This window comes from Lolium perenne, chromosome 1 (assembly GCF_019359855.2).
Source record: "Lolium perenne isolate Kyuss_39 chromosome 1, Kyuss_2.0, whole genome shotgun sequence".
Classification (NCBI taxonomy): domain Eukaryota; kingdom Viridiplantae; phylum Streptophyta; class Magnoliopsida; order Poales; family Poaceae; genus Lolium; species Lolium perenne.
This window is the reverse complement of record NC_067244.2, coordinates 40968627-41029574: the sequence shown is the minus strand read 5'-3', so window position 1 is coordinate 41029574 and position 60948 is coordinate 40968627. Positions and strand designations below refer to the sequence as shown.

Sequence of the window (60948 nt, the reverse complement as noted above, 5' to 3'; positions counted from 1 at the left end):
TAACTTCAGAGATGTGGCAATCATCAAAATTCAAACCATTATAATCTAAAGCAATGGGATCATCATCCCCAATGTTGGAAAAAATTTCAGCGAGTTTTATCACAAAGCGATTTAATGATTTTAGCAGTTTCAGGCGGTTTCTCGCTTTGCATTAGAAGTGGAAACATTGCTAACACCAATTCTTTTATTATTATTAGTAGGAGGTGCAGCAACATGTGTAGCATTAGCATTACAAGTGGTGGTAATAGTCCAAACTTTAGCTACATTCTTCTCTTTAGCTAGTTTTTCATTTTCTTCTCTATCCCACCTAGCACGCAGTTCAGCCATTAATCTTATATTCTCATTAATTCTAACTTGAATGGCATTTGCTGTAGCAACAATTTTATTATGATGATTCTCATTAGGCATAACTTTCGATTTCAAAAGATCAACATCAGCAGCAAGACTATCGACTTTAGAAGCAAGTATATCAATTTTCCCAAGCTTTTCTTCAACAGATTTGTTAAAAGCAGTTTGCGTACTAATAAATTCTTTAAGCATGGCTTCAAATCCAGGGGGTGAATTCCTATTATTGTTGTAAGAATTACCATAAGAATTACCATAGCCGTTGCCATTATTATAAGGATATGGCCTATAGTTGTTACTAGAATTGTTCCGGTAAGCATTGTTGTTGAAATTATTATTTTTAATGAAGTTTACATCAACATGTTCTTCTTGTGCAACCAATGAAGCTAATGGAACATTATTAGGATCCATATTAGTCCTATCATTCACAAGCATAGACATAATAGCATCAATCTTATCACTCAAGGAAGAGGTTTCTTCGACAGAATTTACCTTCTTACCTTGTGGAGCTCTTTCCGTGTGCCATTCAGAGTAGTTGATCATCATATTATCAAGAAGCTTTGTTGCTTCACCAAGAGTGATGGACATAAAGGTACCTCCAGCAGCTGAATCCAATAAATTCCGTGAAGAAAAATTTAGTCCTGCATAGAAGGTTTGGATAATCATCCAAGTAGTCAGTCCATGGGTTGGGCAATTTTTAACCAGAGATTTCATTCTTTCCCATGCTTGAGCAACATGTTCAGTATCTAATTGTTTAAAATTCATTATGCTACTCCCCAAAGATATAATTTTAGCAGGGGGATAATATCTACCAATAAAAGCATCCTTGCATTTAGTCCATGAATCAATACTATTCTTAGGCAGAGATAGCAACCAATCTTTGGCTCTTCCTCTTAATGAGAAAGGGAACAATTTTAATTTTATAATATCACCATCTACATCTTTATACTTTTACATTTCACATAGTTCAACAAAATTATTAAGATGGGCAGCAGCATCATCAGAACTAACACCAGAAAATTGCTCTCGCATAACAAGATTTAGTAAAGCAGGTTTAATTTCAAAGAATTCTGCTGTAGTAGCAGGTGGAGCAATATGTGTGCATAAGAAATCATTATTATTTGTGGTTGTGAAGTCACACAACTTAGTATTTTCAGGGTTGGCCATTTTAGCAACAGTAAATAAAGCAAACTAGATAAAGTAAATGCAAGTAACTAATTTTTTTGTGTTTTTGATATAGCAAACAAGATAGCAAATAAAGTAAAACTAGCAACTAATTTTTTTGTATTTTGATTTAGTGCAGCAAACAAAGTAGTAAATAAAACTAAGCAAGACAAAAACAAAGTAAAGAGATTGAGAAGTGGAGACTCCCCTTGCAGCGTGTCTTGATCTCCCCAGCAACGGCGCCAGAAAAAGAGCTTGATGGCGTGTAACTCACACGTTCGTTGGGAACCCCAAGAGGAAGGTATGATGCGCACAGCAGCAAGTTTTCCCTCAGAAAGAAACCAAGGTTTATCGAACCAGGAGGAGCCAAGAAGCACGTTGAAGGTTGATGGCGACGGGATGTAGTGCGGCGCAACACCAGGGATTCCGGCGCCAACGTGGAACCTGCACAACACAACCAAAGTACTTTGCCCCAACGAAACAGTGAGGTTGTCAATCTCACCGGCTTGCTGTAACAAAGGATTAACCGTATTGTGTGGAAGATGATTGTTTGCAGAAAACAGTAGAACAAGTATTGCAGTAGATTGTATTTCAGTAAAGAGAATTGGACCGGGGTCCACAGTTCACTAGAGGTGTCTCTCCCATAAGATAAACAGCATGTTGGGTGAACAAATTACAGTTGGGCAATTGACAAATAAAGAGAGCATGACCATGCACATACATATCATGATGAGTATAGTGAGATTTAATTGGGCATTACGACAAAGTACATAGACCGCCATCCAACTGCATCTATGCCTAAAAAGTCCACCTTCAGGTTATCATCCGAACCCCCTCCAGTATTAAGTTGCAAAGTAACAGACAATTGCATTAAGTATGGTGCGTAATGTAATCAACAACTACATCCTTAGACATAGCATCAATGTTTTATCCCTAGTGGCAACAGCACAACACAACCTTAGAACTTTCTGTCACTGTCCCAGGTGTCAATGCAGGCATGAACCCACTATCGAGCATAAATACTCCCTCTTGGAGTTACAAGCATCTACTTGGCCAGAGCATCTACTAGTAACGGAGAGCATGCAAGATCATAAACAACACATAGATATAACTTTGATAATCAACATAACAAGTATTCTCTATTCATCGGATCCCAACAAACGCAACATATAGAATTACAGATAGATGATCTTAATCATGTTAGGCAGCTCACAAGATCTGACAATGAAGCACAATGGGGAGAAGACAACCATCTAGCTACTGCTATGGACCCATAGTCCAGGGATAGACTACTCACACATCACACCGGAGGCGACCATGGCGGCGTAGAGTCCTCCGGGAGATGATTCCCCTCTCCGGCAGGGTGCCGGAGGCGATCTCCTGGATCCCCCGAGATGGGATCGGCGGCGGCGGCGTCTCTGGAAGGTTTTCCGTATCGTGGCTCTCGGTACTGGGGGTTTCGTCATGGAGGCTTTAAGTAGGCGGAAGGGCAAGTCAGGAGGGGGCACGGGGGCCCCACACCACAGGCCGGCGCGGCCAAGGGGGGGGCCGCGCCGCCCTAGGGTTTGGGCACCCCGTGGCCCCACTTCGTTTCGTCTTCGAACTTCTGGAAGATTCGTGGCAAAATAGGACCATGGGCGTTGATTTCGTCCAATTCCGAGAATATTTCGTTACTAGGATTTCTGAAACCAAAAACAGCAGAAAACAGCAACTGGCACTTCGGCATCTTGTTAATAGGTTAGTTCCAGAAAATGCACGAATATGACATAAAGTGTGCATAAAACATGTAAATAACATCAATAATGTGGCATGGAACATAAGAAATTATCGATACGTTGGAGACGTATCAGCCCTCAAGAGGGAAGTCGACACAAAAGTGCCGCCATCGACCGATCACGGCGGATCTAGGGATTTCCCCGGAGCAAACCCAGACAAGAAGCCACAACGTCACCTCGGTGATGCCTTCAAGAAGGGAGCGGCGCCCGAAGCCGCCACCATCGCCAGCCTCGGCCAGCTGCCGGCCGGCCAGCAACCGAGACAAGGCGTTAGCCCGGGACTTGTCGCGCCATCCTGCTTCGTGCCCAAGACCGGACCACCTTCTTCCACCTTGCCCACCAACACCTCGCCGCTGCCCGGGACCGCCGCCCCCGGAACTCCACCAGCACCTACCACTGCACCATTTTTTTTACCTGCTTTGAACCATACATATATAAGCGAAAAGAATCGGATCGAGTTTAGCAGTTTTGCTATTTCTGAACCAATGTTGAGAACTGGCCAATCCAACTTCAGTAGACGCCGTAGAAGGCTCGTGCGCTGCAGCTGGGGGGCGCTCTCAACACCTCATGTACGAGCGCATCATATCTACGGAGGCTGCTGATAGGCGATTCACGGTGACGCCCCGTTGTATGTATGGCCGGATCCTCTTGCGTAGAGCACCTCGTGTACGAGCGCACCATTTTTTTCCTTGCCCTCGTGCTTTTCTCCTTCTTCTGACTCACTGCGCTTGCCACCTACCGGACGAAGAGGAGGCAGTTAGGCACCACGGCCAAGCACCGTGTAATGTCTGCGGGGCGGCAATGTCGACCGTCAACCTTCCCACCGCGAATGACCAGCGAGGTTCAGCAATGATCCAGGTGCTGCGGCCAGCGAGGTTCACAGAGCTCACCGGCGAGGACGAAGATATTCCTGTCTGTCTGTCTGTCTGTCTGTCTGTCTGTGAGGACGTGTGTTGGCGAGCAAATTGGTTACTAGCTAGGTGAAGAGCATTTTCCTCCAACGCCGCTTGTTGCTCGTCGGCCGGACGAGGTGCCCATGGGCTGCCGCTCTTCCTAGCTGCGACGCCAACCACGACGTACTCGAATTTGTTTTTTTTTTGTTGAAGTGGCTGTACTCGAAATTTGGGCCTGTGGTTTGGCTTGCTAGATTTCAGCCCGACCAAGAACGCTTCCATTTTAAGAACGGGAGGCCCACTACGGCCCATCTCTTCATCTTCTTCCTCGTCCACATCGTGGAGCTCCCTCGTCTGGAAAGAAAGAAATCTCTTGGCCAGCGCCACCGCACATCACACGGCCGCCGCCGCCCTTCTCGCCGGATGCGCGACGTGATCCCATTCCTCCTCATCCTCCTACTCCCATGGCGCCGCCCATCGCTCGCCTCCGCCCCCTCTCCCTCCTCCTCCTCCACCCGCGCGCCGCCGCCGCCCACCTCCTCCCCGCCTTCTCCTCCTCCTCCTCCGCAGCCACCAACTCCATCCCGCCACCCCACACCCCACAACCTCCTCAACTCCCCACGGACTCCCAGCGGCCTCCCCTGAGCCAGACCCGAACAGCGCAGCAGAGCCGGCGCCGGAAGCAGAAGAAGCAGCTGGAGCGCCGCTGGCGGCACAGCGCCGTAGTCACCGCCCTCACGCCCGCGCAGGCCGCCTCTCTCGCGACCACGCACGCGGACGCCACCAGCGCGCTCGACCTCCTCGTCTTCCTCGCGCGGGAGCGCTCCCACGAGCACTCCCCGGACACCTTCGCCGCGCTCGCGCTGCGGCTCGTGGAGGCCCGCAGGTGCCCCGCCGACGTCGGCCGCGCGCGCGTCCACATGATCAGGGCCTGCCGCACCCCGCTGGAGATGACGCGGGCCATGGACGACCTGGACACGCTCGCCCGGAGAGGGCCCCGGATGGATCTCGTGGCCTACGGCGCCCTGCTCGTCCAGCTCAACACCCTCGGCATGACGGCCACCCTCCTGGACAGGTACCGCCGCCTTCTTAGGGAAGGCCTCAAGCCCAATTTGCTCATCTACAACACCGTCATCAACGCGCTGTGCAAGGATGGTAATGTCACGGATGCGCTGTCACTCGTGTCCGAGTCCGGGATGAAGCCTGACGCGTTCACCTACATGTCGATGATCATCGGGTATTGCAAGAACAGTGACCTGGGTTCGGCAATTGAGGTTTTCGCTCGGATGGGTGAAGAGGGGTGCGAGCCGAACGCTGCAACATACTCGAACCTCATCAACGGGCTCTGCGACAGCGGGAGGGTGAACGAGGCGTTGGATTTGATGGGGGAGATGGCGCGGCGTGACGTTCTGCCCACAGCGAACGATTTCACTGCCCCTATCGCTGCATTGCTTGACAAGGGGCGCACCGAAGATGCCGGGAGGCTGTTTGTCGATATGAAAAGGAAGGGATGCAGGCCAACTGTGTACACATACACGTCGCTCATAAGCGGGCAGCGTGCGCCAAGGCTGGCCATTGGGCTGTTCCACAGGATGGCAAGAGATGGCGTGCTCCCTGATACGGTGACATATAGCGCCCTCGTAAATGTTCTGGTGGAGGATAGCAAAATGGATTCTGCGCTTATCGTGTGCAATGCGATGCAGAGACATGGTTGTTTGCCCAACACCATCACGTACAATAAAATGATCAAGGGGTACTGCAAAATTGGTGATACCGACAGGGCAATGGCAATGCTGATCAGTCTGTTGAAGGGCACACCTACAGCTACACTCGTGACATACAACACCATCATCAAAGGATACTGTGACTCGGGGAATACCAGTGCTGCTCTTAAGATTCTAGAGCTTATGGAGGCTAATGGGTGTGAACCTGATGAGTGGTCTTATAATGAACTGATCGCTGGTTTCTGCAATGTAGGCGAAATGGAATCGGCTTCTAGGTTGTTCAGTGAAATGGTGGGTCGTGGGCTACGCCCAGATGAAGTTACCTACAATACACTCGTAAGTGGATACTGCACGGACGAGAAACTGGACCGTGCAGCAGAAATGTTGGAGCACATGAAGGAAAGTGGTTGCAGACCAACCGTTCGAACTTATAATGCTCTAATCCATGCTCTAACCAAGCAGAACAATTTTTCTGCTGCGGAGAGACTGTGTGAAGTGATGCTTGAAGAAAAGATATCTCCGAATGTAGTCACTTACAATACTATGATTGATGGGTTGTGCAGAAATGGTGCCACATCTTTGGCCCTTGAAATGCTCAACAGGATGGTTGAGAACAGTTGCCTACCTGATTTGCGTACTTACAGTTCTCTTATCCAAGCTCTGGGCCAAGAAGGCAAGGTAGAGGAAGCTGAGAAACTGTTTTCAGATTTACTCAGGCAAGGGCATACTCTCGATGAAGTTGCTTATATCAAGATGATTGAAGTGTATATAATTTCAGGCCAAGTTGATCGTGCCTTTGATCTCTTAGGCAAAATGATAAATGCTGGATGCCAACCAACCTTGTGGACATATGATGTTTTGATTAAAGGCTTGAAAAATGAGTACCTGATGGGTGACCAGAAACTTGTGTCCTTGCATGATTCGGTCTCAAACTGTAGTTTTGATGACCAAGCCATTAAAGAATATGCCATTTCAGTTTTATCTTCTAAGTTAGCAGACGTAGATCTTGGGCTATCTCGGCAGTTGAATGATGCATTTTTGTCTGGATTAAGCAGAAGTGGGAGATGGTATGAGGCGTATAAGCTGTACAGAAGCACAGTTGGTCAGGGTTTATGCCCAAACCAGGAGGCATATAATTATTTCATTATTTCAATATTAAGAGCCCGGAAAGTTGACCTGGCTATGGGCGTATTCAGACATATGTCTGCTCAACATCGTGAACTACATCTTGTTGGTTATAAAGCACTAATATGCGCTTTATGCCAATTTAACAGAAGGAAAGAAGCCCAATTTATTTTTGAACACATGCTGTCGAGGCCTTTCGATCCTGATAATATTGTATGGACTGTCCTCATCGATGGACTGCTTGGGGCCGGATACAAAGACTTGTGCATGGAATATCTGCACATCATGGAAAATAATCATCGTGAGCCTAGTTTCCGTTCATACAACATTTTAGCAAGAGAAGCATTGAAAAAGCAGCCATCACTAGGATCAGTTGGACCTGATGCACATCAGTAATTTGGGGATTTTTCTTGTGATACCTGATATATGCCAGAGCTATCCATCCTGGAGTTAGTTAGATGGCTAGACGGACCTCTTCATTGTTTGTGATCTTCCTCATGGTTATCTATTTCCAAGCCTTTGGTATTGTGCTTCCAGATGAGCTTCATTACAATGGTTATGCTTTGTGTCCTGCCTGTTCATTTGCAACCAATATCTGGTGAGTCTATTGAACATCATTTCTTTTCTCTTGGTGGAATATTGGTCTGTGATGGCTTGGCGCAGTGCAAACGTGTGTCATACAGTGACAATATCATCTGGGACACGTTTAGCCACACAACCAGCAATAATGGCCATGGTGCTGAATTTGAAGATGTTGTGATCCTGTTATCACATCTCTTGATAATAGAACTGGTAATGTCTGTCCTAAGGGAGGCTTTGTACGGCCATAATCTTCCAGACATGACCAATTGCCTGCTGCTGTTTTGGTCCTCATTGGTATGTATTTCCAAGGCTTCAGTGTTGTGCTTCTAATGATATCAAGGAATGGCCGTAGGCAGCAAGCTTAGTACCCAATTTAGCTGTTTTACACGTCTAATATGCCCATTACCAACCTCTCTGTCGCATCTGTTAGGTTTAGACTTCAATTTAAGTGCTTCAGTTCTAAATCTTTTAATGTATGTGCAAGCGCTAACATGGTTTATCGCTATTGCAGCGTCTCTGCAGGAAGCACAGCGTCTCTATCCATTCTGTTCCTGCTGATGGTCATGCTTATGAAGGTGAACACTCAATTTCTGTTACATCGCACCTATTTGTTACGATCGTGCCTCCTTCTCAGTTCCCTGTTTTTAATAATACTTACATGAACATGTTGGAAGGCATGCAGTTTGGCAGATATTGTCGCAAATTCCTTGATGCGCTCGTCCAAGATGAGAGGGGCGCCTTGATTGCTGCATCGAATTGGAGACATGATCAGGTGGTCAATGTTCGATGTACTGAAGCTGCCGCACCCCACGATGGGCTGAATTTAGTCGAATATATTGGCACAGCTATGTTAAGGCTGATTCTGGCTGCTATGAGATGATTGAGATGATGCAGAATTGGGGATGAAGCCTTATGGTCACTGCTAAATTTCCTGGAGGATGTACTGCTGTTGAAAAGTTAATGAAGGCTTGTTATTCTGTCAGGCTCAGGTCTCAAGCTGCTGTGTACCTGTAGAACTCAAGCAGGACGGCACCAGCCCAATTGCGTGGCAGTACAACTGTAGAAGCACTCTGATCACTTGTCACTGCATACATCCTATGTGCCATTGTTAGTGTAGGGCGCTCTCAGCTGCTCACATTCAGGCAGAGTGCCCTGACAGTCATAGACTGGATATTTTGAGCGCCTGCCTGGTTACATTTTTTCTACTCCTTTAATTAAACTGGTGAGTATATGCAATGCAGAGTACATATAAGCAAGTATCTTCACCTTAATTAATTAACTGTATCCTGTTCTCTTTGCTGCAATCTTGCTGGTACAGGTGAATGACCAGACGGTGTGCTTCGTGTTCGTCCTGACCGGAGCCTCCATTCCAGGTGTCATCGTCTGGTTGTTCCATTGGCCGGCTGATATTCGATCTGTGGAAGGGCATGTTCGCCGGTGTTCAGCGGGCTGCTCTCCTGAATCCGCACTGGGTTCAGTAGTAGTACTTAATTAGTACCACCATATTGTATGCCCATTTCTACTGGTCGTACCGTTTTGTTTCAAGTGCAGCTAGCGGTGTTTACTAGTGCCCTTACTTCTTGGTCCGAACCAAGGAATCCGTTAGTATAATTGAGCTCAAATCGATGGTGATGTTTGCTGCCCAATTCAAATTCAAATAGATGTGGTTTAGCCTTAACCAAGTAGATGAGTATCACATGAGTTGTCTTCTGATTTTAAACGATTCGGTGAAAAATAAATTAGCTCCACCAAAATATTTGAGTTGGGGCAAATTATCTGTGTTTGAGTGGGACCAATCTTTTGTAAGTTTAAATAACTATGTATATTCTTACAGCACAAAGAACGCACTGGAAATTTGAGCGAGCCATGGGTCGTGCTCATTGGCCCCGTCCCAGCCCCCCATGTTACGAATTCTGTTTCTAGGGCTTTAAGATAGAGGGGATTTATTCGTAGTTTCGATAGGGTTCATGAAATTAAATATTCTATTGTAGGCAGCAAGAAAAGGTAGTCTTGGCAGAAATTCCGGTCAAATTTGAAAAATCCCAATCATCACAGCTCTACAAAATACAGTCATCATGAAATGTATTTATCTTCAGTTCATATTGGACGCATTTGATATTCTCTCCTATATACTCTATCTTCATAACTAAAATGCAACATAATTTTACAAATGAGTGGTATATAGACATAGCAAACATCTACGCCACAAAGTTTCAGTTGCGGGTCAACTCACAATTTTGAGAAACAAGAATAACAAATTTAGTTAGTACTACTGTTAATGGAACAAATGTTGGAAGGTGGAGTGCCAGCACACCCCAATGGAAGCGCCCTAGCGCTGCCGCTAGGTTTTGCTATATTTGTAAGAAATTCATGTAATTAGGTCGATCAGTCTGGTAGGCACCTTTTTTGAATTGTTGGTTTCTATCTTTTTTATAAAATTCGCAATAAAGCTATGCCATCCCTTTAGAAAACGAAATTATTTAGAATGCAAATGGTGTAGTTGTACATCAAACAATGGCAGGCTGACGGTACAACGTTCGTCCACGTGGACAACAGCCCATCCAACGGACAGTAGAAGCTCCTCGCAGCAACCCAGCCTCTCCAGGGTTTTTCGCCCGAGCCGCCGCCGCCGACCTAAACCCGCCCCCCTTCCGCCCACCTCGCCGCCGCCTTCCACAACCACCGGCGGCAAACCATGTGGGCGCTGCGAGGCCTCCGCCGGAACCTCCCGAGGGCAGCCTCCGCGTCGCTCCACGGGCGGTGCGCCCCATCGATAAGCTCCGCGGCCTCCGCGGCGGCGGCGAGGGGAGGAGGGGGCGAGGCGGCGGCCTCCGCGGCGGCGACGGCGGGCGCGGGAGTGCTGTGCCGGCGGCTGATGTCGACGAGCAAAGGGAGGAGCATGCGGAGCAAGGTAGAGAAGCGGATGGCCAAGGAGACCGGCCGCACGCAGCGGGAGCTGCGCCGCGCCGTCAAGCTCAGGAAGAAGCTCATGACCGAGGACGAGAAGCTCATCTACAGCATGCGGAGGGTAAGCGCCGTTTCCCCTCGCTTCCCACCCCCTCCAACGCCCATTCCGGCGCAGGCGAAATGCTCCCCTCTCTCTTGTGGCGACGGTGCTTGCGGCATTTCGCTGTGATCCACTTTTTACGGTGAGATTTGTTCGATAGTGAATTGGGGATGCATTGTGATATTTGTTCAAGTAATGATGAATCAAAGAAAGAAGATGGTATAAATCCAACTCTGTTGCCTGTAAACTAGATATTTTGATACAGATAATAAGGCTATCTCTAATAAAACACATCAGCTAACTCTGCTAGAAAACTAAGACCTGTGGCTTCCCATTGTACTCATGATGCATGCACACAATCAATCGTGTGTTTAGGTGATCACCAACAACCGTACGGTTTCACAATTAACAAAATAAAACTTAAATAACCTATTGCCGGTGCCAATTGTTTGGACAGTTTGGTTTCTCAGATAAATATCAACATTTACATTTGTCCTGATTGCCCGGTGAAGAATAGGTCACATCAGAGCTTGTAGAATATGCTTACCTTCTTTCTGAAATATAGGACATAGGCACGTTGTTCTCAGGATCTAAACAAGCGGTCCTCTAGTTGCTGCATTGAAGCATCTACTGAAAAAGGATTACGTTTGCCAGATCTATCAAGAAATTTTGTTTACACCACTTCCCCATTTTTTCTTTTCTTTTGCTGCACGCATTTGGTGAGGAATTAGGTACTCCTTGCCTCATCATTTCATTCCTTCTCTATAGAGATCAAACTAAGTACGATATCTATTTTATTTGCCATGTTTCTGTTTACTCAGCTTGTGTTGTAATCTTGATTTTATTTGAACCGAAGAATCATACTTAGTATAGCAAATTCAGGTGGTGAATGTTCGTTGTACTGAAGCTGCTGCACCCCATGATGGGCTGAATTTAGTCGAATATATTGGCGGCAGCTATGTTAAGGCTGATTCTGACTGCTATGAGGTGATTGAGACGATGCAGAATTGGGGATCAAGCTTTATGGTCGCTGCTAAATTTCCTGGTAAAACCCATCCTGGAGGATGTACTGCTGTTTGACAGTTAATGAAGTCTTTGTCATCCTGTCAGCCTCATGTCCCAAGCTGGTGTGTACCTGTAGAACTCAACCAGGACGGCACCAGCCCAATTGTGTGGCACTATAACTGTAGAAGCACTCTGATTGTCACCGCATACATCCTACTACTATGTGTCATTGTTAGTGTAGGTAATTGCTCTCAGCTGCTCACATTCAGGCAGACTGCCCAGCGTCAATTTTCTGAAACTGTCATAGACTGGATATTTGGAGCGCCTGCCTGGTTACATTCTTTCTACTCCTTTAATTAAACTGGTGAGTATATGCAATGCAGAGTATATATAAGCAAGTATCTTCACCTTAATTAATTAACTGTATCCTGTTCTCTTTGGTGCAAGCTTGCTGGTGTGAATGACCAGATGGTGTGCTTCGTGTTCGTCCCGATGGGAGCCTCCATGCCAGGTGTCATTGTCTGATGGTTCCAATGGCCGGCTGATATTCGATCTGGGGAAGGGCACGTCGCTGGTGTTCAGCGGGCTGCTCTCATGAATCCGCACTGGGTTCGGTAGTAGTACTTAATTAGCGCCACCATATTGTATGCCCATTTCTACTGCACGTATCGTATTGTTTCAGGTGCAGCTAGCGGTGTTTACTAGTGGGTATAAGAGCATCTCCACCGGCGTCCCATAGCGGCCCCGATAGCTTTTTGGGACCGGGAGCGAAAATGGGCTCGAACCGGCGCGCGACGGAAGGCATCGTCAATGAAAGGGTCCTCGCGTGGGACTTAGTTGGAAAGGTAGGTGTTCGGCATGTCCCTTGCTTGCGAACATCTTTAGTAGGGCGGGTAGCTTTGGAGATCCCATTTTTTACGTTTACAGTTGTCCCCAGACTTCACTCTTTCAACACTTGTCTACTTTCAAAATAGTCAGGCGGGTCCCTGTCCCTGTCTCCAAGTGTGTGATCCACCGATTCACTGAGTGGGTCTTTCTTACCGCAATTTTCCCTGTTAGGTCAATATGCTTGTTGTATTACCAGGGGGCCAAAGGCCACAATATATAGTACATGTACAGGTGCACATATGCAGAAAGCCCCCTAACATAGGGAGAAACTACAGTATACAGATATATACATCTAACATCCCCCCTCAAACTCATGGTGGATCCACAACACTGAGTTTGGAGAGTAAGAAATCATGCTGCGCTCGAGTCTATGCCTTCGTAAAGAAATCCGCCAACTGCAAATCTGAAGGCACATAATGAACCGCAACAACATCATCATGTACCTTAGCACGTGTGTAAAAAGCATCAACACCAATAAGCTTGGTCAGCTCATGCTTGACCGGATCACGTGCAATACTGATAGCACATGTACTGTCAGACAAAAGTGGAGTGGGTGTCGTAACAGAGACCCCAAAATCTGCAAGCAACCACCGTAACCAAGTCACCTCAGCAATCAACAAAGCCATAGCCCGCAACTCAGCCTCAACACTCGAACGGGAAACTGCGACATGTTTCTTCGTCTTCCAAGCAACAAGCGAACCACCAAGAAACACACAGTAAGCAGAAAGTGAACGATGATCCGTAGGATCACTCGCCCACGTAGCATCCGAATAGCACTAGAGCTGGAGAGAGCTGGAACGGGGAAAGAAAAGGCGACGAGTGATCGTGCCACGAAGGTAACGAAGAACACGTAGGAGATGACTATAGTGAACAGTGGTAGGAGCTGAGACAAACTGACTCAGAATATGAACATGATAAGAAATATCAGGACGAGTGACAGCAAGATAAACAAGACTCCCAACAAGATGGAGATAACGGGTGGGATCAGGAAGAGGATCACCATCAGTAGGACAAAGCTTAACATTAAGCTCCGTAGGAGTATCAACCGTGCGCTCATCCCCAAGAGCAGCACGAGCAAGAAGATCCTGAATGTACTTTTCCTGAGAGATAGAAAAGCCATCAGAAGTGGAGAAAACCTCAATGCCAAGAAAATAGCGAAGAGGACCGAGATCAGTCATAAGAAACTGATCACGAAGACGAGTCTTGACGAAGGCAATATACTCAGGATCATCACCAGTAATGATCATGTCATCAACATAGAGAAGAAGAAGAGTACGTCCACTAGGAGAAGTGTGAACAAAAAGTGCTGGATCATGAAGACTAGGAGAGAAACCAGCAGCAGTCACCACAGAGGCGAAGCGCTCAAACCAGGCACGAGGGGCCTGTTTGAGACCATAGAGAGAACATCGAAGACGACAAACCATCCCATCGGGAACAGAATACCCAGGAGGAGGTTGCATGTAAACCTCCTCACTCAACTTGCCATTAAGAAAAGCATTCTGAACATCAAGCTGGGAGACATACCAGCGGCGAACAGAAGCAACAGCAAGAAGGGTACGCACAGTAGTCATATGAGCCACAGGGGCAAAAGTCTCATCATAGTCACGGCCGTGCTCCTGTTGAAAACCACGAGCCACAAGACGCGCTTTATAGTGCTCAAGAGATCCATCAGAGCGAGACTTAATTTTATAGACCCACTTACACGTGATGGGACGAACAGCAGAAGGGGGAGAAACAAGATCCCAAGTGCCAGTACGCTCAAGCGCAGCGATCTCCTTAGCCATGGCAAGCTGCCATTCAGGATGACGCTCAACATCCCGATAAGAAGTCGGCTCGGAAACGACAGAGAGACCATACTGACTAGGAGAGTAACGAACTGGAGCACGACGCTGACGAACAGGCCGTGAAGGAGGAAGCTCATCTGCAGAAGACAAGTCATCAGCAGAAGAGGAAGAAGGGATAGCATCGGAAGGAGCCAAAGCCGGAGAACGAGGAGTACTAGGTGGACTAGACGAACGAGAAGATGGCGCCGAAGAGGGCGCATCAGCAGTAGGAGGGAGGGGAGGAGGGACAGCAGGGGTGCATCCGGAAAAAGAAGAAAAGAGATATCATCCACCGGGTAAGTACCCGAGGTGGGGCGAGGATAGAAGGGACGCGTCTCATCAAACGTGACGTCACGAGAGATGCGCATCTGACGACCAACGGGGTCCCAACAGCGATAGCCCTTATGCTCATCACTGTATCCGAGAAAAACACACTCAACAGATTGAGCGGTCAGTTTGGTGCGTTCGCGAGGAGGCAGAAGAACATAGCAGACGCAACCAAATGAACGAAGAGTCGAGTAGTCTGGAGAAACACCAGAGAGACGCTCGAGAGGAATGCCACCAGCAGAGCGGCGGAAGGCTGAATGTTAATGAGGTGGGCCGACGTAGCGACGGCCTCGGCCAATGTGGCGGAAGAGAAGAAGCAATCATCATAGCACGGGTGGTCTCAAGAAGATGACGATGCTTACGCTCGGCGGCGCCATTTTGAGCATGCGCGCCGGGACAAGAAAACTGAGCGAGGGTGCCCTCCTCAGCAAGGACACCAAGAAGGTGCTGGGAGATATACTCACCAGCAGAATCAGCACGGAACACGCGAATGGGTGAAGAATACTGAGTGCGGACCATGGCCGCAAAACGCTGATAAATAGAGAGCACCTCACTGCGAGAGCGCATGAAAAACACCCAGGTGTACCGTGAAAAATCATCAATGAATAATATATAGTATCGATGGCCCCCTTTCGAAGCTTTCGAAGCGAAGGGAGCCGGACCCCAAACATCTGAATGGACTAAATCGAACGGTCGCTGAGAGACAGACACACTAGTAGGATAGGGAAGCTGAATCTGTTTGCCTAACCTACAACCCTGACAGTGTAACGACCCATCTTCAGAGACAGACCCCAGAAGGCCACGATGAACCAAAGACGACAGGCGAGAGTCACAAAGGTGACCAAGGCGATGATGCCACTGCTGAAAAGAGTCGGTGATAGAGGCAACAACCGGAGGAGAACTGGCAGATGAAGTGACAGCGGAAGGAACACGAAGCCAGTCTAACTCCCAAAGCCCCGGAGACTTACGGCTACGAGGGCCAGCTCCAACCAGGGTCTGTGTGCGACGAACCTGAACCGCACAAGACTCAGCGTCAAGAATGACGCGACAACCAGAATCGGTGAGCTGGCTAGCAGAGAAAAGGTTCATCTGAAAGCGAGGAACATGAGAAACATCAGGGACAGAGAAAGAGGGAGTAGAAAGGGTGACTCTACTAGAAACAGGAATAGAGGTACCATCAGCCGTGACAATACGGACAGGAGAAAGAAGAGACCGAAGAGCAGACACAATAGAAGACTCAGAGGTCATATGAAAGGAAGCTTCAGAATCCAGATACCACGGGGACGTACCTGACTGTGTAGAAAGTGGTGGTCGCGCAGTGCCAGAAGAGCCGATCCACAAACCAGCAGCGCCCGGCGAGGAAGAGTCTGTAATAGCGAGCCGACCACGAAGACCCATGAGAATGTCCTGATCAGAGAGTGCAACTGCAGAAGATCCTGAAGAGCCAGCCTGCTGACGATCCTGGAACTGCTGACGTAAACTGGGATCCCGCGTCCAGTAGGTGGAGGAAGTGTGGTCAACCTTGCCATAGTAGGTGCAATGAGGACGAGGGCGGAGACTCGGACCGCGAGGCTGCTGATGTAAACTGGAATCCCAAGCATCAAGCAGGTAGTGAAGCTGCGCTATCTCATGCGCAGAGAGGGACGCGACTGGAGAGGTCGACGTACAATCAGATGCCGACGAGGAGCTATCACCCACACGCACAGAGGCCACCAAAGGGGGCGACGGAGAGCAACACGCCGATGAAGACAGAGTCGGCAAAGCGCGGTCATAACCACGTGAAGAGGCCGTGAAAGTCGATGTAGAGCGGCAGGCCGACGTAGACGGAGTCGACGAAGCGCGGCCATAACCGCGGGAAGAGACCGCAAAAGTCGATGTAGAGCGGCGGGCCGACGTAGACGAAGTCGGCGAAGCGCGGGCAGAGCCGCATGAAGAGGCCGCAAACGGCGACGAACAATGGCTAGCCGTCATACACGGAGGCAGCGGACAAATACCAAGTACCGAAGGGAGGCCCAAAGATAAGGCGGGATCAGCGGAAGAAGACATCGGATAACAACAGCTGACGACAATATTTTTTTTAATTTGCTTTTTTTTTTTGCTTTTTTTTAGATCGAAGTCAGAGAAAACGGATCGGGGGCGACCGGTGCGAGAGAGCAGGGGCTGGCGCGAGCGAAGTCAACAGCAGGAGAAACCGGCACGGGAGAGCAGGTGCCGATCGGGGCGGGGCGGCGCAGGATGAGCAGGCAGGGGCGGGCGGATCCTGGCGCGCGGTCCAATCGGGACACAAGGAAGATCGGGGCGGAGCGGCACTGTTCTTCCGGTGAAGGGCGTCGGGCGGAGACGTGCGAGCCCTGGCATCAGGCAGCAAGCGGGAGCGCTGCGAGTCCTGGCGTCGGGCGGAGTCGGCGGGAGCTGATACGCGTACAGCACGCGACCGTTGGGAACCCCAAGAGGAAGGAGTGATGCGTACAGCGGCAAGTTTTCCCTCAGTAAGAAACCAAGGTTTATCGAACCAGTAGGAGCCAAGAAGCACGTTGAAGGTTGATGGCGGCGGAGTGTAGTGCGGCGCAACACCAGGGATTCCGGCGCCAACGTGGAACCTGCACAACACAACCAAAGTACTTTGTCCCAACGTAACAGTGAGGTTGTCAATCTCACCGGCTTGCTGTAACAAAGGATTAGATGTATAGTGTGGATGATGATTGTTTGTAGAGAACAGTAGAACGAGTATTGCAGTAGATTGTATTCGATGTAAAAGAATGGACCGGGGTCCACAGTTCACTAGATGCGTCTCTCCCATAAGAATAAGCATGTTGGGTGAACAAATTACAGTTGGGCAATTGACAAATAAAGAGGGCATGACCATGCATATACATGTTATGATGAGTATTGTGAGATTTAATTGGGCATTACGACAAAGTACATAGACCGCTATCCAGCATGCATCTATGCCTAAAAAGTCCACCTTCAGGATATCATCTGAACCCCCTCCAGTATTAAGTTGCAAACAACAGACAATTGCATTAAGTATGGTGCGTAATGTAATCAACAAATACATCCTTAGACATATCATTGATGTTTTATCCCTAGTGGCAACAGCACATCCACAACCTTAGAGGTTTCTGTCACTCCCCCAGATTCAATGGAGACATGAACCCACTATCGAGCATAAATACTCCCTCTTGGAGTTACAAGCAAAAACTTGGCCAGAGCCTCTACTAGTAACGGAGAGCATGCAAGATCATAAACAACACATAGATGATATTGATAATCAACATAACATAGCATTCATTTATTTATCGGATCCCAACAAACACAACATGTAGCATTACAGATAGATGATCTTGATCATGTTAGGCAGCTCACAAGATCCAACAATGATAGCACAATTAGGAGAAGACGACCATCTAGCTACTGCTATGGACCCATAGTCCAGGGGTAGACTACTCACTCATCACTCCGGAGGCGACCATGGCGGTGAAGAGTCCTCCGGGAGATGATTCCCCTCTCCGGCAGGGTGCCGGAGGCGATCTCCTGAATCCCCCGAGATGGGATTGGCGGCGGCGGCGTCTCTGGAAGGTTTTCCGTATCGTGGCTCTCGGTACTGGAGTTATTCTCGACGAAGGCTTAAGTAGGTGATACGTCTCCGACGTATCGATAATTTCTTGTGTTCCATGCCACATTATTGATGATATCTACATGTTTTATGCACACTTTATGTCATATTCGTGCATTTTCTGGAACTAACCTATTAACAAGATGCCGAAGTGCCAGTTCCTGTTTTCTGCTGTTTTTGGTTTCAGAAATCCTCGGAACGAAATATTCTCGGAATCGGACGAAATCAACGCCCAGGTTCCTATTTTGCCCGGAAGCATCCAGAACACCCGAGAACCGCCAGAGAGGGGGCACAGGCCCACCAAACCCTAGGCCGGCGCGGCCAAGGGGGGCCCGTGCCCCCCTATAGTGTGGCCACCCCTTCGACCCTCTGACGCCGCCTCTTCGCCTATTTAAGCCTCCTCGACCTAAAACCTCGATACGAAAAAGCCACGGTACGAGAAACCTTCCAGAGCCGCCGACATCGCGAAGCCAAGATCTGGGGGACAGGAGTCTCTGTTCCGGCACGCCGCCGGAACGGAGAAGTGCCCCCGGAAGGCTCCTCCATCGACACCGCTGCCATCTCCACCGCCATCTTCATCACCGCTGCTGCTCCCATGAGGAGGGAGTAGTTCTCCATCGAGGCTCGGGGCTGTACCGGTAGCTATGTGGTTCATCTCTCTCCTATGTACTTCAATACAATAATCTCATGAGCTGCCTTACATGATTGAGATTCATATGATGATACTTGTAATCTAGATGTCGTTATGCTAGTCAAGTGAATTTTACTTATGTGATCTCCGGAGACTCCTTGTCCCACGTGTGTAAAGGTGACAGTGTGTGCACCGTGTGGGTCTCTTAGGCTATATTTCACAGAATACTTATTCACTGTTATGAATGGCATAGTGAAGTGCTTATTTATATCTCTTTATGATTGCAATGTGTTTTGTATCACAATTTATCTATGTGCTACTCTAGCAATGTTATTAAAGTAGTTTTATTCCTCCTGCACGGTGTAATGGTGACAGTGTGTGCATCCGTGTTAGTACTTGGTTTATGCTATGATTATGATCTCTTGTAGATTATGAAGTTAACTATTGCTATGATAGTATTGATATGATCTATGCCTCCTTTCTTAGCATGAAGGTGACAGTGTGCATGCTATGTTAGTACTTGGTTTAGTCTTATTGATCTTTCATGCACTCTAAGGTTATTTAAATATGAACATTGAATTGTGGAGCTTGTTAACTCCGGCATTGAGGGTTCGTGTAATCCTACGCAATGTGTTCATCATCCAACAAGAGTGTAGAGTATGCATTTATCTATTCTGTTATGTGATCAATGTTGAGAGTGTCCACTAGTGAAAGTCTAATCCCTAGGCCTTGTTCCTAAATCGCTATCATTTGCTTGTTTCTTGTTTCTTTGCGTTACTACTCTTGCGTTACTACGCTTGTTTATCTGGGCAAAGCACTTTTCAGTGCCGTTGCTACTACTTATTCATACCACCTGTATTTCACTATCTCTTCGCCGAACTAGTGCACCTATTAGGTGTGTTGGGGACACAAGAGACTTCTTGCTTTGTGGTTGCAGGGTTGCATGAGAGGGATATCTTTGACCTCTTCCTCCCTGAGTTCGATAAACCTTGGGTGATCCACTTAAGGGAAAACTTGCTGCTGTTCTACAAACCTCTGCTCTTGGAGGCCCAACACTGTCTACAGGAAAAGGAGGGGGCGTAGACATCAGTAGGCGGAAGGGTAGGTCAGGGGGCGCCACGAGGGGCCCACACCAAAGGCCGGCGCGGCCAGGGCTTGGGCCGCGCCGCCCTGGTGTGTGGCGGCCTCGTCGCCCCACTTCGTTTCCTCTCCGGACTTCTGGAAGCTTCGTGGAAAAATAAGATCCTGGGCGTTGATTTCGTCAAATTCCGAGAATATTTCCTTACTAGGATTTCTGAAACCAAAAACAGCAGAAAACAGCAACTGGCTCTTCGGCATCTCGTTAATAGGTTAGTGCCAGAAAATGCATAAATATGACATAAAGTATGTATAAAACATGTAGGTATCATCAATAAAGTAGCATGGAACATAAGAAATTATCGATACGTTGGAGACGTATCAGCATCCCCAAGCTTAGTTCCTACTCGTCCCGAGTAGGTAAACGATAACAAAGATAATTTCTGAAGTGACATGCTATCATAATCTTGATCATACTATTGTAAGCACATGTAATGAATGCAGCGATCAAAAGCAATGGTAAATGTAATAAGTAAACAATTGAATCATATAGCAAAGACTTTTCATGAATAGTACTTTCAAGACAAGTATCAATAAGTCTTGCATAAGAGTTAACTCATAAAGCAATAAATTCATAGTAAAGGCATTGAAGCAACACAAAGGAAGATTAAGTTTCAGCGGTTGCTTTCAACTTGTAACATGTATATCTCATGGATATTGTCAACATAAAGTAATATAATAAGTGCAATATGCAAGTATGTAGGAATCAATGCACAGTTCACACAAGTGTTTGCTTCTTGAGATGGAGAGAAATAGGTGAACTGACTCAACATAAAAGTAAAAGAAAGGCCCTTCGCAGAGGGAAGCATCGATTGCTATATTTGTGCTAGAGCTTTGATTTTGAAAATAAGAAACAATTTTGTCAACGGTAGTAATAAAGCATATGCATCATGTAAATTATATCCTACAAGTTGCAAGCATCATGCATAGTATACTAATAGTGCCCGCACCTTGTCCTAATTAGCTCGGATTACCTGGATTATCACCGCAATACATATGTTTTAACCAAGTGTCACAAAGGGGTACTTCTATGCCGCCTGTACAAAGGTCTAAGGAGAAAGCTCGCATTGGATTTCTCGCTTTTGATTATTCTCAACTTAGACATCCATACCGGGACAACATAGACAACAGATAATGGACTCCTCTTTAATGCATAAGCATTCAACAACAATTAATTTTCTCATATGAGATTGAGGATATTTGTCCAAAACTGAAACTTCCACCATGGATCATGGCTTTAGTTAGCGGCCCAATGTTCTTCTCTAACAGTATGCATGCTCAAACCATTCAACTCATGGTAAATCGCCCTTACTTCAGACAAGACGGACATGCATAGCAACTCACATGATATTCAACAAATAGTAGTTGATGGCGTCCCCAGGAACATGGTTATCGCACAACAAGCAACTTATAAGAGATAAAATGCATAAGTACACATTCAATACCACAATAGTTTTTAGGCTATTTATCCCATGAGCTATATATTGCAAAGGTAAAGAATGGAAATTTAAAGGTAGCACTCAAGCAATTTACTTTGGAATGGCGGAGAAATACCATGTAGTAGGTAGGTATGGTGGACACAAATGGCATAGTGTTTGGCTCAAGGATTTGGGATGCATGAGAAGTATTCCCTCTCGATACAAGGCTTAGGCTAGCAAGGCTATTTGAAACAAACACAAGTATGAAGCGGTACAGCAAAACTCACATAAAATACATATTGTAAGCATTATAAGACTCTATACCGTCTTCCTTGTTGTTCGACCCTTACTAGAAAATATCTAGACCTTAGAGAGACCAATTATGCAAACCAAATTTTAGCGAGCTCTATGTATTTCTTCATTAATAGGTGCAAAGCATATGATGCAAGAGCTTAAACATGAGCACAACAATTGCCAAGTATCACATTATTCAAGACATTCTACCAATTACCACACGTAGCATTTCCCGTTTCCAACCATATAACAATTTAACGAAGCAGATTCAACCTTCGCCATGAACATTATGAGTAAAGCCTAAGGACATATTTGTCCATATGCAACAGCGGAGCGTGTCTCTCTCCCACGCAATGAATGCTAGGATCCAACTTTATTCAAACAAAACAAAAACAAAAATAAACAGACGCTCCAAGCAAAGTACATAAGATGTGATGGAATAAAAATATAGTTTCACTAGAGGAACCTGATAATGTTGTCGATGAAGAAGGGGATGCCTTGGACATCCCCAAGCTTAGACGCTTGAGTCTTCTTGAAATATGCAGGGGTGAACCACCGGGGCATCCCCAAGCTTAGAGCTTTCACTCTCCTTGATCATATTGTATCATCCTCCTCTCTTGATCCTTGAAAACTTCCTCCACACCAAACTTAAAACAACTCATTAGAGGGTTAGTGCACAATCAAAATTCACATGTTCAGAGGTGACATAATCATTCTTAACACGTCTGGACATTGCACAAAGCTACTGAAAGTTAATGGAATAGAAAAATCCAGCAAGCATAGCAAAACAGGCAATGCGAAATAAAAGGCAGAATCTATCAAAACAGAACAGTCCGTAAAGACGAATTTCTAAGAGGCACCAGACTTTCTCAAATGAAAATACTCAAATTGAATGAAAGTTGCGTACATATCTGAGGATCACTCACGTAAATTGGCATAATTTTCTGAGTTACCTACAGAGAATTAGGCCCAGATTCGTGACAGTAAGAAATCTGTTTCTGCGCAGTAATCCAAATCTAGTATGAACCTTACTATCAAAGACTTTACTTGGCACAACAATGCAACAAAACTAAGATAAGGAGAGGTTGCTACAGTAGTAACAACTTCCAAGACTCAAATATAAAACAAAAGTGCAGTAGTAAAATCATGGGTTGTCTCCCATAAGCGCTTTTCTTTAACGCCTTTCAGCTAGGCGCAGAAAGTGTGTATCAAGTATTATCAAGAGATGATGCATCTACAGCGGGGTTTGGAGTTTTCTCAACCATGCGTTGTATTTTGTATACATAAGTTTCAGAGGCTCCCTTTTCATTAATCTTGGGCTTGCTACTCTCATCAAACAAATTTTCAGGGACAAGCCAAGCGTAATTATCATCTAGAGCTTCATGCATTCCTAGGAGCTTACAAGGTATTGGTGCTTTAATCTCCCCACCATCATTAACATTATTAGTGTACTTAATTCTATCCATATCCATCTTTTCAAGTGTTCTTTTAAAATCGGTGAACATACCAAGCCTCTTATGCTTAATAAAAACTTTTCTAGCTTCTTTAGCTATATCCTCAAATTCTCGCACAAGGACTTTTAAAACAAAATCTCTCTTTTCTCCCATCTCCATATCAGAAAGTGTAAGAAACATGTGTTGTATCATGGGGTTGAGACTAATAAATCTAGTTTCCATCATGCGTACCAAACAGACAGAGGCATCTTCATAGGTAGGGACAGTTTTTGCCAGGGGTATATCTTCAAGATCTTCATGCATACTAACATGGGTGAAAAATTCTTCTATATTATCTCTTCCAATTATAGACCCTTGTCCTACCGGTATATCTTTTAAAGTAAAATTGGGAGGAAACATGATGAAATAAGTAAGGCAAATGCAAGTAACTAATTTTTTGTGTTTTTAATATGGAGAACAAGATAGCAAATAAAGTAAAACTAGCAACTAATTTTTTGTGTTTTGATTTAGTGCAGCAAACAAAGTACTAAATAAAATAAAGCAAGACAAAAACAAAGTAAAGAGATTGGAAGTGGAGACTCCCCTTGCAGCGTGTCTTGATCTTCCCGGCTACGGTGCCAGAAAACAGTCTTGATACGCGTACAACACGCGACCGTTGGGAACCCCAAGAGGAAGGTGTGATGCGTACAGCGGCAAGTTTTCCCTCAGTAAGAAACCAAGGTTTATCGAACCAGTAGGAACCAAGAAGCACGTTGAAGGTTGATGGCGGCGGAGTGTAGTGCGGCGTAACACCAGGGATTCCGGCGCCAACGTGAAACCTGCACAACACAACCAAAGTATTTTGTCCCAACGTAACAGTGAGGTTGTCAATCTCACCGGCTTGCTGTAACAAAGGATTAGATGTATAGTGTGGATGATGATTGTTTGCAGAGAACAGTAGAACGAGTATTGCAGTAGATTGTATTCGATGTAAAAGAATGGACCGGGGTCCACAGTTCACTAGAGGCGTCTCTCCCATAAGAATAAGCATGTTGGGTGAACAAATTACAGTTGGGCAATTGACAAATAAAGAGGACATGACCATGCACATACATGTTATGATGAGTATTGTGAGATTTAATTGGGCATTACGAAAAAGTACATAGACCGCTATCCAGCATGCATCTATGCCTAAAAAGTCCACCTTCAGGTTATCATCCGAACCCCCTCCAGTATTAAGTTGCAAACAACAGACAATTGCATTAAGTATGGTGCGTAATGTAATCAACAAATACATCCTTAGACATAGCATTGATGTTTTATCCCTAGTGGCAACAGCACATCCACAACCTTAGAGGTTTCTGTCACTCCCCCAGATTCAATGGAGACATGAACCCACTATCGAGCATAAATACTCCCTCTTGGAGTTACAAGCAAAAACTTGGCCAGAGCCTCTACTAGTAACGGAGAGCATGCAAGATCATAAACAACACATAGATGATATTGATAATCAACATAACATAGCATTAATTTATTCATCGGATCCCAACAAACACAACATGTAGCATTACAGATAGATGATCTTGATCATGTTAGGCAGCTCACGAGATCCAACAATGATAGCACAATTAGGAGAAGACGACCATCTAGCTACTGCTATGGACCCATAGTCCAGGGGTAGACTACTCACTCATCACTCCGGAGGCGACCATGGCGGTGAAGAGTCCTCCGGGAGATGATTCCCCTCTCCGGCAGGGTGCCGGAGGCGATCTCCTAAATCCCCCGAGATGGGATTGGCGGCGGCGTCTCTGGAAGGTTTTCTGTATCGTGGCTCTCGGTACTGGAGTTATTCTCGACGAAGGCTTAAGTAGGCGGAAGGGTAGGTCAGGGGGCGCCACGAGGGGCCCACACCACAGGCCGGCGCGGCTAGGGCTTGGGCCGCGCCGCCCTGGTGTGTGGCGGCCTCGTCGCCCCACTTCGTTTCCTCTCCGGACTTCTGGAAGCTTCGTGGAAAAATAAGATCCTGGGCGCTGATTTCGTCCAATTCCGAGAATATTTCCTTACTAGGATTCTGAAACCAAAAACAGCAGAAAACAGCAACTGGCTCTTCGGCATCTCGTTAATAGGTTAGTGCCGGAAAATGCATAAATATGACATAAAGTATGTATAAAACATGTAGGTATCATCAATAAAGTAGCATGGAACATAAGAAATTATCGATACGTTGGAGACGTATCAGGAGCGGGACCGGCCTGGCATCTGGTGGAATCGGCCAGGCGTCGGGCGGAATCGGTCCGGCCTCCCGAGCGGAATCGGCGAGCGGGAGCAGCTCCCAGATCGAAGACGGGGAATCGGGGAGAGATTGGGAGCAGGTCGCGACCAGAGACGGGGATCGAAGACGGGAATTGGAAGAGCAGCACGGACGATGGATGGGAGACTGGAAGATGAACAAGCAACGTCGGCCGGGAGAACTAGAGGATCAAATTTTGCTCTGATACCATGTTAAGCTTCATGCACTAGCCACTTGAACCAAAAGTCCGAACTGATGGAAAGGGCTAGGCAATTCACATATACACTTCACAACATTGTTAAGCTTCATGCACTAGCCACTTGAACCAAAAGTCCGAACTGATGGAAATGGCTAGGCAATTCACATATACACTTCACAACACCCCCACTCGCGTGTGACGGGAGAAGAGAAAGTCAACACGTGAAAGAAGAAGAGCACACCGAAACAGCGGTGGCTAAAGAGGGGGCAACAGCAATTTTTAGGCTTAATTGCGAAAACCATGTGAAAGCCAGGATTTGAACTCGAGACCTGGGGCTCTGATACCATGTTAGGGAAATATGCTTGTTGTATTACCAGGGGGCCAAAGGCCACAATATATAGTACATGTACAGGTGCACATATGCAGAAAGCCCCCTAACATAGGGAGAAACTACAGTATACAGATATATACATCTAACATTCCCTATCTCTTAAAGCCCTATCAGACTTCGATCCATACGGCGCCGGCCAATTTTGGAGCCCAATAGAATCGCCGGCAACCCCGTGCCGGCCCCTTTGCCAAGGGCACGAATCGGGCGCGCCGGGGTCTCGCAAGGCTGAAAATTTTGGGCGTGGGAGCCGCCTTTCAGTGACGCTAGGCGGGATATTTTATCGCCACGACGCCTGGCGGGAAACTCTCCCGTCACGGTGCCGCGCGGGAAAGTCTCCCGCCACGACACCGGGCGGGATGTTTCCCGCCTCGCCGGCGATCTATATTATCCCTCCTCCCTCGCCATTGCTGCAAAAACCCTAGAAAAAAGCACAATGTGGAATTCGTGGGATGAGGCGGAGGTAGAAGTGTTCGAGGTGGACCCGTAGCTCGCAGAGTACGAGGTGTGGGAGGAGGCGGCGCTAGCGGCGACCATAGATGCCTACGACGCGGGCGAGCGGCAGCGACGGGAGCGGAGGGAGTGCGTGGAGGCGCGACGGGAGGCGGAGCGGCAGCGGCAGGAGGCGGAGCGGCGGCGCCATGAGGAGGAGAACCGGGTGGCGCTCGAGGAGGCGGAGAGGCTGGAGATCCTGGAGGCGCTGCGGCGGCGGGAGGCGGCGAGCGAGCGCCGGTGGGAGGCGCGATGGCAGAAGGGGTGGGAGGAGCTTGCGCTACGGCGGTTGCAGCGGGAGGAGACGCAGCGTCAGGATGAAATCTACGAGGCGCGTCGTTTGGCGGAGATGCCGCTCCGGCTACAGTGGCAGGAGTTGGATCACCGTCGGCGACGGGAGGAGCTGGAGCAGCAGCTGCGTCAGGAGGCAGTGGCCGCGGATAGAGCCGCTTACTTGACGTTCGTGGCGGAGAGAGCAGGGGATTATCGACGGAGGAGCAGCGGAGAGAGCAGGGGAGAGACCACCGGGCGAAAATATTATTCATTCCTCGATCCTGAATGACATTAAAATGGAACTCTAAGCATAATATGTAGTTTGTGTAAAAAAAAAAAATATCTATCGGAGCCGCTGTTTTGGGGGCGCCGGTGTGGGAACAGCTCCCCCAAATAGAGGATGTTGTGCCGGCGGCCCCCAAATAGAGGTGTCGACGCCCCTGCCGGCGCCTATTTTGCGGCTACCGGTAGAGATGCTCTAATTGAGCTCAAATCGATGGTGATGTTTGCTGCCCAGATCGAATTCAAATAGATGTGGTTTAGACTTAACCATGTAACTGAGTATCACATGAATTGTCTTGTGATTCCCAACGATTCGGTGAAAAAAATTGATGGCACCAAAATATTTGAGTTGGGCAAATTATGTGTGTTTCAGTGAGACCACTCTTTTCTAAGTTCAAATAACTAATTATTTTCTTACAGGACGAAGAACTCAATGGAAATTTGAGCGAGCCATGGGTCGCGTGGTTCATTGGGTTCGTCCAAGCCCCCCATGTTATGAATTCTATTTCTAGGGCTCTAAGATAGGGGGAAAAGTTTCGATAGGGTTTGTGAAATTAAATGTTTTTGGTAGGTAGTGAGAAAAGCTATTCTTGGCTGTAAATTCCGGTTAAATTTAAAAAATCCCCATCATCACAGTTTTACAAAACATAGCAAGACATCAGGAAATATATTTTCGTATTGTATGCAGCTGATATTTTCTCCTATAGACTCGATCAAACTTCATATGTTCATCAAAACTAAAACGCAACATAATTTTAGAAAAGAGGGGACATGTAGACATAGCAAACATCTACGTCACAAAGTTTCAGTTACGGGTTCAACTCGCAATTTTGAGAAACAGGACTAACAAATTTAGTTAGTCCGTACTAGTATTTGATTTATTTGAGATAATAACTACCGGAATTCATTGACGAAACCGATTACAAACAACTCTAAAAATAAAGGAAAATACAATATGATCCTAGACTTTTGCAACGTCACCAAACAAGTATAGAGACCGGATCAAGAGGCAGCATATCTTCCAACAACATCGAATCACCATCGCCACACTGGGCTTTGAACAGCGTAGGAGTGCCCATCCCGGAGGGTGAGAGCTAATTGCTAATATTCTTTTCCAGACCATCGGGCAGGCAGGAGATGGGGAAGAGCCAGCAGTACCTCCAGACAAAGATCCCCGAGCAGTAGACCCATGCCACCCGTAGAACACTCCACCATCTAGTAGGTTCAGGCGTCGACACGCCAAGACGCTGCAGTCGCAGACCACCAGAAGAGCACACACGACCCTAAAAAGGAGGATGGTGGTGCCATCCCCTTCCTCTCCCTCGCCACCACAACCGGCCAAGGGGAAGACAACATCATCAGCACTCCTGAATAGACTCCACATACCCCACGGCGGGGTCGAAGATCGGCCGCACCCGGGGAGACCACCCTCCCCAGATCCACAGATCTGATAGAATACCTGGCCAGCAGCTCGCCAGCGCTGCCACAAGTGGCCTTGGCGAGATGAGGATCGAGCTCCAACCCTCTTATTCTGATGCGACGCCGCCTCCACCATCCCGACGACGTCCCTCCAAAAACCAAGCCGAGCAGCTACCCGGCGCAGCAGGAGAGGATCCCCTGCCGCCGCCACGCCACCGGGGCTTTGCCCGACGGTGCCACCGGCGGCGGTAGGAGGAGGAGGGAGTTGGGGGCTAGGGTTGGGAGGGGGTGGGTTTCTTCGTGTGTGTTTTGCTTCATGCCGTTAACTCCGTACTAGTGTTAATTGACCAAATGTTGCGGCAATCTTTTGTAGATTCCACAACTCAAGGTGGTGAGCATCGGAAGATCGAGTTCGACCACACCCAAATTGGAAGCCAATGGAGCTACTCGTGACACCGCTAGGTTTTGCTGTATTTGTAAGAAATTCATGTACTAATTTGTTTGATGGGCACCTTTTTCGAATTGTGAGTTTCTACCTTTTATTTTGATAAAATTCGCAATAAACCTCTGCCATCCCTTTAGAAAATGAATTTATTAAGAATGTAAAATGGTGTAGCCCGACATCAAACAATGGCAGGCTGACGGTACAACGTTCGTCCACGTGGACAACAGCCCATCCAACGGACAGTAGAAGCTCCTCGCAGCAGCTCAGCCCAGGGTTTATCGCCCGAGCCGCCGCCGCCGCCGCCGACCTAAACCCGCGCCCCTTCCGCCCACCTCGCCGCCGCCTTCCGCAACCACCGGCGGCAAACCATGTGGGCGCTGAGAGGCCTCCGCCGAAACCTCCCGAGGGCAGCCTCCGGGCCGCTCCACGGGAGGTGCGCCCCATCGATAAGCTCCGCTCGCTTCGAGGCGGCGAGGAGAGGAGGGGACGAGGCGGCGGCCTCCGCGGCGGCAAGGGGAGGAGGGGACGAGGCGGCGGCCTCCGCGTCGGCGACGGCGGGCGCGGGAGTGCTGTGCCGGCGGCTGATGTCGACGAGCAAAGGGAGGAGCATGCGGAGCAAGGTGGAGAAGCGAATGGCGAAGGAGACCGGCCGCACGCAGCGGGAGCTGCGCCGCGCCGTCAAGCTCAGGAAGAAGCTCATGACCGAAGACGAGAGGCTCATCTACAGCATGCGGAGGGTAAGCGCCGTTTCCCCTCGCTTCCCGTCCCCTCCAACGCCCATTCCGGCGCAGGCGAAATGCTCCCCCCTCTCTTGTGGCGATGGTGCTTGCGGCATTTCGCCGTGATCCACTTTCTACGGTGAGATTTGTTCGATGTGCGCCTGCCTTTTATCAAGGGAATTCAGGATGTTTTTCCGCTTGTAAGAGCGAGAAATGCATCATTTGCATTGTGATATTTGTTCAAGTAATGATGAATCAAAGAAAGGAGATGGTATAAATCCAACTCCATTGCCTGTAAACTAAGATATTTTGATATAGATAACAAGGCTATCTCAAATAAAATACATCAGCTAACTCTGATAGAAAACTAAGACCTGTGGCTTCCCATTGTACTGATGATGCATGCACACAATCAATCGTGTGTTTAGGTGATCACCAACACCCGTACGGTTTCACAGTTAACAAAATAAAACTTACATAACCAATTGCCGGTGCCAATTGTTTGGACAGTTTGGTTTCTCAGATAAATATCAACATTTGCATTTGTCCTGATTGCCCGGTGAAGAATAGGTCACATCAGAGCTTGTAGAATATGCTTACCTTCTTTCTGAAATATAGGACATAGGCACGTTGTTCTCAGGATCTAAACAAGTGGTTCTCTAGTTGCTGCATTGAAGCATCTACTGAAAAAGGCTTACATTTGCCAGATCTATCAAGAAATTTTGTTTACACCGCTTTCCCATTTTTTCTGTTCTTTTGCTGCACGCATTTGGTGAGGAATTATGTACTCCTTGCCTCATCATTTCATTCCTTCTCTATAGAGATCAAACTAAGTACGATATCTATTTTATTTGTCATGTTTCTGTTTACTCAGCTTGTGTTATAATCTTGATTTTATTTGAATTGAAGAATCATATTTAGCATAGAAAATTCACTGGCTTGCCATGTTTTCTGGTTAATTTTATTTAGGCCAAGAAAAAAGTTGCTTTACTTCTACAAAAGCTCAAGAAGTACGAGCTACCAGACCTGCCAGCTCCTCGTCATGATCCAGAGCTTTTAACAGCTGAGCAGCTACAGGCTTACAAGAAGATTGGATTCAGAAATAGAAACTATGTCCCTGTTGGAGTTCGTGGAGTCTTTGGAGGTGTTGTTCAAAACATGCATATGCACTGGAAATTCCATGAGACGGTACAAGTTTGCTGTGACAACTTTCCAAAGGAAAAAATTAAGGAAATGGCATCAATGCTAACAAGATTGAGTGGTGGTATAGTGGTTAACATTCACAATACCAAAACAATTATCATGTTTCGAGGAAGGAACTACCGTCAACCAAAGAACCTCATACCTTTTAACACGCTTACCAAAAGGAAGGTCAGTCCCTTGCAATTACTTTTTCCTGGTAAATGATGCTTTGGATTATACCACTCTGCAATGACATTTGGACACTCCTATGGATTACTCTAAAAAAAATCAGTTGATAGTTCAACCCAGTTTTCCTATTGTTTCTCACTGTTTTTGGTTTTGTCCATTTTGTATTTATTTGGTTATATTGTTGGCTTTGTGCTATGATTAAATGTGATCATCCTTACTGCAGGCTTTATTCAAGGCTAGATATGAGCAGGCTCTTGAGTCTCAAAAACTAAATATCAAGAAAATAGAGACAAACCTTCGTCGCAAAGGTATCAACCCAGAGGACCCAGTTGCAATGGCCAGTATCCAGCGAGTTGCCTCGACATTCTTTAGAGCCATAGATGAGCAGCAGGGTACTCCCTACGTCTTCCGTGGAGATAATCAACCTCCTGCCGGGACTACTGAATTAAAAGAACCGCATGATCATCCATCTGAGGATAGCGACCAGGAGGAGCTTGACCACTTCATTGCAGAAATAGAGAGTGCAGCAGAGAAACAATGGGAGGAAGAGGAGGCAGCAGAGAAGGAAGAAACTTCAAGGCTGCAATATCGCTACAGAGAAGAGATGGGTGAGCGGAGGGGTTTCAGTAGAAGCTATGACAACTCAGATGGTGATGATAGAAGCCAGGGAAGATACAGGAGAGATAACAACAGCAATAAATGGACAACTGATAAGAGGAGATGGGATGATGATAGTGACATAGAAGCGTCAGGCGAGGATTTGGATGATCGCAGGGGTTTCAGTAGAAGCTACGACAACCCAGATGCCGAGGATAGAAGCCAGGGAAGATACAGGAGAGATAACAATAACAATAACAATAAAAGGACATCAGATTCAAGGAGGTGGGATGATGATACTGAGGCGTCAGGTGAGGACTGGGACTCTGATGATGGCAGGGATAATGCAGTTGGGTTTGACAATGAGAGGGGTGCACCTGATGAACATCCTCGGCGATTTGAAAGCATGAGACCTGAGAGGAGCAGATCTAGTCACACGCAGAACTACACGCCTGGGGCCTCCAGAGGTTCCAGTCAGACTCCAAAAAGATCAGTTACTGTTTCTGATGACAGTGAGGATGACGATTCGGACACTGAAAATGACGATGTGTGGGGATCGGATTACAAGGAAGAGACTAGCTCAAGAGCCCAAAAGGTGAATTTCTCTAATTACGAGAGCAGCAGCAGCAGTGAGGAGGAGGGTACCAGTGACAATTGGAAGCGCAGCGGCAGTACCGGCCAGATGAAGAAAAATACTGATGAGGACTGGGACAGTGACTGAGAAATAAAAGAAACTGTCAAACCTGGATGTTCCATGGCTGATACTGTCGCATTTCATCCACCTGAGTTACTTTAGGAAGGAGTATGATAAGCTTGTTTTGTGGTAGCTTCTGTTTCAACGGTCCAGACAGTTGCTGCTCTGATTCCACTCGACATCGCGGCAAGTGATTGTGAACTGTTTGAATTGCATCTCGAAGCACGTAGTTGACACATCCCAGGCACATTCCTAAAGCAGTCTCTACATGTTACATGTTGCCACCAGCCGTGTGGTGACCATAATGGGAGGCCAAGGTGTTGAATGCGTTCCTTGCCTAATTTGTTTGGCAAATTCCTAGGTTAAAGGGGTCTCTGATGGTTCATCATTTATAAGAACACATCTGCTGTGGACAATAACTTGCACATAGAAGAAATATTGTTTGAAGGCCCTGCTTGTTGTATCCCCTTGAGTAATAATAATTTTATTCTTTCATTGGGATGCTCTTTTTTGAGAGGAAATAGCTGCGAATTTATTATCCGAAGACCGCAGCCTTCCTTAGCTAGCTTATGGGCAACATTGTTCCCAGAACGACTTGCCCATCTGACCAAATGGTCATCTACCGAATGAAGAAGTCCTTAACCTCCTCTATTAGAGGACTGCGTACCGATATGTCCAGCTCCCCGCTTGTCAGCTTCATCATCACACCCTTCTATCCGTTTCCAAAACGATCTTTTTTTAACAAGCCAGAACGACCTTAGACAGGTTCAGATACTTTACCAGTTCTATCGCTAGCTCTCATAGCTCCACCTCCTCTGGATTAGCAACCGAAGGAGAAAAAAATGGTAGGCCCCCGCATGGTAACCTCCATGGTGATCGCCACTTCTCTGCCTCCATTTCCAGTTGATTTCGCCTCCTCTGGATCTGCAACCGAAGGGGGGAAAATGGCAGGCCCCCGCAAGGTAACCTCCATGGTGATCGCCACTTCAGATGATTTCACCACAGCACCATCCGCGTTAACTTTTACCCAGCTTTCCATCAGAGGGCCGGTTGCAGTTTTGGGTTCTGAATGTTGAGCCACTCAATAAGAGCATCTCTAACAGACGCGCTATATCACGGCGCGCTAAAACCAAGAATTTGCGCGCGGTAAACAGATAGCGCGCGCTGTGCCGATTTTTCCTCCGCCGGACGCGCTAATATGCAGCGCGTGCGCGGGCTGAAAAAATGGTCCTCCGCTAGGCGCGGCAAAATACAGCGCGCGCGGGCGCGGAAAATAGATTTCTAGACTATTTTGCATTCACAAAGATCAAATAAACACACATAATTCATGAAACAAATGACACAAAGTGCAACAACATCACATAGTTCAACAACGACACACAAAATGACGTAGTTCAACAATGACACACGACATATGGTTCAAATGGACAAAGTGGAACACATAATGCATATCACAAATGCATATCACACTTCCGTATTTTCCAAGTCAACACCTTCTTCTTCCTCCTCGTCATCTTGGGTTGAAAGAGTAATAGTAGCATTCATGGAAGACACGAAGCTTCCCGGTGGTGCTCCCATACTCCCATACACACCACTCACCGAGCCTCCCATGGTCCCTCCAAACACTCCTCCATAGCTTGGTCCTCCCATGCCGGCCATGCCTCCATAGCCTCCCATGCCGGCCATGCCTCCCATGCCGGCCATGGGTATGCTTCCCATGCCGGCCATGCCTCCCATGGTGGGCATGGGCATGCTTCCCATGCCGGCCATGCCTCCCATGCCTCCTCCAAACGTCGGCATGCCTCCTCCAAACATGCCGGTAGTGGAAGTGTTCATGTTGGCTACCAACAATCTCTTTTTGGCCAACACTTCATCGCGAAGAAGGTTGATGTACTCCTTTTGCCTCTCATCCATATGGGAAGTATCCATCAAGAAAAGCTTCCTCTCCTCCTCCGCTAGGCGTGCATGCTCCTCGGTGGCTTGCCTCTTCTCCTCCAAAGCCAACTTCCTCTCCTCGTTAGCGGCAATCCTCTCCTCCAAAGCGGCTCTCCTAGCTTCAATAGCATCCATAGCCTCTTTCTCCAAGTTTTGTTGCATCTTTCTATCTTCATTTGCTTGCAACCTTGCATTTGCAATCCTTTCCATAGCCATGGCAATGTCATCATCTCCGGCCTTCTTTCCCTTCATTTCCTTGACGGTCTTCCTACCATGCACATTCCTCCGCCCATTGTTGACGGAGTGAGGAGTGGAGCTTCTCTTCTTCCCTTCATCACTTGAATCATCATCATCGATGATTGTTGCATCACCGGTAGCATTGGCCGCCATAGTTGCCGCATCCAACTTGCCGCGCGTCTTCCACTTCTCTTCATTCCCTAGCACGTCATAGCAATGATGCAAGGTGAATGGCTTGCCAAGAATCTTGTTGCCTTTCTTGTTCTTCTTTCCCACATCCCTAAACAATCCTTGAGCCATGGAGTTCTACACATATGCGGAAAAGAAAATAGATGAGCCATATGAAGTAGAACCGTATTCTTCTCATATGAGCCATATGGTGAACATAGTAGAATGACTTACCCTATCATTCTCATTAGTGCCACTTGGATTGAGAACATCGATGTTGGCTTGCACGCTCGCCCATTTTTGGCAATCGGTGTTGATATCGGACCAACGGGACCGAAGTGAGCGCATGGTTCGCTCGATCCCACTTGTGTTGTGTGTGTTGAAGTACTCCGTCATCCTCATCCAATATGTTTCTCTTGTTTGATCGGTACCGGTTGTTGGATCCATTCCAATTGTCAACCACGTCTTGCAAAGCAACTTGTCCTCCGCTATGGTGTAGTTGGCGGACCGGCCGGAAGGGCGAGGTTCAATCAACCCTTCTCCTTCCTCATCTACATCCTCATATTCCTCCTCCCCATCGGCGGCTTCATCATGCAAGAACGAGGATCCAACATTCATTGTCTCCATGAATGCCGCATCATCCACTCTACATTGCAATGAAATTCATTACTATACGGCTAGGTATGCATCTAATAAACTACAATTCGACAAAAACTAGTGTTTTTTACCTCTCGGACATTTCATCATCCACCATATGTGCGCCCGCGCGGTTGCCGGACGGAGGCGTCGGCTGGGTCGGCGGAGGAGGAGGAGGAGGAGGAGGCGCCTGGTTCGGCGCCGGAGGAGGAGGCTGCCGGCGGGGGACGGGCGCCTTCGCTTTCTTCGGCGGGGCCGAGGTGCGGCCATTTGTTCGACGGCGCCTTCCCCCTCCTCGGCGTGGGTCGCGCGTTGCCGGTGCCCTGCGCGGCCATCTGCGCCGCGGCAGCGCCGCGTGCGCAGCCCGCGCGCGGCGGACGAAGAGCGCGCGCAGCAGCCGTTGGGTTGCCGCTGTCGGCGCCGCCGCTAGGGTTTGGCGGTGGCGCGGCGGAAGTGGCGGCGGCGGAGGGTGGGACGAGAATAGGGAGGGTCGGCGGGTTGCCGGAGGGTCGTCCATCGTCGGGATCGCCGCGGCGCGCGGAGACGACGGATTGGGCGCTCGGGGCAGCGACGCGGAAGAGGAAGTTTCAGCGCGGGGGATTTTCGCGCTTGGACGAGCGTTGCCGCGCGCTGTAGCCGACGCGCCAGATATGCCGCTCCGGTTTGTGCAAAACGCCACGCGCTCTAAAATTTTTACAGCGCCGCGCCGTTTACCGCGCCTGCTGGAGCGCCACATTCCCTCCCGCGCGCGCTATATCGGACGTTTTTATGCCGCGCGGCCTATATAGCGCGTCTGTTGGAGATGCTCTAAGATATACTATCTCTGTTTCAAGGAATAAGGCGTCCTCGTTTTACGTGTTTTTTGTTTGAACAAAAATTACTTTAAATATATAAAGATTGTTTGTATAAAATTAGCATTATTAGAAAGTGATTTTCAATACGAATTCAACGGTGCTAATTGCATATAATATAGTCAAGATTTTATTGCTCAATTTTTATGGTCAAAGTTCATCTTGAAAAACGCATGCGTCTTATTCCTTGAAACGGAGGTAGTACTCCGTAGCAATCAACTTCATTGGGATGCTGTTTTTTGTCATGTTTATAACATCTGTGATCAGTTAGTCTGAGCCAGATATCAGGAATTGTTATAAAACCTTATTATTCTCCTAGCACTACCTTTCCTTCCCCAGCTCATCTGCCTCACCGTCAGCCTGATATCACCAATACACCACGTCCCTCTGCCACAGATAGTGAGCCATGATCAGTGGGGACAAGGAAAACCCACAGTATGTTTGCTAGTGCCCCCTGGAACACCTCCGCCAGCGATAAATTTTGAGCATATGAACGATTTATACCAACCAAATATATAAGGCAGCCTAGCCAACAAATAGTACCAAGACACTGGTATCAAGCAGATGTAAGCCATACATGACATCATATAAGATTGTTCCAGTACTCTGACAGAAAACTAAAGTACTAAACAGAAAAGAAGAGGAAATTATTTCCACTATTTCTTTGTGGAAAGGGAATATTCCAATGCAATCTATTTTCTCCCTAAAATAATTTTCCTAAGTAGAATTATGAAGATAGGAATTTCTAAGTAAACCAAAAATCCTATTTCCACAGGCTCGGAATGGCAATGTTGATGTATGAAAATTGTGCACGTTCTGATCTGGTATGGAATGAACTGAACGAGCATTCTCATTCCGGGCGATCAAAAGCAATCAGATTTCACTGAATTTGATCTGAAAACTGTAGATTATCAATGAGTTAGTGAAATCTCGAGTTTATCTTTTGTCCAAATGGCATAGCTCATTGCAGAGACCTGTTTTCGGTCTCTTGCAGTTTACAATTTCTCCAAAAGAATCAACAAGCTGCTCAGCCAGGCAACTTGGTTCCTTATTTAGTGTTTTGATGAATGTGCTGACGACCCTATGTTCATTCTCCGTCGACCTTAGACTCAGCCAAGTCAAAAACTTCATTCGGAAATCAGTCTCTATGTGTCCCTCGCACTCCAACGACCGTATCACCTTCACGCAGTGCTCGTAGTCCTCATCCAACTCTGTAGGTCTTTTCTGAAGTTGTTTTTGGCGGCAGATGGCCAAAACTCCATCCTGCTCACAGCTTGCATTATGCACATCATGGCGTTGCTTTGCCTTGCCCCCTGGACGAGATTCAACAGCAGGCAGTTCCGCACTCCTGGCTGCTGCACAAGCCTCAGAGCCACCACTGCCATTTGATTTTAGAAGTCCGTTATTTAAATCATGGCACTTGTCAGGGGAAGAGTCTATGTCCATGGGCATGGGCGCCTCGACATTTAGGTCAGGAACAGAAAATGTATTGAACTGAAGCCTGCGACAAGCACCAGATAACATATGACCCTGTTCACTGTCTTCTTGTTGCTCTGCTTCTGTGGCACTTCTGTCACAAGAACCTTCATACACATCCTCAAAATAGCCTTCTTCAGCCCAAGCTCGACGCAAGATCCTTCCAACATCTCGGATCCTGAATCCACTGGACTTAGAAGCCTGGTTCCCATCTCTTCTCTGCTTCTGCAGGCATATAGCCATTGCATTCTGCGTCGCACGATTGGTAAGTAGCTCGTTGCTCCCAGTATAACATTTAGCTTCAGAATGCCCAAGGATCCCATCATCTGTGAATGATATAACTCTAAAGGAATACTCTGTGCATGTAGCAAGGTTATAAACAAGTATTTTTCGTTGATCTTTCGACAAAATTACAGGCTCATCCATGTTTGGTTGCTCTCTGCTCTTCCAGTGCCATAGCTTATAACCTTTGATGGTGTCCGATGATGCTACTTTAGTTTCCTTTAAGATGATAACAAGGGAAGAAGATGCAATGTCTTCAAATCTGAATCTGCACGCAGCAGGTAATGAATCTGCACAAGAAGTGTGTACGTGTAATTTGCAAAATCAGATGACCATTATTATGACAGTCTTTTCCCAGAAAATTTTATCATGGCAGTATAGGTCATTACCTCGAAGATGCAAATCTGGAGAACTCAACCACTCATCAGCTCTTTGAATTGCTAGAGAGCAAAGTTTCAGTATATCACTACCACCAGACAACCTGCTTACAATACCACGTGCCATCTTTGCCGACATTCCATCAAGTGGACCAACCTCACATTCGAGTTTTGCTTTTGCATTTTCAATAATGTCATGCAATTCTTTATGACAGCTCGTCCCCTTCAATAGCCGATAACTGACATAAATGCGATGGCAGAGAATATCTACTCGACGAGCCTCTTTTGCAACCACTAGTTGCCTTCTCCAATAACTGCAGGACATAACATTCAAGTCAACTTTACAAATTGATCAATAATCATGGAAAATGTGACAAGCATTTCAATTTTTTAATAATGCCATAAGTGCATACTGCATGTACATTGATGCTAAGAAACCTAACATGCGACGGTGATGCCAAAAACCAAAATTAATATTTTTAATAATTATGAGTGTGCATCTCTTGTACAAGAAGTACAGAGTAGAATATTTGGACAATCTGAAAAAAGAGAGAGAATGAACTTCATAAAAGGGAATATACTGGGTATAGAGTATCGTGCATGCTACAGCTTGTCCAAACAGTTGAGGTTTATTTATCAAGCAAGATCATTTGAACTAACAGGAGACGACTGCTTCTAGTGAATAAAGATGATGAGAGAACTGTTCTTGATTCCTAGTTGAGTTGAACGGTACATGTCAGCTATAAATAGTGATACAAAAAATCTAGCATCTCTCCTTTTGTGTTTCGGATACAAGTTCTGAGAAATATCATTTATCGGCTAACATTGAAGAAACCCACAGTCTATCAATCAAGAAAGAAATGCATAATGTTTCTGAAGTACTCCCTCTGGTCCCTTTTAATTGGCTTGAATTTAGTACAACTTTAAATTAAATCTGAGTCAATTAAATAGGACCGGAAGGAGTAGTTACTGGCTAGTTTGAACTGCATTGTGACATAAGCAAATTTAAAACAATATGGCTATATGTATCCAAAGCAACTTCATTTTAGTACAAGACTCCAAGGTTCTAAGGATGTAAGTGTAGCAAGCACAAGAATGGGGAGAACGAGATTTGCATTAACATGTACTTACCTTAGTATTCCAGAAACCTTCCCACATGAAGCACAAGAATAACTCCCATCAAGATGAATAATTTTCCCTATATCAAAGCATCCCACCCTCTTGTGTCGGAAGGCACACTCAATATGGCAAGAAGAACCACAACACTGTTTGTCATCATTTTCAGATGCACAAACCAACCATAGACTAGGATCCTTATTGTCATCAAACTGATGGCAAATACAACATGAGCACCTCTTGCAGAAAGAATCTTCAGATGTTATAACAGCTTTGCAGGCCAAATTTCTACAGATCCAAGTGCTAGTGCATTTGACATCATGGCCAGTATCCTCTCCATTAACCGCTTCCTTCTTACTACCATGGCCATTTGCTATTGGTAAGACGGCTGCAGATTGTTTCTTCAATTCAACATTCTTGCTTGCTTTAACAGGTGTAGATTTGGACATGTCTTTACTTCAATTCAGCAAGCCTTTCTCTTTTTACTCACAAGCATGGGTAGTATTGTTCTAGGTTAGTAACTTCTGAACTCTCGAGTAACTGAAATGGAACATGATAATTCTTTTATCAGCAAGAGCAGCTAACCAGAATACAAAATCCAAAACTCTGCAGTAGATGCTACATAATCAACAGAGGGATGCACAAGAAATCCATAAGAAAGGAGTTTTTGGGATAAGAATATTAACTCGTGAAGAATCTTTATCAATCTTGAATACACGACTATGAAATATGAATCCAAAAGGAAACCAATGATATAGCACATCATAAACAATTGGTTCAGAATACAGATAGACTTTAGAATGACTGCTAATATCAAACCATTTCTTGTGTTAAAGAAAGTATGTCAGTAGTTATACGGAGTAACATATTCAAAAAAAATAGATCCCTTATTGAGGAACTTCAAGGTGAACTAATGAACAATGAAAGTACTAAATTGGCCTTTTGGTGACAACAGTGTACTAGATAGTGTAAAAGAATTCATAATACTAGATTTGAGCAGCTTTTACTAACATATTCTGGTCACAGTCCATTGTTAAAGTATATTGCAGAACATGAGAAGGCAACAAAGAACCTGTTTTATAGGAATAATAAACAAAATAACTAGAGCTACAGTGGACTAGCCAGGTGGCTACTTGTTATAAAGGAGAGACAACCTTGAGCTCCCAGCAGAAGTGCAGAGTCCAAGAATCAAGGGCTGGTTGGTTGGGCATGCATCAAGCAGAGCAATGCTAAGTTCTTAGGGGGAGTAATAAATAACTAAAATCGTTTAGCATCATGTAACATGTACTCCCTCCGTCCCATAATATAAGATACAACCTCCTATATTGGATGAAATAACATCTTATATTGCTGGACGGAGGAAGTAGCAAATAGCAGAAAGAAAGCAAAATTGGCATATACAGTTTAAGAACAAATCTTCTTCCCCTAATGGAAAGAGAACAATAAAAAGTTACACATCCCCTTTTAAACATTTCAAAAATGCTAAAACAACTAACCGAACATCAACTCTACAATTCCCCATAACAGAGCAATGCTCAACAAACCTAACAAAGCACCTTAAGAGTTAATCACATAGATAACACATAAGGATCCGACTGAATGTGGTTCAGGTGTGAGAATGGGGAATACAATCCCCTAATTCAGGACTTCGGATTGACAGGGATTTGTCAAAGATCCTCACTGGCAATATGGGCAGTGTTTTTGTTCCTGCTAAAAGAGTAACTCCCCATATTACTCTGGGGCTATCTGCTGACTTTGCAGATCAATTACATGGTTAGTCTATATAAAGAAAAATTTACTGAAGAGCTTGTATGATTGTACATCTTCTCTGAACAAGACACTCAATATCCTTAATCATGCCTTAGCCTTACTGCACATGACTAGTTTTCTAGAAATCACTGAAAATCAGAGTTTAACTAGAAATCGACTAATCGTAGCAAGTAACTACTTAACTAGAGCAAGACATGCCAAGTTGGCAAATCAAGTTCCAGAAATAGCAAATATTAACTATCAATAGCTAAGAAACTTATTGCTTGACCCTGTTATACACAACCACATAGCTTATTGACCAAATACTGAGGTAGCCATAATGCAGTCGACGCCACCAATCTATCTACAGTTAAACAAGCGCCAAGGAGAGAAAAAAGAGGGATCATAGCAGAACAGAATAGCAAGGCACCGCCCTTGTGTGCTAGCTAGCTAGCTCGAACAAAAATCTGCGAGGAGGATTGAGCAGCGCATGGGGTAGCAGAGCAGGATTCGATTCCCGTACCATTAGATCTTGCTGCCGCTGGTGGCGGCTAGGGTTTGGGCGCGCGAGCGCGCAAGAGACCAGCCGCAAAATCCGTGCACGACGCGGGCTGGAAGGTGGCAGCAAGGGTGGCCAGTAGAGTGAGGTGGTCTTGCTCCGGTGGTTAGCGGGCAAGGTTGTCTGGCCTCCCCTGGCGCGGCGACCAAAGAAGAAGAAAAGGGGGAAGGGGGAAGGGGCGTCGGATGGGAAAGCTATGGGCTGTGTCAAAGATCCTGATCGGCAAGGAGGTCAGGGCTCATTAATAGAAAAATAATGGGCTGTGATGCTTTGTTTGTTTCCTGCAAAAGGAGTAACTCCTCCGATTTCTCTGGGGCTATCTGGTGACTTTGCAGATCAATTACTTGGTTAGCATGTATAAACAAAATTGTAACCACGAGCTTATAAGAGTGCATCTCCCCTAAAACAAGACACCGAATATCATGCCTCGGCCTTACTGCACGTGGCTAGCTTGCTAGAAATCGAAGAAAAATAGAGATTAACTAGAAACCGACTAACCGTAGCAATTAGCAAATGCTAACAAGGAGGCTACTAAACTAGAACGAGACATGTCAAGTTGGTAAATTAAGTTCCATAAACAGCAAAGCTAATTATCAATAGCCAGAAAACTTAGTGCTTGACTCTGTCATGTTGCATCGTTGGGCTTAAGTAGCAAGTAATGACAGTGTGGGAGGCATACAGAAAAGGCAGTACCAAGAGGAAGCGGCGGCAGGTGAAGCCGTGGAGGTATGGTGAGAGGTGGAGGAGGTGGCAACTCAATGTTTTGACTACAGTTCAAGGCAAAGGGGTGATTATATTTGGGCACGAAATTAGAAATGGCAGCCCGACATTTTGACTACAGTTTGAGGCAAAGGGATGATTTGATTTGGGCCTGAAATCAGAAACGACTTCTGGTCAGAGATGTTATGGTCAGAAAAGTAAAACAGGGGATAATTGTACCCTTGTATACCACTTGTGGGAACATCGGATCCTTGATGTATCCATACAACATATTATAGACCATCAAGTTGTACACTAAACTTAAACTTAATCCCATCAAAGAATGATATTAAATCAGCATATATGTACTCATGTAACCCCCTTCATCGGTTTAGGGAGCCAACGCAACAGAAAAGGAAAGGAACACATGACGAGTTTTAAACCTGTGATTGTGAAGCTGGCAATATCTGTACTCCCTCTGATCCATATTACTTGCCACTGAAATAGATGTATCTAGAATTAAAATGTGTCTAGATACATCTATATTACTGTCAACTAATATGAATCGGAGGGATTAAGAGATTTTGTGTGATTAATCCAGTGAATTCATGAATGGCAGGCGCAAGAGCAAACCCTTCTCCAGGTATGGTAATGACTATCCAATTCCAATCAAACGATCCTAATACAGTATAGTAATTCGAGCAGCAGCCAGATCTATTTACTGCAGCTACCGTTTGCCTCGATCTCATCAATGCTGCGTGTTATAAAAAAAGGCAGCCGCTAGTATCCTTGATTAGTGAGGCAGCCATATGTATGTATGTACAGTTGAACACACACCCATGGAGCTAACGGTAGCAGGCAGCACACAATAGCAGTATAGCACGGCAAGGGATTCGATCTATCTGCGAACTAAAATCCGCAACACGTCGCCAGCTGAAACAGAGCAGCGCCCCGTCGCCGGGCCGTTTGTGGCACGAAACGGAATCCGCGGAGAGAATTGAGCGGCCCGTGGGGTGGGGGGGAGCAGGGCGGGACGAGAGTTCCGTACCGTTCGATCCTGGTGCTGCTGGCGGCGGCTAGGGTTTGAGCGGGCGAAGGGACGCGTCGGGGGGGGGGGAGCTCCGGCGGTTAGCGGGCAAGGTTGTCTGGCCTCCCCTGGCGCGGCGACCAGAGAAGAAGAGAATGGGGAAGGGGAAGGGCGTCGGATGGGAAACTATGGGCTGTGTCAAAGATCCAGATCGGCAAGGAGGTCAGGGCTCATTAATAGAAATAATGGGCTGTGATGCTTTGTTTGTTTCCTGCAAAAGGAGTAACTCCTCTGATTTCTCTGGGGCTATCTGGTGACTTTGCAGATCAATTACTTGGTTGGCATGTATAAACAAAATTGTAACCAAGAGCTTATAAGAGTGCATCTCCCCTAAAACAAGACACCGAATATCATGCCTTGGCCTTACTGCACGTGGCTAGCTTGCTAGAAATCGAAGAAAAATAGAGATTAACTAGAAACCGACTAACCGTAGCAAGTAGCAAATGGTAACTAGGAGCTACCAAACTAGAACGAGACATGTCAAGTTGGTAAATTAAGTTCCATAAACAGCAAAGCTAACTATCAATAACCAGAAAACTTAGTGCCCGACTCTGCCATGTAGCATCGTTGAGCTTAAGTAGCAAGTAATGACGGCGTGGGAGGCATACAGAAAAGGCAGTACCAAGAGGAAGCGGCGGCAGGTGAAGCCATGGAGGTGTGGTGAGAGGTGGAGGAGGCGACAACTCAATGTTTTGAGTACCCAGTTTGAGGCAAATGGGTGATTATATTTGGGCCTGAAAATTAGAAATGACAACCCAATGTTTTGACTACAGTTTGAGGCAAAGGGGTGATTTGATTTGGGCCTGAAATCAGAAACGGCTGCTGCCCTTCATCAAGTTGTACAGTGAACTCAATCCCATCAATGAATGATATAAAATCAGCATATACAAGTACTCATGCTGCCCCCCCTTCATTGGTTTAGGGAGCCAATGCAACAGAAAAGGAAAGGAACACATGATGGGATGTACCATCTCGGAGCTTAGGTACCAAGTAAGTGGGAGGCACGCAGAAAAGGCAGTGTCAAAAGGAAGCGGCGGCAGGTGAAGCCATATGGAGGTGCGGTGAAGTAGAGGAGGCAGCAACTCAATGTTCTGACTAGAGTTCAAGGCAAAGGGGTGATTACATTTGGGCCCGAAATTAGAAAAATGGCAACCCAACGTTTTGACTACGGTTTGGGCCTGAAATCAGAAACGACTTCTGGTGGGAGAAGTTCTGGCCAGAAGGATCCCAGCGAGTGTCCCCCCCATTTACAAGGCAGAGAAGTAAAACAGGGGATAATTGTACTTGTGGGAATGTCGAATCCTTGATGTATCCATACAGCATAGGTTATAGACCATCAAGTTGTACACTAAATTTGATCCCATGAATGAACTATATTAAATCAGCATATATGTACTCATGCTACCCCCCTTCATCAGTTCATAGGGAGCCAACGGAACAGAAAAGGAAAGGAACACATGACGAGCTGTACACCTGTGATTGTGAAGCTGGCAATATCTGTAAAAGATTTTGTATGATTAATCCAGTGAATTCATGAATGGCAGGCGCAAGAGCAAACCCTTCCCCAGGTATGGTAATGACTATCCAATTCCAACCAAGCGATCCTATTACAGTAGTAATTTCGCGCAGCAGCCAGATCTATTTACTGCAGCTACTACCGTTTGCCTCGATGTCATCAATGATGTGTGGTATAAAAGGGGGCAGCCGCTAGCATCCTTGATTATATGTATGTCCAGCTAAACACACACCGATGGAGCTAACGGCAGCAGGCAGCACGCAGTAGCACTGCAACGGATTCCATCTACTATCTGCGAACTAGAATCCGCAGCACGTCGCCAGCTGAAACAGAGCAGCGCCCCGCCGCCGGGCCGTTTGTGGCTCGAAACGGAATCCGCGGGGAGAATCGAGCGGAGCGTGGGGGGAGCAGAGCGGGAGGAGAGTTCCGTACCGTTCGATCCTGTTGCGCTGGCGGCGGCTAGGGTTTGAGCGGGCGGGCGGACGCGTCGGGGGGCAACTGCGAGATCCCAATGCGCGGCGGGGGGGCGGTGAGGAGGAGGAGGCGGCGGGGGTGGCGCGGTTGGTGGCCGGGCGGGGTGGCCGGCGAGGTGGTGTGGGGTGGTCCGGTCTCCTCCCGCGCGGCGACCGGGGAAGCAGGGGGGGAAGGAGGGCAGGGGCGTCGGGTGGGAAAAGGAAAGAATTGAAGACAAGTCCAATTATCTCCCTACACACAACACAAGTGGGCGTGGAAGAGACCAACCGGCGAGGTCGTAACGGAATGGAACGGGAGAGGAGGGCCGCCCACCGTGTCGCGTGGGGCGTGGACGGGTGCGGCCGTGCAGCGTACGTGAGGGGTTGGTGCACCTGATCGCTTCTGGCTAGGGGCATCTCCACCGGCCGAAAAATACTTCAGCTCCATCCTCCAATCTCGGGGTGACGTAATGTGATCGGCCGGTCCGTGACGATGCAAACCTGGTCCAAATATATACAGGGCCGTACCTGAAAAATTGGAGGCCCGGTGCAAAACTAAAAAAATAGATCTTAGTTACCAAAACATACTTTTAGTCTATGTTTTACCAATTTTAAGACCAATTGGCAAGTCATTTAATAGTACCCCCCCCATATCGGTTTACTATTCTTGGGTGGGTACCTAGGTCTCAAACTTAACTCATATAGCGTAAATTATATAATTAAACTGTTTTATACTGAGTATTTTCTAGGGTTTGGTATTAGGCCAATGCAAATGCAGCATCCATTAGCCCAACACTACTTTAATATATTAAATCACACTTATAATACCCTCTCTGTTATATATAAGACCACTAAGTATTCCTAGCCAAAACTTTGACTAATAATTTGATATAAATGTAAGTTATATAACATCAAAAATATGTCGAAACATCTGTCAAATATGAATCAAATGGTATACTTTTGACGACATATAACTCATATTATGTTAATCAAATTATTAGTGAAAAACCTACCTCAAAATGTGCGATAGCCTTGTATATAAAAATATAGGAAATACGATAAATGAGTCTACAAAAGAAATTTTAATACAGTATACTCATTGGAGTAGGTGAACAGACGGCACCAAGGTGGAATACAGGAAGCACTAATGCAATAACTTGAACTGGATCCAAACAATTAAACTCAGGGAGCAGCGAGTCTACTCATGACCGAAAGTTTCTATGCGTGTGCACATTCCTAGAAAGGAGTAAGCGCTACATATTTTTATTGCCTACACTTCATTATTTACATGTAATCTTAGGATTAACATAGCTAAGTTGTAAAATTTGGGGCCCCAAATATTAGGAGGCCATGTGCGAGTGCACACTCTGCACATGCTCCATATACAGGCCTGAATGAGAACCAACCTGAGGTTGGGTGGTTAGAAGGATGGTTGTATGCCCAGCCCACCAGAGTTCAAACCCCAGGTTTGACATCTGTGTGTCTCATAAAAGGTGGAATATTCATGCAGTGGGAGGCGGTGCTCCCGTCGACAGCGAGGCGTCTGTGGTGACTTCGTCAATTTCAAGATCCAATCCACCGGCTCAGTCTGGAGGTGCTCATAGGGGTAGGGTGTGCGTGTGTGCGTTCATAGGGGTGAGTGTATGCGCGAGTATGTGAGCATCTACGTTTGGACTGTGTTTCTCAAAAAAAAATATACGGGCCTGAATATATATCAGATTGCGTCTCCACGGACGTTGTGCGATCGCGGAAAGTGTCCGCGTTGGTTGCATCCGGGCCTGATTGGCAGTGACTAGGTAACCAAATATTTCTTCATTATTATTGATTGGTCGGGTACGATATTGTCGTCGGCGCCGATGTCGTGGATGACGGCGTCCGCAGGTGGGGCCGCCGGAGCGGCCACCATCACCGCTCGCGCCTCAGCGAGGGCCGCCCAGGCCTCGGCGAGCTTGGCCCTGGCGTCGGCGATTTTCTCCCTGGTCGCAGCAAGGCGCTCACGCCCTTGCGCGCGCTTTGCCGCCTCCACCGCCTCCAGGTCTAGCTGCTCAGTCTGAAACGCGTCGGTGGCTAGCTGCTCGTCCTCCTCTGGGTGAGCTTGGCGGCTAGCTGCATAGTCCCAAAATTTATTATTAATTGATTCATGATTATGATTATTGCTTGTTCTCAAATTATTTGTATTTAGTCACCCTCTAAACTTTAAAGGTGTTCTGGTATTTATGTTTTGCTACTCCATAAAGTTTTGCTACTCCATAAAGGACAAGCTGAATACCACTTTGCTATGTTTTCGCTATGCTCATAAACAAACAGTTGCTTTCAGTGCATTATTATTCACGATCTTTTGTTGGAGTTACTTCTCATGTTATAACATAGTTGCTAGTTCTATTCAATCATATCTATCATGTCCATGTTTAGAGTACTTTAATCCCAGCTCACAATGATTTACAATAACTTGATCAAGATTGTGTTGGCTTCATGTCACCTCAAAAATTATTTTGATATCACTTACCTACTCGAGGATGAGAATGAGTTAAGCTTGGGGATGCTTGATACGTCTCAAACGTATCTAAATTTTTTGATGCTCCATGCTTATTTTACACCAATTTCAATATGTTTTGTTTACACTTCGTGACACTTTTATACATTTTCCGGCACTAACCTATTAACAAGATGCTACAACGCCAGTTTCCTATTTTTCTGTTGTTTTGTATTTCAGAAAAGTTGTACAAGAAATATTCTCGGAATTGGCCGAAACAAAAACCAAAGTTGCTATTTTTTCAAAACAAAGATGGAGTCTAGAGGAGAGACGGAGGAGGGCCAGGGGCCGGCCAGACCATGCCTAGGCGCGGCCTGGCCCTGGCCCGCGCCTAGGGGTGGTGTGGGGCCACCTGGTGCCCACCGACCTCGCCCTTCCGTCTATAAACTCCCTTCGATGAGAAAACTCTGAAACACCCAGCCTCCATTCACGAAAAGTTCCATCGCTACCGTCATCGTCCAGACGAGTTTCGGGGGTCAGAATTTCCTGTTCTGGCACCCTGTCGGGACGGGTTTTTTGGCGCCGGTGACGCCTATGCGAGGACGACTGCGGCCACCTTGAACGGCGCCGCCTCCGCCGAGCTCCCGCAGGTGAGAGCCGGTACGTCTTCCTCGTAGTTGACATTCTATTTACAGCGGGATATGTACACTATATACACTATTTACAAGTTTTTAACGAAAAGCTTCCATGGAAAGAATTGTTTTGGTTTCGCAAGCATGAACACAAGTGTTCAAGGTCGACCCCCACATCACCATTACTCATCTTTCCAATCACTTTTCTTTTCTGAAAACATTTTTTATTTTTTTATATATAAGAAGTACAACTAACTTTTTTGTAATTTGCATTCCCTATCCATACAAGAGATAGAGAACAACTAGGTAGAGGAAGTAAAACTACTTAGAGATAAAGCAAATAAGTGCACACGAAAATATTCATCTACGCTATGGCTCCCCGGTAACGACGCCAGAAAAGGTCTTGATAACCCACAAGTATAGGGGATCGCATGTAGCCTTTTTGATAAGTAAGAGTGTCGAACACAACGAGGAGCTAAAGGTAGGATAAACATTCTCTCAAGTTCTATCAACCACTGATACAACTCTACGCACACTAAGCGTTTGCAATATCTAGGAAATAAAACTAGAGCGATAACAGGTATGAGAGGTGACTTTGCAGAACAATAAAATACACGGAATAAATGTTAATGCTGCAACAATAAAACAAACTAAACTAACAGTACCATGAGTGTGGAAAGGCGGTGATAATAGTGGTGGCTTTGTCCAAGATCAATTAGTGAGGATCTTGGTTTCAATGTCTTCGATGCACCTTTCTATGTAGGAGAGGCTAAATATACATGCTCCCCCTCCGGGATTACAAGTACTATATGATTGGCTTGCTAGCAAACATCCGTAAATACTAGCAAGCATTAAGGTTTCCCCAACCATAGCCTTAAGTAAATGGTCCTCTTACTCCCATACATGCAACTATCCGGTTCGCGTCCTCAGGTTTCTGTCACTCCGGCAGAATTTCCCCCTTCTAGTATACAAGTACTACCAACCCTATGGTGCTTGATACATGCGCGCACAAATATAATGAGCACCAAGGACGGTAACATATCAACATACAACTCTAATGAACCAAAGAGAAACAACCAATCAATCAATGAACAAATAAACTATGGCAACATGACATAGATCATAGGATTATAACTTATAGCATCAAACACCATGTTTACATAGGGAGGTACAGAGGTTTGTGAGAGGATGGACCATTGAATACAATGAGTAGTTGGTGATGGAGATGGCGGTGAAAACGTCGGAGAGGGGCTCAGCGAGGAGCGTCGGGAGGCGGAGGCGTGGGCGGCGCCAGCGGCGGCGCGGGGGACTCCTTCCCCGCCGCCGGCATCATGGGGGAGCGCCGCCCCTTAGCCTTCTTCTTCCTTGAGTTGATGCTGGTGTAGATGAGTGTTTCCCCCTCCTTGGCTGCTGTCAAGGAGGAGGATTTTCGTGACAATGCTTGGGGGCCTTCAAAAATAGGGTTTCCCATCAATATATAGTGTTGGAGATGCAATCTAGGCCATGGGATGGATGCCCCTTTGATCCAAAGGCTCTTGGGCACCTCTAGAACTTCCTACGACTCTCCTTTTTCCTTCATGAGCCTCACAACTCGTGGCTGGGCCGAAATATCCAGGTATGGAAAGAGTTTGTGTCAAATACGTCACCAACTTTCGGAGTCCCGAGACTGCACGAACCTCCGCAATAATTCTGCTCTGCCGGATGCATCCGTTGTCCGTTCTGGACGAACAAGATATCTAAATTGTTCGGTTTGAAATTTTCTACAACTTTGTAGTTTACGACTTTTCCATTGGACGTCGTTTTGATGGAGTTTCGAAGCGATCTTTGAAAAGTGTTCAGCAGAGACAGATTCCGGGAAATTCCAGATTTCACCATAATGAGCTATTTCCTTCCATATTTACCTATTTCCTGCACAACAAAGTTGAAACCAAGAACTTATGCACTTTTACAACTATTAATAGGTTAGTCCCTTAAAACATATAGTAATTGATGTAAAACAAGCATGGAAAATCAAAAATTATAGATACGTTTGCGACGTATCAACGATTTCTCCAGAAGAGTTCCGTAGCTCCGCCGCCACCAAAAACCCTAATTCGGGGGACAAAAGTCTCTGTTTCGGCACCCTGCCGGGACATGGAATTGCCCAAGAGCTATCTCCATCGACTCCATCGCCATCTTCATCGCCGTTGTTGTCTCCCATGATGAGGAGGGAGTAGTTCTCACCCGAGGCTGAGGGCTCTACCGGTAGCTATGTGGTTCATCTCTCTCTCCCATGGTGTGATCTTTATGTGATCATGAGCTTTGTAATCTAGTTGAATATGTAGATGTTACTTTTGTCTACTATGCACTCTAGAGGTTACTTTAATATGAACTCCGGAGTCACTCTCCACGGTGTGATGGTGACAGTGTGCGCATCGTGTGTGATTCCTTTATGACGTTGTTGAGCTTGTTTACTCCGGCTTGAGGGTGCTTTTGCAACCTACACAATGAATGGTGTTTGTTATCCAACAAGAGAGTGTTTGAGAGTAGCATTTATTTATTCAATTATGTGATTATTGTTGAGAGTGTCCACTAGTGAAAGTATGATCCCTAGGCCTTGTTTCTAAGCATTGAAACACCGTTTCCAACAAGTTCTGCTACATGTTCGCTTGCTGCCATTTTTATTTCAGATTGCAATTACTACTTATAATCATCCATATTACTGGTATTTCACTATCTCTTCGTCGAACTAGTGCACCTATACATCTGACAAGTGTATTAGATGTGTTGGGAACACAAGAGACTTCTTCTATCTTAATTGCAGGGTTGCTTGAGAGGGATATCTTTGACCTCTACCTCTCTGAGTTCGATAAACCTTGGGTGATTCCCTTAAGGAAAACTTGTTGCTGTTCTACAAACCTCTGCTCTTGGAGGCCCAACATTGTCTACAGGAATAGAAGCGTGCGTAGACATCAAACATCAGCAGCTACTTTCTTCATTTGCTGCTATTTGAATCCCATGTTGAAACAGACGCCGCTACGGACGAGCTGAACCAACCGGTTGAGCACAAACTCTAAAAGCTCACGTTTCTAAACCGTGGCTGGTTTGATTGAAATCAGACATTGCTCAGCATTGACAGTAGGAGCGGAAAGATCAGGGGAGCCCAATGATATGATCGCCTACATGACAAACATTAGCAGATCAATGAACTACCATGTGGTGACCTAGCATACCACTGCATGGTGTGGTATGAAAGTCGTTGATAAGATATTAATCCTTTTGCACAACCGAGTCGCGTGCTCATCCACACTTCATTGGTATTGGGCCAGGTATAAGTCCTAGCCAATCACTCGGCCTTCCCGTGACCCCGCATATCCACCCTTTTGTAAACCACCGTGAAAGAACATCTCTCACATTATGTTTTGTGTGTTTGATGTCAATATATGTGATACACTAATGTTTGTTTAAGTGGTATAGAGATTTCATATATGTCAAAAGGAAGCAGCAAAAAGTTGGTCAGGCCGGATAATCCGGGCCGGATATTGTGGAAATATCTGGCCCCCAGTTTTCGGCTAAGTCTTTGAGGAAAAACAAGTCAGTATAGGGGCCGGACATTTGCCCGGATATTGTCCCGGTTTTGTCCCAGGGCCGGAATATCCGGCCCCCTCGATTTTGGCTAAGGACCTGAAGAAAAACAAGTCTGGCATGGGGCCGGACATTTGGCCGGATTATGTCATAGTTTTGTCCCTGAGGCCGGATTATCCGGGGGGGGGGGGGCGGATTATCCGGCCCTTACTTAGGCCGGAATATCCGGCCCCCCGGAAGCTGCAACGGCTCATTTTCTGGGGGGAAGGGGTATAAATATCCCCCTTCTTCTACCTTGGTTGCTTGCTCAATCATTGCACAAGAAATCTGCCAAGCCACCTCCATTAGAGCCACCTCAAGAAACACAAGATTTGCAAGATCTCCTTCCTCCCCCAACCAAAGCTCTTGATCTTTGGAGATTCAAAGGAGAAGATACCGATCTACATCCTCACCGAAGCGTTCTTCATTTCCCCCTCTCTTGTTTGAGGGATCTCATGCTAGTGTTCCTATTTGGTTCCCTAGTTGATTTGTGTTGATGTGTTGTTGTTGATTGTTGTATTGTTACAGATTTGGGAGCCTCCAATTCAGTTGTGGATGTGTGCCCCAAGAACCTTGTAAAGGCCCAGTTTCCGCCTCGAGGAAATCCCTTAGTGGAAGTGGGCTAGGCCTTCGTGGCGTTGCTCACCGGAGATCTGAGTGAAGCCTTCGTGGCTGTTGGTTTGGCTTTCGTAGCAACCACACTCCTCCAAACATAGACGTACCTTCTTGCAAAGGAAGGGAACTACGGGAATCATCTCTGTGTCATCGCGTGCTCCACTCTCGGTTACCTCTATCCTATTCTATCTCTTATATTGCTTAGCTATATCTTGTTTAGTTGATAGCCTTGTCATATAGGTAAATTCACTTAGTTGCATATCTAGAGAATTTACCTTTGTGTCAAGCCTAAATTGAAAAAGAACTAAAAATTGGTTAGCACCTATTCACCACCCCCCCCTCTAGGTGCGGCATACGATCCTTTCAATTGGTATCAGAGTCTCGGCTCTTATTTCGGGCTTAACCGCCTAAGAGTATGCCGGACGATGGACCTTCGGAAGGGGAGGCTAGGTCGGTCACCATGGATGATATCAATTCGTTGAAGTCATCCATGCATGCTCAAATGGAAAGCATGAGAAAAATGATTTCCGAGCTTTTGACTCCTCCCCGCCCCGTGGCTCCCACCATAGAGGTTAATGTCACGGATGCGGTTGTAGAGGGTGATACTTCGGTATTACCCTCCGCTACCACACCCATGGATGGTGATAACTTAAACACTATCAAACCCCCCATTGCATCTCCCAAGGGAACTAGTGGAAGTGAGAGCTACAATCGAGTACCTCCACCTTTCCAATCACCCGATATACCGGTTCCCCATCCTCATATAAACATCCGGGGCGACCCACCTAAGTTTTTCGTTAATGATTACGATACTTGGCAATTTGAGTTTAGCTCTCATGTTCGCAGTGCCTCCAATGAACTTTGGAGAATCATCGAGGAAGGCTTCAAGCCTTACAACCCCAACAAGTTGACTAGAAGAGAAGCGGTTGATAGTCAACTCAACAACACCGCCTTGCACATGATTCAAACTGCCGTGGGGACAAAGGAGTTGTCTCGTGTTCGGCATTTCACCACCGCCAAGGATGCTTGGGATGGTTTGGCCGCGAGTTGCATTGGAAGTGAGAGCACAAGAAGGAACAAGTATAATGCTCTTCGGAATAAAGCCGAAGGATTCATGAGGCTTCCGGATGAAGATCATGAAGACATGTATGGAAGACTTCTCACCGTTGCTGGCGCCTTCCGGAATGTTGGAGCCACTCACATTAATGACTCTTGGATCAAGGAGAAGTACATTGAGTGCATGATGTCGTTCGAGCCTATTGATGTCAAGACTCTTGTAGGAAGAGAATGCTATGCCTCTCTCACCTCTCAACAAGCCGGGCACGAGATGCAAGCTCTCAAGGTGCTTGAGCAAAACTCTCATGATTCCCGCAATCGTGCCATTGGGATGACAAAAGGGTCCAACCTTGCCTTGGTGGTCAACCCCGTGCAAGAAGTTGAAGGAGATATGCCCAAGAGGCAATAATAAAAGTGGTTATTATATATCTTTATGTTTATGATAAATGTTTATATATCATGCTATAATTGTATTAACCGAAACATTAGTACATGTGTGATATGTAGACAACAAAGAGTCCCTAGTATGCCTCTTAACTAGCTTGTTGATTAATGGATGATTAGTTTCATAATCATGAACATTGGATGTTATTAATAACAAGGTTATATCATTGTATGAATGATGTAATGGACACACCCAATTAAGCGTAGCATAAGATCTCGTCATTAAGTTATTTGCTATAAGCTTTCGATACATAGTTACCTAGTCCTTATGACCATGAGATCATGTAAATCACTTATACTGGAAAGGTACTTTGATTACACCAAACGCCACTGCGTAAATGGGTGGTTATAAAGGTGGGATTAAGTATCCGGAAAGTATGAGTTGAGGCATATGGATCAACAGTGGGATTTGTCCATCCCGATGACGGATAGATATACTCTGGGCCCTCTCGGTGGAATGTCGTCTAATGTCTTGCAAGCATATGAATAAGTTCATAAGAGACCACATACCACGGTACGAGTAAAGAGTACTTGTCAGGAAACAAGGTTGAACAAGGTATAGAGTGATACCGATGATCAAACCTCGGACAAGTAAAATATCGCGTGACAAAGGGAATTGGTATCGTATGTGAATGGTTCATTCGATCACTAAAGTCATCGTTGAATATGTGGGAGCCATTATGGATCTCCAGATCCCGCTATTGGTTATTGGTTGGAGTGAGTACTCAACCATGTCCGCATAGTTCGCGAACCGTAGGGTGACACACTTAAAGTTGGATGTTGAAATGGTAGAACCTGAATATGTAATGGAGTTCGAATATTTGTTCGGAGTCCCGGATGAGATCCCGGACATCACGAGGAGTCCCGGAATGGTCCGGAGAATAAGATTCATATATAGGAAGTCATTTTATAAGATTTAAAATGATCCGGAAGGTTTTATGGAAGGTTCTAGAAGGTTCTAGAAAAATCCGGAAGAAACCACTAAGGAAGGCGGAGTCCCGGAGAGACTCCACCTCCATGGCCGGCCAACCCTAAAGGGGGAGGAGTCCCAAGTGGACTCCCCAAGGGGGGCCGGCCACCCCCCCACATGGAAGGGGGGAATCCCACCCCAAGTGGGATTCCCACCTTGGGTAGGTTTCCCTATCACATGGAAGATTTTGGGTTCGGGTCTTATTCGGAGACTTGTAGTCCAACACTTGGGGCTTCCACCTATATAATGAGGGGTCAAGGGGAGGGGGCTGGCCACCCCAACAACCACCAAGGTGGCCGCACCCCTTGAGGCCGGCGCCCCCCTCTCCCAAACCCTAGCGGCTCTCTCTCCTCCACCACATCCCGCACGCTTAGCGAAGCTCCGCCGGATTTCTCCACCACCACCGACACCACGCCGTCGTGCTGTCGAATTCAAGAGGAGCTACTACTTCCGCTGCCCGCTGGAACGGGAGGTGGACGTCGTCTTCATCAACAACCAAACGTGTGACCGAGTACGGAGGTGCTGCCCGTTCGTGGCGCCGTGATCAAGATCTTCTACGCGCTTTTGCAAGCGGCAAGTGAACGTCTACCGCAGCAACAAGAGCCTCATCTTGTAGGCTTTGGAATCTCTTCAAGGGTGAGACTCGATAATCCCCTCGTTGCTACCGTCTTCTAGATTGCATCTTGGCTTGGACTGCGTGTTCGCGGTAGGAAAATTTTTGTTTTCTATGCAACATTATCATACAGTGGTATCAGAGCTGTGTCTATGCATAGATGGTTGCACGAGTAGAACACAATGGTTTTGTGGGCGTTGATTCTCTTGTTATCTTTAGTTTGAGTACTTTGCATCTTTGTGGCATAGTGGGATGAAGCGGCTCGGACTAACTTTACATGACCGCGTTCATGAGACTTGTTCCTCGTTCGACATGCAACTTGTATTGCATAAGAGGCTTTGCGGGTGTCTGTCTCTCCTACTATAGTGAAGATTCAATTTACTCTTCTATTGAAAACATTAGTATCAACGTTGTGGTTCATGTTCGTAGGTAGATTAGATCTCTCTCGAAAACCCTAAACCACGTAAAATATGCAAACCAAATTAGAGACGTCTCACTTGTTTTTGCAGGGTTTGGTGATGTGATATGGCCATAATGTGATGATGAATATGTATGAGATGATCATTATTGTATTGTGGCAACCGGCAGGAGCCTTATGGTTGTCTTTAAATTTCATGTTGAGTAGTATTTCAAAGTAGTTGTAATAGTTGCTACATGGAGGACAATCATGAAGACGGCGCCATTGACCTTGACGCTACGCCGACGATGATGGAGATCATGCCCGAAGATGATTGAGATCATGTCCGTGCTTTGGAGATGAAGATCAAAGGCGCAAAGACAAAAGGGCCATATCATATCACACATGAACTGCATGTGATGTTAATCCTTTTATGCATCTTATTTTGCTTAGATCGCGATGGTAGCATTATCAGATGATCCCTCACTAAAATCTCAAGATAATAAAGTGTTCATCCTTAGTAGCACCATTGCCAAGACTTGTCGTTTCGAAGCATCTCGTGATGATCGGGTGTGATAGAATCAACAAGTGCATACAACGGGTGCAAGACAGTTTTGCACATGCGGATACTAAGGTGGCCTTGACGAGCCTAGCATGTACAGACATGGTCTCGGAACACGTGAGACCGAAAGGTAGAGCATGAATCATATGGTTGATATGATGAATACTTTGAGTGTTCGCCATTGAAATCACACCTTGTCTCGTGATGATCGGACTTAGGTGCGGTGGATTTGGTTCGTGTGATCACTAAGACAATGCGAGGGATATTGTTTTGAGTGGGAGTTCACCTAGATTTTTAATTATGTTGAATTAAAATTTGAACTCAATTTGTCATAAACTTAGTCTAAACTTTTGCAAATATATGTTGTAGAGATGGCGTCCCCAATCAATTTTAACCAGTTCCTAGAGAAAGAAAAACTTAAGAGCAATGGTAGCAACTTCACCGACTGGTTCCGTCATGTGAGGATCTTCCTCTCTGGCGGAAATCTGCAATATGTGCTTGATGCACCGCTAGGTGACCCTCCTGCAGAAACTGAAACCGATGAAGTAAAAGCTGTTTACGCGACTCGGAAAAATCGGTACTCTCAAGTTCAGTGTGCCATCCTGTGCAGTCTGGAATCCGATCTTCAAAAACGTTTTGAGCACCACGATCCTCATGAGTTGATGAATGAGCTGAAAGCTATATTTGAAACTCATGCGGCCGTGGAATGCTATGAAGCATCGAAACATTTCTTCAGTTGTATGATGGAAGAAGGCAGCTCCGTTAGTGAGCACATGCTCACCATGACCGGGCATGCGAAGAAACTCAGTGACTTGGGAATAGTGATTCCTAACAGACTGGGGATTAATCGTGTCCTTCAATCACTGCCACCAAGTTACAAGAACTTTGTGATGAACTACAAGCTGCAGAACATGAACACAGAGTTACATGACCTCTTTGGCATGCTAAAAGCTGCCGAGAGTGAGCTCAAGCAAGAGCACCAAGTGTTGATGGTCAACAAGACCACCAGTTTCAAGAAACAGGGCAAGTCTAAGGGAAAATTCAAGAAGGGTGGCAAGAAAGCTGCCACGCCTCCTATGAAACCTAAGAACGGCCCTAAGCCTGATGCTGAGTGCTATTGCTGCAAGGAGAAGGGACACTGGAAGCATAATTGCTCCAAGTATCTAGCTGATCTGAAGAGCGGCCTTGTCAAGAAGAAAAAAGAAGGTATATCTGATATACATGTTATAGATGTTTATCTCACTGGTTCTCGTTCTAGTACCTGGGTATTTGATACTGGTTCGGTTGCTCATATTTGTAACTCGAAACAGGAACTAAAGAATAAACGAAGACTACTGAAAGATGAAGTGACGATGCGCGTTGGAAACGGATCCAAAGTCGATGTGATCGCTGTCGGCACACTTCCTCTACATCTACCTTCGGGATTAGTTTTAAGCATAAATAGTTGTTATTTTGTACCCGCGTTGAGCATGAACATTATATCTGGATCTTGTTTAATGCAAGACGGTTATTCATTCAAGTCTGAGAATAATGGTTGTTCTATTTTTATGAATAATATCTTTTATGGTCGAGCACCTGAAAAGAATGGCTTATTTCTGTTAGATCTCGATAGTAGTGATACGCATATACATAACATTGATGCTAAGCGAATTAAATTGAATGATAATTCTACTTATATGTGGCACTCGCTGTCTTGGTCATATTGGAGTGAAACGCATGAAGAAACTCCATACCGATGGATTACTTGAATCACTTGACTTTGAGTCACTTGATAGATGCGAAGCATGTCTAATGGGAAAAATGACTAAGACTCCATTTTCTGGTATGATGGAGCGAGCTACTGACTTATTGGAAATCATACATACCGATGTGTGCGGTCCAATGAGCGTAGCATCGCGCGGTGGTTATCGTTATGTTCTAACCTTCACAGATGATCTGAGTAGATATGGGTATATCTATTTCATGAAACATAAATCCGAAAGTTTCGAGAAGTTTAAGGAATTCCAAAGTGAAGTAGAAAATCAACGTTACAAGAAGATTAAATTTCTACGATCTGATCGTGGAGGTGAATATCTGAGTTATGAGTTTAGCATGCATTTAAAGAAATGCGGAATACTTTCACAATTGACACCGCCGGGAACACCACAACGAAACGGTGTGTCCGAACGTCGTAATCGAACTCTCTTAGATATGGTTCGTTCTATGATGTCTCTTACTGATTTGCCGTTATCATTTTGGAGTTATGCATTAGAGACAGCCGCATTCACTTTAAATAGAGCACCATCAAAATCCGTAGAAACGACACCATATGAATTATGGTTTAATAAGAAACCTAAGCTGTCGTTCCTTAAAGTTTGGGGTTGCGAAGCCTATGTAAAGAAGTTACAACCGGACAAGCTAGAACCCAAAGCGGAGAAATGCGTCTTCATAGGATACCCTAAGGAAACTATAGGGTACACTTTCTATCACAGATCCGAAGGCAAAATCTTTGTTGCTAAGAACGGAACCTTTCTTGAGAAAGAATTTCTCACTAAAGAAGTGACTGGAAGAAAAGTAGAACTCGATGAGATTGATGAATCTATACTCGTTGATCTTAGTAGCGCAAAGATCGAAGTTGTACTGCATCGCCTACACCGGCAACAAGAGGAAGCTAATGATAATGATCATGAAACTTCGAACGAGGAAACCATCGAACCTCGCAAATCGACAAGGGAACGTACCACTCCTGATTGGTATGATCCTTGTCTAAATGTCATGATTGTGGATAACAATGATGAGGACCCTGCGACGTATGAAGAAGCGATGATGAGCCCAGATTCCAACAAATGGCAAGAAGCCATGAAATCCGAAATGGGATCCATGTATGATAACAAAGTATGGACTTTGGTAGACTTACCTGATAGCCGAAAGGCTGACGAGAATAAATGGATCTTCAAGAGAAAAACAGATGCTGATGGTAATATTACTGTCTATAAAGCTCGACTTGTCGCAAAGGGTTTCCGACAAATTCAAGGAGTTGACTACGATGAGACTTTCTCATCTGTAGCAAAGCTAAAATCTGTGAGGATTTTGTTAGCAATAGCTGCATTTTTCGATTATGAGATTTGGCAGATGGATGTCAAAACGGCGTTCCTTAATGGAGACATTGAGGAAGAGTTGTATATGGTACAACCCAAAGGTTTTGTCGATCCTAAAAATGCTGACAAAGTATGCAAACTTCAGCGTTCAATCTATGGACTGAAGCAAGCATCAAGAAGTTGGAACCGACGCTTTGATAAGGTGATCAAAGACTTCGGGTTTATACAGTGTCATGGAGAGGCCTGTATTTACAAGAAAGTGAGTGGGAGCTCTGTAGCATTCCTGATATTATATGTAGATGACATATTATTGATTGGGAATGATATAGAACTATTAAGCAGTGTAAAAGGTTATTTGAATAATAGTTTTTCAATGAAAGACCTTGGTGAAGCATCGTATATATTAGGCATCAAGATTTATAGAGATAGATCAAGACGCCTAATAGGGCTATCACAGAGTATATACCTGGACAAGATTCTAGAGAAGTTTAGAATGGACGAAAGTAAGAAAGGGTTTTTACCTATGTTACCAGGCAAGGTCTTGAGTAAGACTCAAGGACCGGCTACGGCAGAAGAAAAAGAAAGGATGAGTAATATCCCCTATGCCTCGGCAGTAGGATCTATCATGTATGCCATGCTATGTACTAGACCGGATATAGCACATGCTGTTAGTTTGACTAGCAAATATCAAAGTGATCCAGGAATGGAACACTGGACAGCGGTCAAGAATATCCTCAAGTACTTGAAAAGAACTAAGGATATGTTTCTTTGTTATGGAGGTGACCAAGAGCTCGTTGTAAGTGGTTACACCGATGCAAGTTGGAACACTGATCCTGATGACTCTAAGTCACAATCTGGGTAAGTGTTTGTATTGAATGGTGCTGCAGTAAGCTGGGCAAGCTCGAAGCAGTGCACGGTGGCGAAGTCTTCAACAGAATCAGAGTACATAGCGGCTTCAGAGGCTTCATCATAAGCGGTATGGATGAAGAGGTTCATTGTAGAGCTCGGTG

General features: G+C 46.1%; 4 protein-coding genes across 8 annotated transcripts; 3 read left to right on the top strand and 1 right to left on the bottom strand.

Moving 5' to 3' along the window:
• The first annotated feature begins 4511 nt into the window (after positions 1-4511).
• Positions 4512-9410, top strand: LOC127347636 (uncharacterized). 2 transcript variants are annotated; one of them, XM_051373812.2, is made up of 4 exons: positions 4512-7902; positions 8120-8183; positions 8291-8830; positions 8927-9410. In XM_051373812.2, the coding sequence occupies exon 1, from the start codon at positions 4642-4644 to the stop codon at positions 7420-7422; it is 2781 nt and encodes a 926-aa protein (XP_051229772.1). In that variant the 5' UTR covers positions 4512-4641; the 3' UTR covers positions 7423-7902; positions 8120-8183; positions 8291-8830; positions 8927-9410. The 2 variants fall into 2 exon arrangements, with proteins under 2 accessions (XP_051229772.1, XP_051229766.1); XM_051373806.2 differs by having other exon boundaries at positions 8283-8830.
• A 738-nt stretch (positions 9411-10148) lies between these two features.
• LOC139836954 (uncharacterized) lies at positions 10149-12733 on the top strand. Of its 2 annotated transcripts, XR_011753680.1 has the most exons (3): positions 10149-10636; positions 11498-11984; positions 12068-12733. XR_011753680.1 is itself a non-coding variant. In XM_071826884.1 (2 exons), exons 1-2 carry the CDS (start codon positions 10304-10306, stop codon positions 11693-11695), a joined length of 531 nt encoding a protein of 176 aa, XP_071682985.1. In that variant the 5' UTR covers positions 10149-10303; the 3' UTR covers positions 11696-12733. The 2 variants fall into 2 exon arrangements, 1 of the variants encoding a protein (XP_071682985.1); XM_071826884.1 differs by having other exon boundaries at positions 11498-12733.
• Positions 12734-29225: 16492 nt separating this feature from the next.
• On the top strand, positions 29226-32851 carry LOC127347614 (CRM-domain containing factor CFM9, mitochondrial). Its single transcript, XM_051373782.2, has 3 exons — positions 29226-29712; positions 30664-31065; positions 31289-32851. Exons 1-3 carry the CDS (start codon positions 29344-29346, stop codon positions 32381-32383), a joined length of 1866 nt encoding a protein of 621 aa, XP_051229742.1. The 5' UTR covers positions 29226-29343; the 3' UTR covers positions 32384-32851.
• Positions 32852-36742: 3891 nt separating this feature from the next.
• LOC127347597 (VIN3-like protein 1) lies at positions 36743-45719 on the bottom strand. 3 transcript variants are annotated; one of them, XM_051373766.1, is made up of 4 exons: positions 45477-45719; positions 39450-39974; positions 38331-38632; positions 36743-38231 (listed from the first exon to the last, which is right to left on the bottom strand). In XM_051373766.1, exons 2-4 carry the CDS (start codon positions 39881-39883, stop codon positions 37120-37122), a joined length of 1848 nt encoding a protein of 615 aa, XP_051229726.1. In that variant the 5' UTR covers positions 39884-39974; positions 45477-45719; the 3' UTR covers positions 36743-37119. The 3 variants fall into 3 exon arrangements, with proteins under 3 accessions (XP_051229726.1, XP_051229729.1, XP_051229734.1); XM_051373769.2 differs by lacking the exon at positions 45477-45719 and adding an exon at positions 43490-43566; XM_051373774.2 differs by lacking the exon at positions 45477-45719 and adding an exon at positions 40589-42143.
• Between the last annotated feature and the right edge of the window lie 15229 nt (positions 45720-60948).

Coding starts and splice junctions, on each gene's coding strand:
- LOC127347597 (XM_051373766.1), bottom strand. CDS start 39,883: ATGTCCAAATCTACACCTGTTAAAGCAAGCAAGAATGTTGAATTGAAG. Junction 38,633..39,449: donor AAGGTTTCTGGAATACTAAG/GTAAGTACATGT, acceptor TATGTCCTGCAG/TTATTGGAGAAGGCAACTAG. Junction 38,232..38,330: donor TCCAGATTTGCATCTTCGAG/GTAATGACCTAT, acceptor CTTCTTGTGCAG/ATTCATTACCTGCTGCGTGC.
- LOC139836954 (XM_071826884.1), top strand. CDS start 10,304: ATGTGGGCGCTGCGAGGCCTCCGCCGGAACCTCCCGAGGGCAGCCTCC. Junction 10,637..11,497: donor TCATCTACAGCATGCGGAGG/GTAAGCGCCGTT, acceptor TAGCAAATTCAG/GTGGTGAATGTTCGTTGTAC.
- LOC127347614 (XM_051373782.2), top strand. CDS start 29,344: ATGTGGGCGCTGAGAGGCCTCCGCCGAAACCTCCCGAGGGCAGCCTCC. Junction 29,713..30,663: donor TCATCTACAGCATGCGGAGG/GTAAGCGCCGTT, acceptor AATTTTATTTAG/GCCAAGAAAAAAGTTGCTTT. Junction 31,066..31,288: donor ACACGCTTACCAAAAGGAAG/GTCAGTCCCTTG, acceptor TCCTTACTGCAG/GCTTTATTCAAGGCTAGATA.
- LOC127347636 (XM_051373812.2), top strand. CDS start 4,642: ATGGCGCCGCCCATCGCTCGCCTCCGCCCCCTCTCCCTCCTCCTCCTC.